Genomic DNA, 72089 nt, shown 5'->3' on the forward strand with positions numbered 1-72089 from the left:
AGCGGTGGTTGGACCTGAACTGCCACCTCCCTCCATCTCTGAGCGTACTGTCTGAAACCTTCATTCAACTTCTTCTCCATATTTTGCAAGGTAATTCTATCAGGAACCATTTCTGCCACATGATTGTACTACTTCATAAAAGCCTGTTTCAAATCCCTCCAAGAACTAATCCTAGCACAGCTCAATTGATTATACCATTTAGATGCTACCCCTGTGAGGCTATCCCAAAAGCAGTGTATCAAAAGTTAGTCATTATTGACATATCCAGTCATTCGCCTACAAAACATGGTGATGTGGGCTTCAGGGCAACTGGTCCCATTATATTTCTCGAACTTTGACATCTTGAACTTGTAAGGGAGTACGAAATCTGGAACCAAACTCAAATCCTTAGCATCAATCCTACCGTATCTCTCAGTGCTTTCCCTTGCCTTGAACTTCTCTTCAACCCACTTCCACCTTTCCTCAAATTGCTTTGGCAATTCTTCTTTCACTTTTTCCTTTTCAACCGCCTCATCGAAATCGGGGATAACAGAATTGACAGGATTATTCCCAGGGCTAGAGCTTGATCTGACTTGGTAATTCATTGACCTCGAAGCATCGTCCATCATCACCTTCCTCTTCGACATTAGCCATAGGGCTATTTCCTTTATCCTTTCCTTCAGTCAAAAGTCGCGTTAACTATGTCATCATGCTCCCTTGAGATTCCATCATTTTGTCCATCATACTCTGCTGGATCTTCTCGAGCTGCTCCTGCATTTGCTGCTGAAGTTGATCCTGCATTTTTTTTTGGAACTGTTCAAGCTTTTCTAATCTTTGATCCATACTTTTTTATTTCGCTCGTGTTCCGTAACAGTGTTGGGTTGGCTGGTTAGCTTCCAGGTTAACTGAGGAACTATTTTATTTAATTAGAACCCTTTAATAGTTTTTAATGCATATGGTGCGATGTATTAAAATGAATGCAAAAAGGCGTCAATTCTAATTTCACTTACTTTTAGAAAACTTTATTAGAAAATAAATCTCTTTACATAGAATGGGCTACAAATAAGGCTTTGCCCTAATACTCAAGACCTTAATCTTCTTAAGTAACGAGGCCAACTCTTGTCCCCGGTCTGACTCTAATTCATACTTCACGCTCAATGTGTCGGCCTGTACTGCAAAAGTTTGTAGGTGATCTGCTACCTCTCGAATCTGAACCACAGCTTCTCCCATAACATGATCCCTGTTTCTAACTTAATTTTGGAAATAATGAAGTTGTTCATTCTGACTACTCTTATTTTCCTCTAAATGTTCAATCTGAACCTCACAATTTCGCAATGCTGCTTCTAAACATTCTATTTTACTCTTCATCTCTTCAATCTTGCTTAGACTTGCCTTTAGCTCTACTACAGAATTTCGACTTCTATGTTGACGAAGAGACCCTTCCAACTCAGCCACTCTGTCTTTTAGTTCACCTTTTTCCTTTTGGCTCTCTGACAAGCTCTTTTCTAATACTTCATTTCGTGCTTGAACCTCTTAAAATTTTCTTTCCCACCAGTCTGACTTATTTTTTTCTTCCCGAATTTCTTCACTCTACTGCTCTGAAGTTTTTCCAAGCCCGACAGTTCTCATTGACATACGCAGCTTCTTGTAATCCGTCTTCAAGCTATCTAGTTCTTCTTCGACCTTATTCTTCCCCTTCCTTAGTTTATCAGCCTCGAGCTTCTAAACATCTACATCCAGTCTCAAATTCACCTTTTCTTCCTCCATTTGCTCTATTTTCTTATCTAATTTTACATTTCTTCTTTCAAAGTCCTACTTTATGATTTCCAGCTCAGAAGGGACAACACGAAAATGCTCCTCTATCGACTGAGTATTTCCCTGACTTGGCCTAGGGATGTTATCGTTGATCCTCTTAACCCACCATTACTCGGGAGTTATCATCGGACCCACAGCCAATCTCTTCATTCGGCGAGTATAACTCTATGCACTAACCATCTCACGAACTCTTTTTTTGTAACCATTGCCCCTATATGAGAATTCACACTCGGTCAGTCCTTGAGTTGCGGGTACAAACTGCCTTGACCTGTATTGCCTTAGCACTAGCAATAAGGCATAACCAACAGCTCCCCAAATTCCAAGCAAAGGAACCCAGTCAAAATCCCTACACCGATATAGGATCTCATCTAGAAGCAACCACAGAGCTCTCCATTCGATATCCTCCTCTTGCAAATTCTAAAAAAATGCCATCTTCTAATATATCATCTGTAACACCCCTTACTCGTATTCCGGCTCGGAACAGAGTATGAGGTATTACTAAGTTTTTTTTTTAAAATTTCGACAGCATTTCTGCTTAATTTTGCTTAAACCTCCTGCAAATTTAAAACACAACCCAATATATATATCAACCAAACTCATTTATAATAATACTAACAATTTAACTATTAATGAACACCACATTTAAAACGAGGCATAACATAAGTTTACATGATGATTCCATATTTCATAGGTCGTCTATACATGCCATAAAATTTCCGGAGCGATAGTAGCAAAATACCCCAAGTGTGAAGGATAGTGTGGATGATTGTCTGACTTCGTTCCAAATTTCCGAGTTGTTGAAAGTCACTATAATCAAGGGAAAAATAAAATCGAGTAAGCATATAGCTTAGTAAGTAAGCACATGATAAATAAGTAATTACTCATATAACTACACCAAAATATAAACTTATTCATGAATAACTTCATTGTTTAGGCAATTTCCAGCAAACTGTTTTTCTGCATCATAGTCGCTAATTTATTCTTCTCCAGAGCTACAGGGCTCCAAATTGAGTTCCGTAAATTTTACCTGAAACTAACCTCATATACCATTTCACCATAAAAATTTCAGAATTTTTGACCCAGCCAATTAGTACAGTTTATTCATTAAACCTTCCCCTGTTTCACTGCCCAATGGTTCTGACCCTTCCTCACTAAAATTCCCTTAACTCTCTGTAAAAAATTTGAAAAATGGTTTCACTTGTTTCTATTAAAAATAGACTCAATAAGGAATCCAGGGATATAAATTTCATGCCATAATTATTTTTGTACAATTTTTGGTAATTTTCCAAAGTTAGAACAGGGGATCTCGAAATCAATCCAGACCTGTTTCAGTAAAATTCAGATATCTCCAAAAATACAACTCTTTTGCTTATTCTATTTATTTCATATGAAAATAGACACATTCAGATTCAATTTCATATATTATTCAGCTTCCCATTCATTTTCCACCATTTATGGTGATTTTTCAAATTTACCCAACTGCTGTTGTTTCAACACGGTTTATAATTAAATCGTTCCTTTTTCATTTTTGATATTTTCTCCCATCTCATACATGGATCGATTTAGGCCTCCTTTGGATCCAAATTTTGCATCAGTTCAGTGCGTTTTCTATTGATTTCTGTGCAACTGCTGCTTTGAAGCTCTTTGGATGGCCAACTTTCAGTGCAGTGGAAGGGAGTTCATCGCACCACACCCCAAAATTTCCACTGCTCTATTTCTGGCCAATTGAAAATTCAAAACTCCAAACGCAGCTGTCATTCCTTTTTTACCCCTTTTCATTTATTAATAAATTGAATAAAGAAAAGTAAAAAAAAACTTTGATGGAAAAAATAGAAAACGTTGATGGCTAAAGGAAAAAACATTTTATTATAAATTTATATTTTAATATTTTATTAAATAAATTAATAAATTCACATATTTTAATAATTTTAAAAAAAGTAAAATAATTTAAAATTTTTTATTATATATCAATTCTAATATGATGTCCTTAATAGTCATTTTTTATTCTCACCTCACCGTTACAACTGCGTTTGAATCCAAACACATACTTCACCGCTATTTCTAATCTCACTGCTACAATACCCAATCTCACCGCTATAGTAACTAATCTCACTGCCACCGCTGTTTTTAACCTCACCGGAGCTAAACACACCGCCCATCCAAACTAAGCCTTAGTATCCAACTCAATATTTACCCCATAAAATTTTCCACCATATGGCAATATTCACCTTCCACACTTTTTCGTTGAACACTCGGAATGTTAACCGTTATTGGTGGATCTCGCACTTAGCACCACCACTGAATCGAGGAATCAGCACTTAGCAACCCCTCGGGGGAATCAGCACATAGCAACTCCCTTTTCATTTCAAAGATACGGTGGATATCGCACTTAGCACCACCAATGAACCGGGGAATCAGCACTTAGCAACCCCTTGGGGGAATCAGCACATAGCAACCCCTTTTCACATTTCACAGATATGGTGGATCACGCACATAGCACCACCAATGAATCGGGGAATCAGCACACAACAACCCCTTTATATACAACATACTTCGGCTTATTCCGAGTGTTCAACCCATAAACCATATATTGCAACCCTTTACCACATTTCCCGATTTAACAACATTTTTAGGATATGGCCAAACATTTATTTTAATTCCAAATAAATCTCAACATATATCAAATAATGTCAAAATAATACATTAAGTCACGTGTTTACTTACCTCGGTGCAAAATATCGTAATTTTGCACTTTACTCCACTATCTTTTCTTTTCCTCGTTTGATATACTCTTCACGTCTTTCTTGATCTATAATAGCAAATTTAACTCGTTTAAAGTCCACATTTATTAAAATAATCCACCACTCAACTTTTTGAAAAATTACAATTTTGCCCCCAAACTTTTGCATAATTACATTTTTGTCCCTAAGCTCGGAAATTAAACTTCATCACTTATTCTTAAGTTTTATAACATGCTGAACATTTTTCCCTTCTATGGCCACATCAAATTCCCACTCTAACACATACTTTTGAATATTAATTATTTTTACCGATTATGTCTATTTACCCGTTTTCGCTTAAAATTGCTTAGCAAAAGTTGTTTAACATAATCTCTAGCTTCATATTCCACCATAAAACAGCAAAATAAACACATTTCACCTATGGGTATTTTTCCAAATATGAACCCTAACACGAATTAATGGTAGAATAAGCTAAACCAAGTTACCGGGATTCCAAAAACGTAAAGAACATTAAAAACGGGGCTTGGAATCACTTACTATGGAGCTTGAAAGCTTAAAACCCTAAATATGGCTTCCCCCCTTGCTGATTTCGTTCACCATGAAGAAGATGAGCATATTTTGCCATCTTTTTCCCATTTAATTCTATTTAATAACCAAATGACTAAAATGCCCCCATTTAAAAAAAATCTATTTCACCCATTTCTTATGTCTATTTTTTTCCATCAACTAACTAATGGTCTAATTACCACATAAAGACCTCCAATTTAAAATTTCATAACAATTAGACGCCTCTAAGATGTAGAACTCAACTTTTGCACTATTTACAATTTAGTCATTTTGACTAAATTGAGTGCCCAAACGTCGAAATTTTCGAACGAAATTTTTACGAAAATTTTCCGTGAAATTGTAGACCATAAAAATATAATAATAACCATATTTTCTCTCGTCGGATTTGTGGTCCCGAAACCACTATTCCGACTAGGCCCAAAATCGGGCTGTTACAACTCTCCCGCCCTTAAGGATTTTCGTCCCCGAAAATCTTACCGGAAAAGAGATTTGGGTATTGTTTCCTCATAATTTCCTCCGGTTCCCACGTAGCTTCCTCCATCCCATGTTTTTGCCACAGTACTTTTACTAAGGATACACTTTTATTCCTTAACTGATTGACTTCCCGAGCCAAAATCTTTATTGGTTCTTCCTCATAAGTCATATCTGGTCTGACCTCAATCTCTGTAGGGGAAACTATATGTGAAGGATCCGAACGGATACGTCGCAACATCGACACATGAAACACATTATGTATCTTTTCCAACTCCGGTGGTAAAACTAACCGATATGCTACAGGGCCAACTCTCTCGGTAACTTCATATGGTCCAATAAATCGTGGACTTAGTTTGCCTTTATGACCAAATCTCAGAATCTTATTCCATGGAGACACCTTCAAGAACACCTTATCACCTACTTGAAACTCAATTTCTTTTCTCTTTAAATCCGCATACAACTTTTGCCGATCTGAGGCAGCCTTTAAGCAGTCACGGATTATTTTTACCTTTTCTTCAGTTTCTTTCACCAAGTCGACTCCATGAATCCGGTTCTCACCGAGCTCAGTCCAATATAAAGGAGTTCTACACTTACGCCCATATAATGCTTTATACGGTGCCATTCGTATACTTGACTGATAGCTATTGTTATAAGCAAATTCAACCAATGGTAGATATTTCTCCCAACTGCCTTTAAATTCTAAAATACAACACCGGAGCATGTCTTCAAGGACTTGAATCACCCTTTCTGATTGCCCGTCAGTTTGCGGATGAAACGCAGTACTGAAATTCAACTTCGTACCCAAAGCTTCCTGCAACTTTATCCAAAACCTCGAAGTAAATCTCGGATCTCTATCCGATATAATAGATTTAGGCACCCCATGTAATCTAACTATTTCAGCAACATATAATTCCGCCAACTTGTCAAGTGAGTAATCAATGCGTATCAGAATAAAATGAGCCGACTTTGTCAATCTATCAACAATTACCCAAATAGCATCTTTCTTCTTTGGAGTTAAAGGCAATCCTGTCACAAAATCCATCGTAATACTGTCCCACTTCCACTCTGGAATCGTTATCGGTTGAAGTAAACCCGATGGTACTTGATGCTCAGCCTTCACTTGTTGATAGATTAAACACTTTAATACAAATTCCGAGATATCCTTTTTCATGCCTGGCCACCAATACAACTTCTTCAAATCATTATACATTTTCACACTACCTGGATGAACTGACAAGTCACCACTATGTGCCTCACATAAAATGGTCTGAATTAACTCATCATTTCTTGGTACACATACTCTATCCCGGAACATCAGGCAATCATCTGAACCAATTTGAAAATCTGAGTCAACACCTGCTTCACACTGAGCTCTCTTGGCTTGCAATTTACTGTCATTCTTTTGAGATTCCCGAATTTGCTGAAGAAATAACGGTCTAGCTCTCAATTCAACCAACATTGAGCCATCATCAGATAAAGTTAACATCGTACCCATAGCTCTCAAAGCAAATAAAGATTTTCTGCTCAAGGCATCAGCAACCACATTAGCTTTCCCGGGGTGATAATCAATCACTAGCTCATAGTCTTTGATTAGCTCGAGCCATCTTCGTTGCCGCAAATTCAAGTCTTTTTGACTCATAAAATATTTCAAACTCTTATGATCAGTAAAGATTCGGCACTTTTCACCATACAAATAATGGCGCCAAATTTTAAAAGCAAAAACAATAGCAGCCAATTCTAAATCATGCGTCGGATAATTTTTCTCATGCGGTTTCAACTGTCTCGAAGCATAAGCTATTACTTTGCCCTATTGCATTAACACACACCCAAGACCATTCAACGATGCATCACTGTAAATTACAAACTACTTCCCGGACTCAGGTTGCACTAACACTGGCGCCTCAGTCAATAATGTCTTCAACTTCTCAAAACTTTGTTGACATTTATCGGTCCATTCAAACTTGACATTCTTCTGCAGTAACCTTGTCATAAGAGAAGCAATCATCGAAAATCCCTTGACAAACTGTCTATAATACCCAACTAAGCCTAGAAAGCTTCTAACCTCAGTCACATTCTTTGGTGGCTCCCAATCAACAATTGCTGAAATTTTGCTTGGATCAACCCGAATACCTTCACTTGAAACTATATGTCCCAAGAATCCAACTTCACAAAGCCAAAACTCACTTTTGCTAAATTTAGCATACAATTTCTTTTCTCTCAAAACCTGCAACACAGTTCTCAAATGTTCTGCATGCTCAGATTCATCTCGAGAATAGATTAAAATATCATCTATGAACACCACCGCGAACTTATCCAAGTACGGCCAGAAAATTCGGTTCATCAAGTCCATAAAAATAGTCGGAGCATTAGTCAACCCAAAAGGCATTACCAGAAATTCATAGTGTCCATACCTCGTTCTAAAGGCGGTTTTCAGCACATCAGACTCTTTAACTCTCAACTGATAGTAACCAGACCTCAAATCGATCTTAGAGAACACTGTTGCCCCTTTTAGTTGGTCAAACAAATCATCGATTCTTGGCAAAGGATACTTGTTCTTTATAGTCACCTTATTGAGCTGACGATAGTCAATACAAAGTCTCATAGAGCCATCCTTCTTTTTCACGAATAACACCGGAGCACCCCAAGGAGAAAAACTCGGTCTTACAAATCCTTTATCTGTCAACTTTTGTAACTGAGCTTTTAATTCTTTCAACTCAGTCGGAGCCATTCGATACGGTGCAATAGAAATCGGTGCAATACCAGGTAACAAATCAATAGAAAACTCAACTTCTCTAATCGGAGGTAACCCAGGCAACTCCTCTGGAAATACATCTGGAAATTCACGGGCTACCGGCACTGATTCAAGCTTTGACTCAGTCATATCCGTGTTCAGCACATAAGCAAGATAAACTTCACATCCCTTCCTCAAGTGCTTCTGAGCAGACATATGCGAAATCACCATAGGCAACTTATTCGGCTCCTCTGTTTCAACCTGAAGAATTTCACCATTTTCACACTTTAATTCAAGAATTTTCTGTCTACAATTCACCTTGGCATCATGCAGTATCAACCAATCCATCCCCAAAATAACATCAAACTCATCAAATGGAAACAACATCAAATTAGCCAGGAAACAGTGACCTTGAATCATCAGGGGACAATTCTTGCAAACCTTATCGACTAAGACATATTTGCCTAAAGGATTTGATACTTTAACTACAAATTCAGTGTTTTCAACAGGCAATTTCTTACTAGATACCAAATTCACGCATACATATGAATGAGTAGAGTCAGGGTCAATCAAAGCAATAACATCAATATCATGAAGAGAAAATGTACCAGTAATCACGTCGGGAGATGAGGCATCCTCTCGAGCGCGTATGGCATAAGTCCTGGCAGGTGCTCTAGTTTCTAATCCTCCAGCTGCATCTTTCATCACACTTTTACCACTGGCTTTGCTTCCCACATTTCTCGGTGGTCTCCCTCTACTAACAATATCACCCGATCCAGCTCTTGACAATTTTTTTTCCTCTATTCTCTCAGGGCAATCTCTTACATAATGCTCTTGGGAACCACACCTGAAACAAGCTCGCTTAAATCCCTAACACTCACCAGTATGTCGCCTGCCACACTGTTGACATTCAGGTTTGGTGTTTCCTACATTGCCAACACTTGCTACAGAGGTAGCTCGAGTTGTAGCTCCCGAATACGACCTCCCACGGTCTCTGCGTGCATACCCAACTGAACCAGTCGGTCGTGGATCCATCCTTTTAAACTTCTTCGGATGAGATTGAAATGTCCTGCCCATTGACCTCTTCCTTACATCTCGAGCTTCCATCTCTGCCCTTCTCTTTTCTCTACTTAGTTCTTCAGCTTTACAGGACCGATCAACTAACACCACAAATTCTTTTAACTCTAAAATTCCAACATGCAATCTGATGTCCTCATTTAGCCCCTCTTCAAATCTTTTACACATAATAGCCTCTGTAGGTACACATTCCTGGGCATATTTACTAAGCCGGACAAACTCCCATTCATATTCTGCTACTGACATTCGGCCCTGTTTCAATCTGAGAAACTCCTTACGCTTCTGATCAATAAACCGCTGGCTTACATATTTCTTTCTGAATTCTTCCTGAAAGAAGTCCCAAGTAACTCTTTCTTTTGGAATCACCGATATTAATGTTTTCCACCAACGGTATGCCGAATCTTTCAATAAAGACACAGCTCATTTCAAACATTCCTCAGAAGTACAAGATAATTCATCAAATACCCGAATAGTATTTTCAAGCCAAAACTCGGCTTTTTCCGGATCATCATCAACATTGGCCCTGAAATCTTCAGCCCCATGCTTTCGAATTCTGTCAACGGGTGGTTTACTTGATCTCACCAATTCAGCACTTCGTGGAGCTACGGGTACCGGTTGAGGAATAGGAGGGGGTGGAGGAGGAGGAACATTCGGATTTACACGGACATATTCTGTATACCAATCACTCATCATCCGAAGGAAGGCTTCCCGAGCCTCATCCTGTCCATGTGTCTCATGTCTACTCTCTTCATGCGCGGTCCCTAGTGTGGGAGCCGGCGCGTTACTTTCAACATCACCTGTCACACTTCGATCAGGATCCATTTACTTTATAAAACAAAATTTTAAATTGTCAGAAATCATCACACTATCACAATATATTTATGGCATGTATAGACTGACTTTCACACATATTTTATTGGCCCGAGAACCGACAAAACCGTAGCTCTGATACCACTAAAATGTAACACCCCTTACTCGCATTCCGACTCGGAAAAGAGTATGAGGTATTACTAAGTTTTTTTTTTAAAAAAATTTCGACAGCATTTCTGCTTAATTTTGCTTAAACCTCCTGCAAATTTAAAACACAATCCAATATATATATCAACCAAACTCATTTATAATAATACTAACAATTTAACTATTAATGAACACCACATTTAAAACGAGGCATAACATAAGTTTACATGATGATTCCATATTTCATAGCTCGTCTATACATGCCATAAAATTTCCGGAGCGATAGTAGCAAAATACCCCAAGTGTGAAGGATAGTGTGGATGATTGTCTGACTTCGTTCCAAATTTCCGAGTTGTTGGAAGTCACTATAATCAAGGGAAAAATAAAATCGAGTAAGCATATAGCTTAGTAAGTAAGCACATGATAAATAAGTAATTACTCACATAACTACACCAAAATATAAACTTATTCATGAATAACTTCATTGTTTAGGCAATTTCCAGCAAACTGTTTTTCTGCATCATAGTCGCTAATTTATTTTTATCCAGAGCTACAGGGCTCAAAATTGAGTTCCGTAAATTTTCCCTGAAACTAGACTCATATACCATTTCACCATAAAAATTTCAGAATTTTTGACCCAGCCAATTAGTACAGTTTATTCATTAAACCTTCCCCTATTTCACTGCCCAATGGTTCTGACCCTTCCTCACTAAAATTCCCTTAACTCTCTGTAAAAAATTTTAAAAATGGTTTCACTTGTTTCTATTAAAAATAGACTCAATAAGGAATCCAGGGATATAAATTTCATGCCATAATTATTTTTGTACAATTTTTGGTAATTTTACAAAGTTAGAACAGGGGATCTCGAAATCAATCCAGCCCTGTTTCAGTAAAATTCAGATATCTCCAAAAATAAAACTCTTTTGCTTATTCTATTTATTTCATATGAAAATAGACACATTCAGCTTCAATTTCATATATTATTCAGCTTCCCATTCATTTTCCACCATTTATGGTGATTTTTCAAATTTACCCAACTGCTGTTGTTCAACACGGTTTATAATTAAATCGTTCCTTTTTCATTTTTGATATTTTCTCCCATCTCATACATGGATCGATTTAGGCCTCCTTTGGATCCAAATTTTGCATCAGTTCAGTGCGTTTTCTATTGATTTCTGTGCAACTGCTGCTTTGAAGCTCTTTGGATGGCCAACTTTCAGTGCAGTGGAAGGGAGTTCATCGCACCACACCCCAAAATTTCCACTGCTCTATTTCTGGCCAATTGAAAATTCAAAACTCCAAACGCAGTTGTCATTCTTTTTTTACCCCTTTTCATTTATTAATAAATTGAATAAAGAAAAGTAAAAAAAAAAACTTTGATGGAAAAAATAGAAAACGTTGATGGCTAAAGGAAAAAACATTTTATTATAAATTTATATTTTAATATTTTATTAAATAAATTAATAAATTCACATATTTTAATAATTTTAAAAAAAGTAAAATAATTTAAAATTTTTTATTATATATCAATTCTAATATGATGTCCTTAATAGTCATTTTTTATTCTCACCTCACCGTTACAACTGCGTTTGAATCCAAACACATACTTCACCGCTATTTCTAATCTCACTGCTACAATACCCAATCTCACCGCTATAGTAACTAATCTCACTGCCACCGCTGTTTTTAACCTCACCGGAGCTAAACACACCGCCCATCCAAACTAAGCCTTAGTATCCAACTCAATATTTACCCCATAAAATTTTCCACCATATGGCAATATTCACCTTCCACACTTTTTCGTTGAACACTCGGAATGTTAACCGTTATTGGTGGATCTCGCACTTAGCACCACCACTGAATCGGGGAATCAGTACTTAGCAACCCCTCGGGGGAATCAGCACATAGCAACCCCCTTTTCATTTCAAAGATACGGTGGATATCGCACTTAGCACCACCAATGAACCGGGGAATCAGCACTTAGCAACCCCTCGGGGGAATCAGCACATAGCAACCCCCTTTCACATTTCAAAGATACGGTGGATATCGCACTTAGCACCACCAATGAACCGGGGAATCAGCACTTAGCAACCCCTCGGGGAATCAGCACATAGCAACCCCTTTTCACATTTCAAAGATATGGTGGATCACGCACATAGCACCACCAATGAATCGGGGAATCAGCACACAGCAACCCCTTTATATACAACATACTCCGGCTTATTCCGAGTGTTCAACCCATAAACCATAAATTGCAACCCTTTACCACATTTCCCGATTTAACAACATTTTAGGATATGGCCAAACATTTATTTTAATTCCAAATAAATCTCAACATATATCAAATAATGTCAAAATAATACATTAAGTCACGTGTTTACTTACCTCGGTGCAAAATATCGTAATTTTGCACTTTACTCCACTATCTTTTCTTTTCCTCGTTTGATATACTCTTCACGTCTTTCTTTATCTATAATAGCAAATTTAACTCGTTTAAAGTCCACATTTATTAAAATAATCCACCACTCAACTTTTTGAAAAATTACAATTTTGCCCCCAAACTTTTGCATAATTACATTTTTGTTCCCAAGCTCGGAAATTAAACTTCATCACTTATTCTTAAGTTTTATAACATGCTGAACATTTTTCCCTTCTATGGCCACATCAAATTCCCACTCTAACACATACTTTTGAATATTAATTATTTTTACCGATTATGTCTATTTACCCGTTTTCGCTTAAAATTGCTTAGCAAAAGTTGTTTAACATAATCTCTAGCTTCATATTCCACCATAAAACAGCAAAATAAACACATTTCACCTATGGGTATTTTTCCAAATATGAACCCTAACACGAATTAATGGTAGAATAAGCTAAACCAAGTTACCGGGATTCCAAAAACGTAAAGAACATTAAAAACGGGGCTTGGAATCACTTACTATGGAGCTTGAAAGCTTAAAAACCCTAAATATGGCTTCCCCCTTGCTGATTTCGTTCACCATGAAGAAGATGAGCATATTTTGCCATCTTTTTCCCATTTAATTCTATTTAATAACCAAATGACTAAAATGCCCCATTTAAAAAAAATCTATTTCACCCATTTCTTATGTCTATTTTTTTCCATCAACTAACTAATGGTCTAATTACCACATAAAGACCTCCAATTTAAAATTTCATAACAATTAGACGCCTCTAAGATGTAGAACTCAACTTTTGCACTATTTACAATTTAGTCATTTTGACTAAATTGAGTGCCCAAACGTCGAAATTTTCAAACGAAAATTTTACGAAAATTTTCCGTGAAATTGTAGACCATAAAAATATAATAATAACCATATTTTCCCTCGTCGGATTTGTGGTCCCGAAACCACTATTCCGACTAGGCCCAAAATCGGGCTGTTACATCATCCCTCCTTGGTGTAGCCACTATCTCCTTCAATGGTGAATAACTTTCAGAGAAGACCCAATATGAAACTTTATCAACCTTCCAAAAGTGACTGTGGAACCATGCAAGTAAGAGCTGCGCACATCCAATGAATCTACCCTCCCCCACTCTCCGGCATGCACTCAGTGACCTGAAGGTTTCTGCCAAAAGTGCTGGGACTGGTGTAACTCTCTTATCAAGTCGACCAAATAAGTCAGTGACCGCCTCGTCAACATGTCCCAAAGCCTTAGGGAACACAACCAAATCATATATACTTAAAGCAAATACATCTACCTTCTTCCTCGCATCTGGGTGCGCTAAAATGAGGTCCTTCAAATTTTTCCGAGGAATGCACTTGCTATCCCCCTTTTGCTTGATCCGAGTTGTAACCCACTGCTCACTCATCCCTGTTATATTCATCAACCTCTTCAAAAAAGTTGGTGCATTTACAGGTTTCGAGTAGACTTTGTCCACTAGAATCTTCGAACACTGAAGTAAAGCCATGTATTCTTCTATTGTAGGCACCAAATCAACATTCCCAAATGTGAAGCAACTGTAGGCCGGGTTCTAAAACTGGGCAAGAGCTCGAAACAGACGCTTGTCTATCTTCATATCAAGTAAATAAGGCAAATCCCCATAATTTAAATAGAATAACTGTCTAACCTCATTATTTCACTGATTCCAAATCTCCTTCGACTCCTGCAAGTTGTTCTGGGTTACGCTAACATGGGTGAAGTCCTATAATTCTGGTACGTATCCTTCGGCCAAACTATGACCTTTTTCGCGCTGTGTCATCTCAACCCAAGTTTGAACAGTCACCTTATCCTCCACTCTATCAAGAAACCCTTTTTCCATGATAAGCTTTCTATCTAGCAACTGAATACGAACCAACGCCTTTTTATAATGAAATGCCATGTAATTGTAATACCATGCAATCAGAGTAAAACACAAAAAGTCAGTATCAATTAAATACAATACAACCAAGAAATAGTAAAAACTCCTAATTAGGTATCTACTAAGGTTAGGAGTAATTTAACCTAGGGTGAGTTCCTAAGGTTCACTTTATGTGGTTTGGCTTCTAGAGCACAGGTACCTGAACCAGTAGATTCCTCGATCCTCACCCATTATAGGCTCATATGGACCAAGTTCGGTTCAGGGGAATACATTTCCCTATGACTATATGGAGATGTAGATCTCATGGAGGCATATGTACAGATGTATCCCGAAAGCGATCCACTATCCTATACGGAGGTGAAAATCTCACGAAGGACTAGCTTCTCACTCCCACTTAGAAGGGTAAGACTAAACAGTCTTTATGTAATATGATGTGAAGTTATAAAACTTAATTTACAATAATCATACCACAAATAAATGCAATGAGAGGATCGTAATTTTTTAAATCAAATTTTCAATTTTTGACAATAATATAGAAAACAATCAATTTTACAGCTTGACTCTCTAATAGGTCCCCAGCGGAGTTGCCAAGCTGTCGAAACTATTTTTTTGATAAAACAAAAAGTTTAGTTGCCGACTTTGAAAAATGAAAATTGGAGTCGTCACCGATCCTTTATTGAGGTGTGATCAGCTTACATTGAAAACGATTTTGGTCTGCGAAATTTGAAAAAACAGGTTCGGGAGTCGGTTACGCACGAGGAAGGGTTAGCACCCTCGTAATGCCCAAAATTGGTACCGAATTGATTGTTTAATGTCTTAGTGTCAAAAATTTAAAAAAATTTTAAAATGCGATTCTTGTATTTAAAAACTTGTTTAAATCAAATTACATGTTAAAACCCTCTCATTCAGAGAAAAGAAAATGTCACACCCAATGCGTTAGGGCATGATATTTCATATCCTCAAGAATGAGCTTGTCCAAAAAACTCAAGCGATAAAATTTAAAAGGATATTCAATTGTTTAAGTCAGACGAAGAAATCGAGACCCAATACGTTAGAGTACAATTTCTCAGAATCCCAAACATTGAATATTGCCTTTTTTAGGAAAATCTTCATCTCGAGAAAGCAATATGTCATACCCAATGCGCTAGGACATAACATGTTGAATTCCCAAAAATGATTTTTTGTTTATGTGTTTTAAAAAAAGAATATTCTTGATTATTTAGGTTCAACTAGGAAAATTGAAACTCAATACGTTAGGGCTCAATCCTCTCGAAGATCCTAAATATTGAATATTGCATTATATTAAAAGCCTTTGAACAAAAAACAAAAAAAAAAAAGGTTTTAATGCTTTGAAGAAACCAAATATATTTTCCTTAAAAACGTGATAGAATGTTAATATACAACATGAAACAAATACTTTAATATGAATTATATATGTATATGTATTTACAAAATAAATGTATATATATAAGTATGATATATATAAGTAAAATTTGAAAATATGTATATGCATATATTAAAATATGTATATATATGTATAATATGTATATAAAAAAATGAAATATATATAAAAAATATTTATAATAATTTAAAACAAATAAAAAAAAGAAGTGTACGCATATACGTATTATAAGAATGTATGCATGTATTTAGAACTATAAAATATGAAAATATATGCGCATGTGTATATGTATTATAAAATGTATATATACATTTTAAAATTATAAAACACAAAACAAACAAAAAAAAATGTATGTATATATAATGAAAATAACTTAATATAAACTATATAAATGAAAATAATTTTTTATAATATGTATATATATAAAAGAAAACTTACAGTTAATGATTATTATAATATGAAATCAATAATATTTATATAAAGTGAACATAATTTAATATAAATTATATATATACATATATAAAATAGTATTATATTATATTTTAAAATAAACTTGAAATAAATAACGTATAGAATAAAATATTGTATACAAAAAAAAAGGGTAAATATATATACAAATACTATAATAATAATACTAATACTACTAGTAATAACAACAGTAATAATAATTATTATAATAACAAACTAATATTAAACTTAATTAGTAAAACAAATACAAAGGATAAAGTTAAAATCAAAACAAAATTAAAAAAAAAAAACGAAAACAAATTAAAACAAAGGACAAATTTGCAAAATGCGCATAACATGAAGGGCCAAAAGGGAAATTAATCCCGCCCTTCCAAAACGCTGTACAGCATTGGATTAAAATAAAACAGATTTAATATGTCATGGAAAAATTTGAAAACAAAAAAACAATAGTTTTGAAATGATGGAAAACATGAAAGGATTAAAAACGTAAATAACCCAAGAATGCCTAAAACCCATAAAATCCCTACTCCATTTGTAACAACAGCAGCCGCATTCATCCTCTCCCCTGCTCTTCACGCCTAAATTCCCCCTTTCAATCTTCGATTCAGACGAAGTATAGTAAGGGCATCGACGGCGCGCCAGCACTGGTAAGAACCTCTTCTCTTCCTCTTTACTTTTGTTTTGCGCACCCAGAAAAACAAAAAACAAATAAATAACCAAGAAAGCGATAAAAAAAATGAAGAAAATCACCTTCAAAATCAAACTGCTATATTTTTATTCCCTTTTGTACTTCGGTTTACACTTGATTTCTTTTTCTCTTTTTTGTTTCAATCTGCCCTCCAAAAAAAAATCTTGAAAATGGATCCGTTTTTATATGCGATCCCCCCAGAAAAAAACAAACCATATTTTCCTATTATCCTATTGCCCTCCCTGCTGTTCGTGGCTTGTTGCAGGTACCACTAGCGAGAAGACATGCGCAGAGGCTACTGAACGTGGGCGGTTGCTGCGACGTGGGGCATACGGCGCCGGTTTGCTGCTAACCACTTAGGGTTTCTATGTTTGGCTAATTTGGGCTAGTGCTATTGGGCCGAATGGTATTGGGTCATTTGGATTTGGGTTATTTGTAAAAATGGACTGTTTAGGGCACGTTTGGTTTGCTGTATTGGATTAGAGGTGTATTGGATTAGAGGTGTAATGGAATAGAGGTGTAATAGCAAATCAACTGTTTGGTTGAATATAATGGAATATAGGCGTAATAGTAATCTTGTGTTTGGTTGAATGGAATAGAGGTGTAATAGCATAATGGAAAAAACTAAAATGACTAGAATACCCTTAGCATAAATTTATTTTGGTAAATGATTATTGTTATTGTTATTTAAATTTTAATAAGATTATTATTATCAATAATAAATAATTTAATCATATTTAAACATAATTATTATTAAATATATTTTAATTAAAATATATAATTTAATAAAATTCTTAATAATCAATATTTTATCTGAATTTACTAAAATAATAATATATGATACTATAAAATATATTTTAACATAATTATTATTAAATATAATTTAATAAAAATATATAATTTAATAAAATTCTTAATATTAAATATTCTTATATGAATTTTCTAAAATAATAATATATAATACTATAAAATATAATTTAACATAATTATTAAATATAATTTAATAAAATATATAATTTAATAAAATTCTTAATATTAAATATTCTTATATGAATTTAATAAAATCATAATATATAATACTATATAATATAATTTAAAATAATTATTATTAAATATAATTTAATAAAAATATATAATTTAATAAAATTCTTAATATTAAATATTCTTATATGAATTTAATAAAATCATAATATATAATACTATAAAATATAATTTAAAATAATTATTATTAAATATAATTTAATAAAATATATAATTTAATCTAAAGTTTGAATGTGTATTTACCTAGCAAAAATCAATGAACTCTCGTGTAACTATAACCTTAATAATATATGATGTATAATTAATATTTCGTGACTAATTAATAGCATAGAGATAAATATAGTAATGACGAATTTATAGTATACGATTAAAATGCTAATAATTTATAGTATACAATTAAAATATTATAAATAAAATAATAGTAAATAATATATAAGATAAATTAACATATAAATAATTCATATATTTAGAAGGAATAAAGATAAATTTAGTGTGATAAAATACAACATTACTTTGAAATCAAGGTTGCGAATTAGTTTTCGTGCAAGCTTTTCCAAATGCTATATTAATGATATTGAACAAGTAGTAATGTAAAGCTCTTTTCTTATATCCTTCAAATACTTCAACTGATTTCTCCATTTATCAGCAAAATAAAAGCCATCCTGAGCAGCAAAACAACTTCCAAATATAGCATTTGATCCAGTCATCCTCATAAACAAACAAGTCAACCCCTATTACAAGCCTCAGTTCCCAATAGGCAATAGGAGAAAAACAAGATTCCAGTGGCAACATAATTCCAAAATATATAAACATGCATTTAAAAACTTTTAGATCTAACATCAAATTTACTGGCAATGCTGCAACAAAGCGAAGTGCCATCCTCTTTATCGGTATGAACAGAGAAATAGGTGTCTGGGCATAGCCCCAACAATCTCAATGCTTCCTCTACAACTTCGTCTAGATTCTCGCAGTAAACGCCAACATGATCACCTGTTTCATATCTGAAAAGGAAGACAAGTATGAGCTGGTGAAGTTCTCTATTATGTAGCATCTAGTTTTAATATGAGGATAAGAGAGGAGAGGAGGTCATCATAATTGGAAAAAGAGAAAAAAAACTTAGCAATACAGAACAGAATATTTAGGAAAGTAGTAACTTACGATAGTCCAGTGCCAGTAATATCAAATTCAAGATGGATGCAAGAACGATCAGATGCAGGAGTATGAAGCTCCTTCCTCACAGCCACATTAGACCTTCAAGTTAGAAACAAAAAACCAAGTTAGATTTCATCAAAGAAGAATACTAAAAAAATGGCCACCAGGATATCTGAAAAAACTATTCCTGTATACCTGCATGGATGTTGAGCATCATAAACAGTGTGGCCATTTGCATTGTTCCAGTTCTTATCCTTGACAGGTGCATTTGCAGGATCATAAAATACAACACGGTATTCCAAAACAGCAGCAGTGTATGGGGTAGAAACAGTTGTTGCATCATCGTCATCACGCAGAAGCTGATCTAACTCGGGCCACACTGATTCACGTCTAGAAGAGCAACATGGTTCAATAAAGGGTAAATGTAAAAGAATGAAAAAGCTTTTTATTCGAACAGAGGTGATGTTCTTTTTACCAGGCAGTAAAGTCATCTTCAATGCATTGATCATCATCTCCAAGACCCACAGGAACTAGACGTTTTGCTCCTGCAAATATGGTAAGGCCAATTTTAGCACATAGGTTCCCATGCAGTGAAAATTTGATGACATTATGTATGACCCAACTCTAAAAGAATCTTCTACTACATGGCCCAAGAATTTTATCCATTTGTGTATATTTCTGTTTGAACATTTGAATACATAAATAGAAACATTTGGATACATGTCAAGACTCACTTCATCTCACTGAAATTAGAATACACATCTATTCAGAATTAGTGCAGTAAGTTGTAATAACATCCAATAAGTATAATGATAAGGGTTGATTGTATTGATACCAGTATGATAACAGTGGGAAACAATGATTCATTTCTGCTATGGGTTTATGATTCTATAGCATGTTTCTCAATTTCAAAAAGGATGCTGGTTGAAACAAAATAAGAAAAACAAGGCTCCACCATCATAGCAAAGACCAAGAAACTTTGAGATGTAATTTACATGGTAAGAAAGAACAGTAAGACAGATTGTAATTCTGTTAGTACAGCAGCAACGAGAACAATGGTTTGTTCCTGTTATGGACCTACAATTCTATATAATATATTTGTTGATTTGAAATAAGGATGCTAGTTGAACCGAAACAAGAAAAATGATTATTGTATCATTTATATAGATGTACCTCGAGGAAGGGACTGCTTCAACTTGTCAGCCTTCTCAGCATCCGACACGCAAAGTGTGTACAAGTACTTGGAGCAGCGGGCCTTGAACTTGACAAAATCTTTGCTCTTCTTGATCTTTACAGAGCATGCATCTTTCCTTCTGGCAGTCAGAAGGAAGTCCTTGATCTCATGAATCTGCTTAGGCTGTAAATCATAACCCAGAAAACATTCATTTAACCCAGGAAGTCAAATCATAGTTAAGGCATAAATCAATTATAGTACAGAGGCCGGTGAGAGCCAAAATCGCAAAATAAGGATCATAATAAGTAAATAAGCAACTCAATGAACAAGGAAAATACAGATTGAAACTAAAAGAATATACACATTCTTAACAAATGATATCATAATCAGATATTCTAGAATTAAAATGTTGTAACATGTAGTAAAAATATGTGCAATTCCTTCAAACATAAGCCAAATCCAAAAGAAAAGACATAACATTGCATTAGGACGACTATTCGCAAATAAGCAAATCAGCAACACAAAGAGCAAGTAAAAACACAAATTACAACTCAAGATCTGAGAACAGCGCACACACATTCTTAAACATATTCAGATGTTTTAGACTGAAAATATCATTAAATGATGCAGCAAAAACACGGGCAAAATTATCAACTTTTTCCCATCTTCAAACACAGTTAATTTCCCATTTCCAACTTGTAAGGTGCTCTCGTACTCTTCATTTTTCCAAAAATAACCGTATCAGAAACTTGTATTTCAAGCAATGTTCAACAGATTCTTGGGCATGGATATGACATTAATATATTCCAAAGATTCCCAAATACATAAAAGAACACACTTATGAAGCATACATACACATATCTTACAAAAACACCTGAGTCCAATTAACATTACCTCCAAATTTATGTAAAACTTAAATGAGAAAACTCGAACCCATATCCAACATTCATCAGCAGCAACATAACCGACAAAACAAAAATAATTATTTATAGAGCTACTATCCAATGAGCTAAAACAGACAAACAGAGGTATATTTTAACAATGAAAATAATCGATTGCCTTAAACACCATATAGTGTTCCAATCAATCAAATTACAGCAGGCATTAAAACCTTTCCCTTTCGTTAATTCACAACTATTAGCTTCATTAATCAAATCCTATGTACAGTTGATCGATTGAAAGTGTAACATTTCAAAGACGAAATTTAAACACAAAACTGGTTAACATTTAAATTACATGTAAATATAACCTAAAAAACCAAAAAATTAATCATATTTTCAGATTTCAGGCCGAAATGGAATGAAATGAAAGGCAAATCCATTTTTTCCCCAAAAAAACAAAAATAAAGAAACAATATTTCAAGAAAAGATCATTAAATTCATGGTATATATAAAGAAATTTAATTGAAATCAAAGGAATAGAAGAAGGGAAAAGCGTACTTAGGAACCATTGCTGCTACTCTCTGTTACTCTGTTACCTCATACGATTCGTAATTGAAGGCCTTGTTGAAGGTTGTTAGGGTTTGTTAAAGGGTTGGTCAGGATAGAAACATGAAAAGGAGGGAGAAGGTTGGAAGGAAAATGGGAAGAAAAATGAAAAAAAGAAGAAGATGCTGCAACGGGTTGGAGGGTAAAAGAGGACCGATTAGGTAATCCTTTCTTTTGGAAGGGATTACAAATCGGCGCTGGATAAGGAAAAATGGGGAATCGGTGCGCTGCGTAATAGGCCCGTATTAGGGCAATACAATCAACCAAACAGGGTAATTAGTGGGGCCACAGATTAGGGGTGTATTGGCTAATCCAATACACCCAACCAAACATGCTCTTATTGTATTTATTATTTTTTGAGGTTTATTTATTTGGGTCCGGGCTAAAATGGCCTATTACAACATCAACATTTACTTAGTTTTTTTTTCGAAGTGCGTGAAAAGTCTTTATGTGAGAACTTTTGTAAGGTCAAGCCCTTATTTGATAAATTTTAAAGGTTAAGCTCTTATGCCCTAATTTGAAGATTTACCCTTTTAAAATTTATGTCAAAGTCCAAACACTATTATTTTTTTTAAATTGTTGATGTGATATTTTCAAATAAAAGATGATATCTATTTGGTAGTGATGTAACTACGAAATTGTCATGATGAACCTGTATTTCAAAAAATAATTGTAATTGTGTTAATAGTTAGACCTGAATTTAAAAAGCAAAACTAAATTTTAAAATTATAAAAAAGATAGGGACTTATGATAAAATTTAGCCATTTATAAATTCTAAAGATCGTTCGTTGTTATCCATTTCCACTCCTCCCATATTCCAATCCCGGTCCATGCTAATGTATTGATTTTGTTCGTTCTCAGTGGGCTTTTCAATTACTTCGGCCTGCCTACGAAACAAAGCATTCACCCTAATTAAACAAGTAAATCAAAATCAGGGAAAAACTGTAATAATTAACTAATTGGTACCAAAAAAAAATCGCATCCTAAGTCCGAGTTAACAAACTCTTAACCTAGAAGCACTAGATGACTACAAAATTTACGTCTTGAGTAGGGATAGCAACGGGTAGGACGGGTCGGAATTTTGCCCCCGAACTTCTACGCAAATCTTGATAAATTTGTTTCCAGTTGATTCTCACTCTTAAAAAGAAAAAATTCATCCAGAGCCTAAAATTTAATGGGAGATTTATTCCTACCCTATCCGAATTTTATTTTATTATTTTATTTTTATTTTGAAGTAAATAAGATGATTTTTTAAGTTTAATACTTTAAACTTAATGTATATTTATGTAATTTATTTATTAAAAGCAGAATTTTAATATATATTAGTGGCATTTTTGTAAATATCTCGGGACGAGTGAATTTACCTCAAATTCAATCCTGACCTGACTATTTTTTTAAAATTCAACTGACTCATCCCAAACTTGATTTGTAACACCCCTAACCCGAATCCGTCGCGGGAACAGGGATACGAAGTATTATCGGAGTTTACAAATTAATTATCAAACATTTCATTTCATCTAACATTCATATTAGAAACAAATCAAAACCATACATATTGTCCTTTAAACGAACCCTCGAGGCTTAAATTTACGCATTAGAAACAAATAGGGACTAACTCAAAAACTCAAAAAAAAATTTGAAAATATTTAAAATTTTTAACACTGCAAGGGTAACACAACTGTATGGCTAGGTTGTGTGTCTCCACGGTTTGGGGACACGCTTGTGTCTCAGGCCGTGTGGGCATTCGAAATAGGGACACACGACCGTGTTTCAGCCTGTGTGAGTATACTAACTTGGGTCACACGCCTGTGTGCTAGACTGTATAAGCATTCTGTTTTGTGCAAATTTAAGATAAGGGAACATACGGCCGTGTCACCTAGCCGTGTGTCACACGGTTGAGACACACTCCCGTGTCTCTACCCGTGTGGATGAAAATAGGTGATTTTACAAGCCATATTTCTCACCCAATTCTATGTCAATTTACAATCAACATTACACATATTAACAAGCCATAATTAAACATCCAAAATAAGCCAAAATAAGTGGCTAAACTTAACAAATTACATATAGACCATCATTAAATAAAATACCTATGCATGCCATTATAACCAAAATCAAAACATTCGAAAGTACCGATAGAACCGATGGATAGTGTGATACAACTCCGACAAGCTTCCAACCCAATCCAGAGTCCGATAATCTGAGAAGTAAAGGAAAACAAATACATAAGCAATGAATGCTCAATAGGCTTGTATAAACTTTAATCATAACATTTCTTTTCAAATATGAAATTTATACATATCAAGAATAATCCAATATTGATTCCACAATACTCATGAAGTTATATTTAACAACTCACTAAGCGAATAAATCTACAGTATCACTTATACATATAATTCCTAGCATAGTAGGATTTTAAACAACTTTAACTCTTCCAAAATTTCTTTATTCTCATCCGCGTTTCTTTACTTTTCACACTCATTCCATATGCATAACACACCAGTTATAAGCATATCATTCAACCATAGCTACAAGCTAGTACATTTAAACATAGACCTCTTTCGAGTTAATTGCATGATAACTCATTTCATAAAAAAATTGCATAACTTAAACCTTACCACTCTTTCATGAGCACAGGTATATTTTCATTTGAGCACTTACCATTTCAATGCATCTTGTAATTAAATATATTACCATTCAACCAAAAATTTGGCACTTGCCTAAGCGTCAACCAACAACACTTGTTGGCTTACTTGAACATATTTAATATAATTTCAACATCAATAACCTTCTTATCTTAACATGTCACACTTGAATTTATTACTCGTATTAACTTACATTATTTTCATGTATCAACATATCAATATATTGATATATATATACATTTCATGATACATATCATCTTTTACTGTTTCTTCATTTACATATATCATCCAAGACAACTCTCGATAACTTACCATTCGGAGAATGACTTATGGATATGAGTACATTATTTTTAAAAGCCCGAAGGTTGAGCAGAAGCTCATGAGAGCTAAACGGAAACGTATAAGGGTTGAATGGAAACTCATATGAGTTAACAGAAGCTCGTGAGAGCTAAACGGAAACCTATAAGGGTTGAACGGAAACTCATATGAGTTAACAGAAGCTCGTGAGAGCTAAACGAAAAGTAAACACGAAAGTTCGCAACAAATGTTGAACCTCGGTTTACTTGGGTACATTTGCTGTCAATTCATCCATTGCATATACTGTCAATTCATCCTTTTCCATAGAACAATTGTACTCAATCCCGCGTTCCCCTAATTTTGAGCATTCAATTCAATTTCATAATTTAACAATAATTTTATTTTCAACAATAGATATGAATAAATACATAATACCATTCATCATTTTAATAAATAAACATGAAAGTTTAACCATACGAACTTACCTGAATTGAATTGTAATAATTGCAGGAGTTCAGGGGGTATTCCGCTATTTTTCCTTTTTCACGAGTATCTACAGAATATTGATTTTGTCCTATTGATTTCAATCTTTAACTTGATTTTCTCTCTCCTCCAACTTCTATTTTCTTGAATCCAAGATGATTTTCTTGTTCTCCATAGTCTCCTTATCACTTTTTTTTCTTGGTAATTATGAAAATTTCTTGAAATTCTTGGTGAAAATGGTGGATTTTTTGTGAAAGGATCAAATTGTAAAGAAAAAAATTTATTTCTTTCTTTTCTCTTTTCACGTTGGTAGCATGGAAAGATGAAGAGAATTTTTCATCTTTCTTTCCTTAGATACTAAATAAAATAATAATAAAATATATTTAAAAATCAAATCAAAATATTAATAAACTAATATTTATTTATTTAATTAATCTAAAATATCACCAACATCATCATTACTCTTCAAAATTATCTTCCTTGCTAAATGACAATTTTGCCCCTCGTGATTCTTCAAAATTCCTCCATTGACTCAACACTTATTTTGGTAAAATTTGATTTAACCCCTCACACTTTTTTCACTTATTTAATTTGGTCCTAATTCATCCATTTTCCTTAGTTTCTAGATCATTCTACCCTTAAAATATTTGTACTATTGGTCCTTCAAATTTTTTTATATTTACACTTTAACCCCTCAAATTTTGAGTATTTACTCTTGGGCCACAAAGAATTTCTCATTTTTGCGATTTAGTCATTTCTTGAATTAATATATCATAATATACTTCCCAATGTTGACATAACTCAATTTTTTTTTCATTTTATTTCATTATTTTACAATATCGAGGATAATATCTTACTTTCTTACTGTAGTAATTTTTCGAAATATCACATGATTTTTCAAGAAAAAATCCAATCTTAACAGATGGGGAGCGGGTCAAAACCGTTCATATTCAATTTTTCTTGCCATCCCTAGTTGGGATTTAAAAACCCAATTTTTTTAAAAATGATTTCAACCCTAACAAATTAGATCGGATCAAATAAAAACTTTTCGTATTCAAGTTTTGTTGTCATCCCTAATCGTGATTTAAAAATAACATATCTGTAATATGTAAGTTGACAATGATTTAGATATGTAAATCAATGAATGATTTAGATATGTAAATCAATGAAGAGAGATAATGAAAAAGATAGTGAGGTGTTATTTGTCCTTAATTATGTAAGTAAAAAGAAAAAAGAAAAAAGCGGGAGATTTATTAAAATGGAACTGAAAAAGTGGATGAGCAATTTAGAAGTATAGTTGGGTGGGTTCATAAATCGTACTAAAATAATAAAATATTGTTAATGAATGAGGAAGTTGAATACTAATTATTCATAGGCTGCTGTGCTGACTGCTGAGCCTAAGACAATTTAATTCTCCGATTTATTCCACAAAACCGGAGACTACACTATTTTATTACATCTAATTTACCTAAACCCTACCCCCCAATTTTTTATATAAAATAATTAACTTTACGTACAGAGTCGATTTTGATTTCTTTAAAATAATTGAAATGAAGGAGCTTTATGTGATAAAATAGAATTTTCAAAAGAATAGGGATTATGTTAGTATTTAGAGGTAACAACATCAGCGTTAAATAATAATAATAATGAGCTCAATTCAATGAATTCTTTCAGATTGCAGTTTTGAGAGAGGAAAGCATGTGAAAGTGGGGGAACCTTTTTTTCTGGGCAACTGAGCTACGCTAATTTCCAAGCGAAGTGGAAACAAAATTATTTAACCCCAGATAACCTAAAAGACCGTTACGTGAAGCATCTATTTGTGTTGTTTTAGGCACATGACACGACTTGTTTTAATTTATTTCATAAAATATTATTATTCCTAATCTACTCTATGAGGAGAATGAACCCAACCCCGTCTCTTGCCTCTTCTTTTTTTAATTTATACCCATTAGTTATTTTAACCATTTTAATAAAGACAGTGGTTAGAATTTGTTACGATGGTTCAAAATTCTATTAATCAATCAATGAATTACTAATTACTTTCAACTAAAATTAAGACTTCTTTTTTTTGATTCATTTACAACATGATGGTAGTTGGTGATGGTAGGATGGCCGGCAATGTTATGCTAAAAGGTGGACTCATGGTCATGGCTCGTCGTCACGATCATTGGATTCTCTCTTCTTAAAGAGGATTCAAATATTGATAATGTCAACATTGAAATCTCAATGTTATAAATAGACAAAAAAAAATTAATTATAAAGGGGTCTTTAACTTTAACCAAAAATAAAAAAAGTCACATCAACCGTTAATAGATTAACGAAATTTTTAATGTCAGTGATCAATTCGAACAATTATCTTAATTAGAATGGCTAAATTAACAACAAAAAATTAAAGTGACCAAAATAAGAATGATGCTATTTTAAGATGACCTACAGTGTAGTTCATTTTATTTTACATTGTAATAACCAAGTTAAATAGAATCTTTATTTAGATAATAGGTTGCTCTTTAAAATTGTTTTTGCTTTTGAATCCAAACATAACATCGCATTTTAATTACTAGTTTGGTGGGAAATAAATAATTAAAACTACACATATAAATCGACTTGAATTGGGGATTTGAGAAATTCATCAGTTGAGATGAAAGGCGAATGTAGACGTTAAAAGGCATGTGCATGTTGGTTTGTGAAGTAAAATTTTGCTGCAATTTCAGAACCCATATTGATTTTGAAGGCAATGATGATTAGTCATGTGCTTGTTATAAGAAGACAACGTGGCTATCTGATTTGATAATTGCGAGACTTTGACTGTTGTTGGGGATGGATGACTCTTGCTCATCTTGGCATCCAAGTGAGGAATTACTTCTTTAAAATAATTATTTTATTGAGACGATGTTCTCTAATTGCTTTACGAACGGCAGGAAATCTTCATTTTGAAGCAAAAATATATACTAAACACAAAAGCATTTTAACATGAACAAGACCTTACCTAGTGTTCACTTGATAGAAGAAAACAAAAAGGAAACCTTCCATATCATCCAACCTTATTAGGAAAATGTTCAAGTCATACTTTAGACAAAAGAAATTGATTATGCAAAGTTTTGAAGAATGAAACTGTATAAGATATCAGGGAAAATTCCGGAAATAGAAATAGAAAACAGCAAAGTTTGAAGGCCAAATGTGCTACATATAAATAAATGTATGTGTATATAAAAAAAGTAATGTACATGTGGGATGGGCACAGCATTTTGCTGTCTTCAAAGTTAAAAAGTGGTCCAACTACAAAACCCCATGGAGGAATCAGAAGCCCTATCTCTCCATGATTGATTCAGCATTCCCTAAATCCATTTAGCCCCAATCCACAATTTTTTAGTTTAAAATACAACACCGCTATGCCTTTTCTGAGCATATGGGAGGCATTTCACAGAATAAATAACAAACTAATAAATAAATAGAGACACATTTTCCCCTGACAGCTTTGAATATTCCTCTTAGCTATCCCACTGGGGTACTCTTTATCTTTGAAATTTCATACTAATTTTATTTGTCCAAGTAAACTTCATTTTCATCTCAATTATATCTGCTCTATTTACCAAGTGGGTTTTTTTGTTAATTCAACCCTTACTCCATTGTATGTATGATGTATCCAAGATAGAGACTTTTATGTATTGGAAGGGTTTTTTTTGTTAATTCAATTGGTACTTACTCGATTAAAAAACTGGAGTAACATAAGTTATAAACTTTTTCCGGTTCAAAGATGTGATCATATGAGCAACTTACTGCAGTACTGTAATAAAGGATGCAGATACTGCCAGCATTCCTTTAGGTCGTAGCAGTGATATGTAGATGAAGGGCAAAAATCCATGGATTAGCTTTTGATGACAAAGTGGTCTGGCTTTCTTAACCACTGACCCTATGGAATTTATTAGCTTATAAGAAGCAATAGGGGAATGTGAAATATAGTTTAAACAAATTCGAAAACTTGGGAATGCATATAGAAGAGGAGGGTCGGTGAACGAACATGGGGCTTTTGAGTTTTTCAAATTGGAAACTGTGCTGTTTTGCCTATTTTACTATTTCTAATCACTTTTACTGGGATTTTCTCTCTTCTTTTTTTACTATTGCAGTTAGTGGTCTGAGATTGTAATTATGAAAAGCTAAAGCTTAAATAAAGAGTTTCTGCAGATCTGAAATGCATGTGGGTTACATGAAAAAAGAAGGTTAGATAAAAGGTAAAATATAAAGGTTGAGCATGCTTTGTTTCAGTTCTTTTATACATAATAATTAGTATCAGATTCCGATCAAAGACAAGACACATGAAAGAGATATTAGCTCCATTATATAATGGATAGTACCTATGTACATGTGTACATACATATGGCTTGGAGTTTAGAGGTAAGTACAAAGAGGAATAGGCTCCTCTCACATGGAGCAAAGCAACCCAGAAAAAGGGCTTTTGCAATTTCATTACTTAGTGTAGAGACAAGTCACATGGTGGTAAGGCTTCAGCTTGACCCTCTTGTAAGTTTTGGAAACCCCACATTATCTTCATAATTTAGGTCCACATGCCAGTTTGCGCCATACCACAAAAAATGTGCCTTCACAAAAGTGAGTCTGTTTAGGCAAGAAAGAAACACCGGAGGTTACGAGTCAAGAATGTAATTTTCCCTATTATAGTCACAAACAGTACACTTACGTTGATATAGCAAGAAAGTTGGTAGTGGCCAAGGTGACTCCTACTACATAGGATCCTCAAAATTGGAAAGCTTAACATTTCGAGCTCTCCTCCATTGAGATTATTTGTCAATACCAAGACGAGATGCACAAAAATCATTGACCCATAAATTAGCAGCACAAGCAAGGGAAAGTGTAAAGCTTAAGTCATTCGTTTCAGCTATCGGTCCCTCCTTGTTGAAGTAATTGTTTACCGTTACCACCAATATATTGTTTATTCATACCAACTTGTAAAACCCAGTATTAATTAATTAATGAAACTCATTTACCTAAATATGCATCAATCTAGATGGATCAGCTATCCTATTCCACTCACCAAACCGAAATTTTATATATATATTGTCTATGACCCAATATAATTCTAACTAAGTTCGAAATCGAGTAAGATCGAATCTTTAAATGGGACAATGTTCTCTCATCAATATAATATTTTTTCCATCTAAACCCGAAACTTTACTCATTACCGCTCTGAGTTAATCACTTTGTACTAACAACCCTTCAAAATAAATACAAATAATTGAACTTTTAACTGAATACTTATTTTTCCATTACTCACAGGCTGCACCTGGACTTTACTATATGCGTATTTATAAGCTCTTTTGTCTGCATTGGTAAACCCATTCTTTTTCTTGGACTGATACTGCTTCCATCTCAAATGTGTATACATACGTATATCTATATAACACCAAGTGTTGGTGCTCGTGATGTACGTTAATAGCTTCTTTCCCTTATCCATCTCTCCATTTGGACGGCTTTTAATTGATTCATATGCAGTCCAACTGCCCTACCTGATCATTACAATATTAATGAAGCATGCGATTATTATTAATTTAATACCAAATTAAAGAACAAGCTTAAGACGGCAAGTAAATTTTTTTTACATTTTCCATACTAAATATATAGTATAATTTTACTTATGTATACATTTTTTTTGCTTTTAAAAGTAACAATTAAAGCAATTACTAAGGTGAGCCTTGGTATAGTACTTGCAGAAAGTACAACACAACTCTGTTAACTATAAAGAAATGCAATGTAAAACAAACTGCCATTCTATTTATCATGCCAGTTCTAATCACACAAATTTCCTCTTCTTAATCACACAAATTTCCTCTTCTTCTTCTTCTTCTTTTTAAAAAAAAATATTATTTACTTTATATTTTAATATTTACTTCAATTTTTTTTTCTAGTTGAAGATAAAGTTCAATATTTATGATTGCAATAAAACCAGCTGCTGTCATTCCAATGCCAAATATAAATTATAATTTAAATGAATATTTAAAAAAGTATTTTCTTTAAAATATTGTCCATAGTTGAAAAGTTTTTTCTAACTTTATAAACATAAATGCTCATAATATATTTATTAATTCAATTACGAAATAATTCATTAATAAAACTACATAAAAACTTTATTTAGTAAATACTTTGACAAAAAAGAGAGAGTAAATTTATATCTATAAAAATATCAATATATATTATTATCAATTAAGTTATGCCAAATGTTTGATGATATAATCAAGTGATTCTCAGGTAGAGAGATGTTGAAATGAAAGTGATTTACATATATGGTATGGAGAATCATTAGGATGGTGGTATGAGAAATTTGAGTTTTTAATAAAGTGTAGATTCTATATCCTCCATTTCTAGCTCAATGTTGGGATAAGATATTTAGAGAGGGAGGTTGAATGAGAATGAGCCTCCATTGAACTCTTTATTTCATGTGCAATGATAGAGTGATTCATGTTAGTTGAGAATATTATTGAAATTAATTCAAGCGAATAAGATGAAGTGTTAGATTAGGTCGAGATGAAGGTGATGATAAAAACTCTTTTTCATATATCTCTTGAAATTGATGCGAGTCATGTAGTGTTTAGACAATAGCAAGAGTTAAACTTTCTCATATTTTTTCCGCTTTTAAATAATATTTTTTTACTTAATTTTAGCTTTATTTATCTCAAATTAAATTTGTAATCCACAAAATGGGTTTATCATATGTATACATTACTAAATTAATATCTCAAGTCAATGGGAATAACTTAATTAAAATTTTAAAATTATAAAAATAAAGATATTTTGGCACAGTGCCATAATAAATTGAAGTATAATATAAAACGCGTAACATTAAGCAAAGGGGAAAGCGTAGTCGAGGTTGAAAGGCACGAAAATTAGGAGAACGGAGGGATGACACGCCAGGGCAAAGCATTGCCTCCCGATGCTTACCTCACTTCATAATTTCCAAACCCGCCCAATAGCCTTCCCAAAATTTAAATGAAAATCGAAATATATAATTGGCCCGGTTCTTTTTACGCCAATATATCAAAACAATTCGACCTTTTCCCGCAACTCAAGTCTCTCGAACCCCTAAAATACTTGATAAAAAAAATAATGTACTAACTTGGCATTGTATCAAAAGGTAAGGGCAAGGGCAAGTAACGTCCGTATTCACTTTGCCCCCACACCCACACTGCTCTTTTCCTTAACTTCGACCACCCTTTTAAAGACCAGAAAAGCGGGAGATGCGATAGAGGCTGCTGTCTCAAACCCTCTCTCGCCTACAGACAAGGGGAGAAAGAAACAGGCAATCAATCATGCTGAGATATTCGACGATGAAAGTCTAAACAGAAGATTAACTTGTAAGAAAGAAGAGGATTATCGAGTTAAATACTAGGGTGAATAGTTTTTTTTTCTTAAAAAGAAAAAGAAAGGAAAGATGATGACGGGTGTAGTGCCAGAGCAGAATCTTGAGAAGCAAATAGGGAAACAAATGGGATGCATGGCTGGTTTCCTTCAGATCTTTGATCGTCACCAGCTTCTTTCTGGCAAACGCCTTTACTCCCCTAAGCGCCTCCCTCCCGTGGAAACGCCGGTTGGTTTTTATTTTCTGATCTCCATCTTCTTTTTTTTTACGTTGGTTCGTATTGTTTTATCGACTTTTTTCTAAACTTGTTTCAGGCGAGTGAAAAGAAAACGGAGCAAGTGAAGACCGTTGAGACACCAGCAATATCGAGAGAATTAGGGAAGCAGCCACAAGGTCGAGCAGCAGCGTCACCGGACCGTTCGAAGCAATCTCCAGTTACATCGGAGCTCCGATCTCCGGCATCGGAACTTTTCACGCCTACTGGTAATCAGAGCAAGTCACCTCTCCCCCTTCCCGTTTTTGAGTACAAAGAAGGTAGCGCGAGGTCGCCATGGAAATTCTCCAAGGAAGCTCCGAGGCTCTCTCTGGATAGCAGAGCCGTCGTTGACGCCAAAGGAAGCCTTAAGCCCCGAGAGATCCGTACGAATGCCTCCATATTATCTGCGAACCAATGCGAAGATGAGGTGGATGATAGCGATAAACAACGGCGGTCACCAAGCGTAATTGCAAGGCTCATGGGACTGGAACCGATACCGGATTCGAATCCCGAACCGAACGGAAAAGCTCAGCTCCGAAGATCCGCGTCGGAAGCTAGAGGTCGAGATCTGTTTCAGTATCGTTTCATTGACGGAGTTAATTTCCACTTAAAACAAAGCCAACAACCAAATTTCCAAAACGGAGGAGTTTCAAGCAATGTCGTAAGGGAAAATGGAGCCAAACAAGATCGTGTAATTATCAACAGGCCAGACGGCCTAAGAAATGCGAGAGCTGAACTGGTAAAAGCTCCAATTCGAGGTTTGGACCAAAGGAAATGCTTCTACGACTCAGCTGATTTCTTCCCCGAGAGAAAACAGGCCGTTAAAGTCTACGGGGAGATTGAGAAACGTCTTAAGCTCAGAGGAATAGACGAGCCATCGAAAGATCTTGAGACACTCAAACAAATCCTTGAAGCTTTGCAACTCAAAGGCCTTTTACACAGTAAGAAATCTCCAAACCAAACGAATAATAGAAACTTGGTTTATCAACATGAACAATCTCCAATCGTCGTAATCAAACCGGGAAGATCACCGGCTTCCACGGCCAGAAGGATTGCCAAAGATTCGCCTCCTTCAAATTATCGATCAAGACCTGGACCTCGCCGGAACTTGAATATTGACTCACCGCCGACTATGAGCCCGAGACGTGATCGGCCGGAGATTGAACGGAATGTTCGGAGCCAAAGCAGAGGTAAGGGTTCGATTTCTCCGGGTAGGAATGAGTGTGGCGTTAGGAGTCCCAACAGAAGGCCACTGAATGTTGAAATTCATAGGAGAGGGAATGGAAATGGAAATGTAGAGCAGAAAAGAGTCTCTCCGGTTCTGTCGCCCCGGCTTAATGTGAGAAGAACCGGATTTGAACAGACTACGAATAGATTACCCAGAAATAGGAAACCAACGGCTGAGATTTATGATAAAGAAGAGAAGGTATTTATTCCAGCGGAGGATCAAACATCTTCTGTTTCAGAGAGTAGCATTAGCACTTCTTCTCAAACTGATACGGAGGTAAAAAATCAGGCAATAACTAAATTACATTGATTATTTAGTTTTGCTTGACGATCCTATTTCATTTAAACCAGTAATTTATTGTTATAGCATGTTGAGTGTTACAGAGGTCGAAGGTGGAGGACTACAAGGATGGGGGGACCCTTTTGGAAAGATGTGATAAGTTGCTTCACAGCATTGCAGAGATGACGGCTGCTACGACCGAGTTGCAGCCGAGCCCGGTCTCTGTACTTGATTCCTCGTTCTACAAAGAGGAATCGTCTCCGTCCCCTGTTATGAAACGGAGCATAGATTTCAAAGGTACGAGAAAAAGAAAAAACTACTGCTAGTTTTTTTTTTTAATATTTTTGGGCACACATACTAAATCTTTTATGAGAAAGGAAAGAAGTCTACTAACTGATTGTGATTCGCTAGATTTTGCATTTGACTATGGTGACGTATGGACTGCTGTAGTTTAGCTCTAGGCCTGACTTTTCTGATTAGTCAAACAGAGTCTCCTTAATAGCCTGAAGCTTTTCTTATTGTCGTATCCTTAAGGCCTTTTTATTTGTTTAATTAATTCATGATTAGTCAAACCGTTCTCTCTTCCGGCTGATTAACCGGCGGAAAAGGGAATCTAAATGGGTTTGGCGGTAAATTCACGTGGGATTCTTCAGTTTGATAGTGATCGAGGGAAAAGGGCATGGGTTAAAGGACGTGGCCAACATTGTAGGTCACACTCAAAAACAGTAAAATGAAGAACTGCAGCTATATAATAAGAAAAAGTGACTGAAAACTTCTTCCGTTTTCTGCAAAACAAAATTTACCTGATGTGAGAAAAAGTTTAAAATCCCCGTACATTTTTTCCTCTAAGCCAAAGAGAAAAGAATAATCTATGCTGAACATTGGCTGACAGATGGCCGTTGGAGGCCGTAAGATTTTAGAGCATCCCATGCTGCCTTTGGTAATTGTAGGAAAATGGTCCCACTTCTCTGTTAAATTGTTAAACTATGTGCATATGGGAAATAGAGTGAAAGCGACGATGAATTTAGTCTTTTTCATTTTTTGTATTGGATGTATTATCTTCTGTCAGTATGTTTTAAGCCATTGTTACTGTCATATTCCGTACTGATGTTGACTTTGTTTCTCCATCAATCGAGAACTAAAAAAACCCCCATAACGATTTTTGGGATTGCGCTAATTTTCGATCAACCTGAACTGAGATTTTAACATTTTTGTTTGAAATTATCAGATCAACTTGTTGAATCAGAAGATGAAATGTGGAGTCCTGCAATGCCATCCGTTGAATCAAAGTCTGATGATTGTGATTTTATCTACATTTCCGATGTCCTCAGAGCAGCCAATTACATGCATGATGAATCTGATGTCTTTTTGTTGCTTGAGAAGCAACAGTATGTGAAGGGCAAAGACACCTCTAAAGTGTCTAGGCTCCAAAGGAAGCTGATATTTGACACCATCAACGAAATTCTGAACCGAAAGAAGCAATTACCGCCATGGAAGGTTGTGACTGGGGAGACATCATTGCAACAAATTTGGTCCGAATTCCAAAAGATTCGGGAAAGGGACTCCTCGGATGACATCTTTGAGGACATTTGTGGTGTCTTAAGAAAGGACCTTGCTGGGGATGCCATTAACGGTTGGGATGGTTGCCCCATTCAGATGTCGGAAGCGATCCTGGACATCGAACGCCTAATATTTAGAGACCTAATCAGTGAAACTATCCGAGATCTCGCTGCATTGGCTGAAAAAAGTAATAACATCCCAGCACCTCGTAGGAAGTTGGTGTTCTGATTGCGACTTGATGAAAAAGAGAGTGCCCTTTATATTATTCTTCCCGCACTTACTTTTAGATCCCTGCTCTTTTCCTTTTCTTTTCTTTTTTTCATTCTAATTATATTTATATTGACCCCCCTTTTTCCTTCTAATCTTTCATTTTACCTGAAGTCCAGGCATAGCTAATGATCGCTTTTGCAAGCTGTAAAAAAAGGGTGGGTTAATATTCGTGTCCACGATGGAAAAAGTTGTTGTCAATGTCAAGCACTAGTGAGCTATCAAAAGCGTTGTTACGTTGCCTATTTTAACATAATCATAGAGATGTGACAGTGATTACAAAAAAGGGTCATTGTTTTTAGAATTTAAGCAAAGTTTAGAAACATGGCGGATAATTATACTACTTGCGTTAAATGAGTGCATTTACAAAATTGTTACAATTTCTCACCAATACTGTTCATGCATGTGAACTGGACGTATATATATCACGGGCAAAGCGATGGCCGCTGGGAATGAGAATCCATGACTTGTACCAGAATTGCTTTTGTAATTTGTAGCGACTTTTTTTTATTTAGTTCTCAGACAATTCTAACAATTCTTTTTAGTCAAACAAGTTATTCTATAAACATAGAATTTTGTTACAACACAAAATATGCGATAGCTTGATATCACTGTTTGCACTATAAAATACAAAAGGTCACTAGAAATAATGATTTCAAAGCTTAGAGAGTTCTTCTGAAAATGGGCCTCTTATGATAGGAGGGAGCTTTGGTGTTGCCCTAATGGAATGATACCTTAAGGTGACTGCGGAGGACAAGTGCTTCATTAGGATCTAATGGGGTGATTTGATGGTAGTGTGTTGGGAAAAAATTGGGACAAAGAAGCAAAGTAAAACACTTTAAAGGCAAATTCGGTGTAACAGTCTTAAAGATGCGAGCTTTTGAGGCAAGTTTGGTGAAACATGTTTGAAGAAGTGAAATAAAACATTTTAATTGGGCAAGATGAAATATGGCGCCTTGGAGACGAGTCCGAAAGAACAATGTCGAGCATTGCAATATGATATCCTTAATATGGTGCGTTGGAGTAGATGAGATATACACATAATAATATCTTCTCTTAAAAGGGTACGCATGAATAAATGAAATCAATATATAATGAAGGGTTCACTTGCTAATTGATAAAAGGATATATTTATTACTTAAAATTATTAAATAAAATATATTGATTCACAACTTCAAATCAAATTTTATTTATGGGGTTAGTATTTGATACACAAGTTAAAAAAAATTATATTTATTTTTTTTAATATTTTACTATACTCTTATAAAACAATTATCAACTTTCTAACATTACTACTTAAAATTAATAATATTTTTTAAATATTTGATACACGTTCTTGATACTACTTTTTTTCACTGTGTTATGGGTTGAGAGATCTTTTACGATGGTGTCAGTCTGGGTTTAAGCAATACCATGGGCTCTCTCTCTTAGCTTATAAAATTGCCAGTACAGTAGGTATCCTTGGGTTTGAATTCGATGAAGAAGCTTTGGAAAAAAAATTGCTTCACTTTTTCGTATCTTATGCTTAGATATCTGATTCTCTGCAGTTCACTTAAACTAATCCTTATATATATATGTGATAGCTTAGCATCTTTAAAATTGAGAAAACTGATAAAATTACATATTTGTAATGCGTTGAAAAGGGTTCAAGTGACTCGTGTATTTTGACTTACATTAACGAAATAGTGGTTTCATTTTATTTGAGAGTTTCAACAGAAACGCAGGGGGGCCTGTCTCTCTCAATGAAAGACTGGAGGTTTACGTTACCATTCGAGGGCCATTGCCTATAACTCTTTTTCCTTAATGGGGACTACAGCCAACTGTAAAAATAATAATAATTAAAAGAAAGAAGAACATGGAGTAAAATTTTATATTCTGTGGTGTCGGAGAGACTTGATGTTAAGGTTACTATTTGAGGGACATCATCACCCTACTTCTTTGTCTCTTTTTCTTACAAATGGGACTACAGCCAGCCAACTGTTAAAAAAAAAACAGAACACAATATACCAACTTTCTTATACTCTCTGTCCCCCTTTCATTAACTCTATCAAAGAAATTGACTGTGCGATCCAAGAGGAAGATGAAGATTATTGTACAAACAAGTTAAGTTTCAATGGCCTTTTTTCCCAAGTACGGCAATTATAGCAGGCGTGCTGTCAATGGCTCACACGCATCATTAAATCACCATGGTTACAGTCACACGTTTTTAGGTGTTAAAATTTATAGCTGTGTATGTTCTTTGGGGGTATGCTGAATAATGTCCAAGCACCTGTTACCAGAACCAGCTGTCTCATTATTTCTGTCTTGAAGACGAAAACGAAATGAATGTGATGGCAGAGCCCGTCATTTAGATCATTTATCATTTTTCCCTCGTTTTCTTTATTTGACGCTGTTTTGTTGGGCAATGCTGGTTGCGATAAGGAAAGAGTTATAGTTTCCCTGTTTAGGTGGTGGGTCATCTTTTTCTATTGTAGGCCTTGTGGCCCATTTTTTCACATGGTTGACCATCTTATCACTGGGCCAAGCTATCTCCCCCGCAACTTTCGCAACTGTCCATGTGTATTGGGCAACGCTATCCTCAATAATACTGCGTGGGGTCAAGGTTGGTTGATCTCGGTGGGCAGGAGGAGCGTACTTAGCTATATCATAGAAATAGGCAAAGAAACATCATCATCTATCATTGGCAAAATAGATTGGGGGCATACAAAATGAGATAAAGCACTTGTTGAAACCATTAGTCCCCCAATATCAAATGCGTTGAGCTTCAACAATTATATTTTAGCCTATACCTTAAACAGAACTTCCTAGATATTTGGAGTTCCTAAACTTAACGTAGAACTTAAATTAAAATATTAGGCTTCGTTACTATTATGTTACAAATTTAAAGAGGGACGAATGACACAAGACTCCCAACCTTAGTCTATGGTATTATCATTTCTTTATTTATGAAAGGGATTTTAAGAGAGTCGAAATTTGGAACTCTGTTGAACTTATACTCCTTTGAATCTCAAGAAATGGTTGAGCTTGAAATATTTGAGACAAGCTCGAGTGACCAAACAGCACCATGCATGTGGCTAAAATTGAGCCAAAAGCAGCTTAACTCATGTCAAAAGCAAACAAATAATAAACTTCACAGCTAGAATAGGATACAATATATAGGGAAACCAAGGTTAAAAACGATCCAACAAACAAAGATCCCAAAGCTCCTAGAGAGTTACAACATATATACTGAGTTGCAGAGCAGATATGACATATTAAATGAACCCTACAATAAAACACAACAGATTAAAAGTACTCAAAAGTCAAATAATCTAAGTTAAACTCAAACATTCTAATCCTTGGTGGTTTTGTTGATAAGGGACTTGTGAATGTGAGGGATGACACCACCTCCAGCAATAGTACCCTTGATAAGAGTGTCAAGCTCTTCATCACCCCTAATAGCAAGCTGCAGATGTCTCGGGGTGATTCTCTTCACTTTCAGATCCTTGCTTGCATTCCCAGCCAATTCAAGAACCTCTGCAGTTAGGTACTCAAGGATGGAGGCCAAGTAAACAGCAGCTGTGGCACCAACTCTCCCATTTGCGGAAGTCCTAGTCTTTAGGTGACGGTGGATTCGGCCCACTGGGAACTAACATCAAAAGGAAAAATGAAGCGCTTGACAGCTAAATACAGCAACCGAGTAATATATTTCGTTTTACATGGTCTCAACACTCCAGGGAAACATCAAAGACTACGATTATATAAATCGAACTTAATAACTAAGTAAACAACTATAGGTTTACATGCCCCATGTTCAAGATAAAAATCATTGAAGATCCATATCACCAAAAAAAAAATGAAATCATCATTGTTTTTTTTAGCATCCAAAAACACCCACAACAGAAAGGGATGTCCTAACAAGAATCTCCAATTACGTACAAAATCAAGTGTCAAAAAGCACCAAGGAAAAAGGTCGTTGTACCGTGGAAGAACTCCAGAAAAAAAAAAAAAAACACCCCGACAACTTTGGTAACAAATTTGACCTTTAACGACCATATTAAAGAAACACCGTGTTTTGGCATCCAAAAGATAAACAGCTTGCGAATGTCTTAATCTTCAACGGCAAGTACTTTAGATTTTTTAAGCATGTGTTTACTATCTAAACGTGAAGAAACTATTTCATATTAGACTCGGGAAAAAAATCAAAGATCTAAGATTTTTCCTCAAGAAGAAACTAAGGATCCAAACAAACCGGCAAAGAGAAAAAACAAAAACTATTTACAACAATCTCCTAGAATTAAATATTTTCTGTGTTTTACTTGTAGGAGAAACACCTCAGATTTAGTCCTTTTTCTAGGGTTTTTTTTACATAAATCATGGACCAAGACACCCACAGACACTAAGCATGTATAATTAAAAATACAAAGAAAGGAATAGTATTTCGGCGTAAAACCAACTGGTTGTAACATGAGAAATACCTGAATTCCGGCACGAGATGAACGAGAAACCGGGCGCTTCTTGTCCTTATCTTTGTCCTTGTCCTTGTTAGCGGCGGTTGTTTTTGCCGCCAAAAGCCCCTTTCCACCTTTTCCTGCCATCTCCGTTCACCTTATAAACAAAAACAAACAAACATCCACACTTATTTTTAAATTAATACAAAGAAAAACAAAAGAAACTAATAAACATTAGTAAAACTTCATATTGCTAAACGCTTATCAGATCTAGTCAAATAAATTATCCAGGTCAATAAATTTAAATTTTAAAAAAAAAAGGTGGGGGGGAAGTGATAGGAAGAAAAAGAGAGTGACCTGAGAAGGATGTGAAGCCGGAAAGCGAGGAAACAGTAGAAATAAGGAAATGATAGATGATACAGAGAATGAGTTACGGACTAAAGGGAAGTGTTAAACTGCGGGCGCAAGCATTTATTTATGCAGTCATTTTAAATGCCGGAAAAGTAAGTGGCGCTTAATTTTAGGTGGGAAATTTCTTCAATTTCGTCATTTCAAAATTTTTCGCCTTACATTACCGAGCTACCCTTCCTTTTTCCCCAAAATTCCATTCCACCCTAGCACTTTGACCAACCATGTGCCTCTAAATTACAGCAGCTGCAGACAACATTTTTTTTCTGAGCGAAATTTCACGTTGCATCCGCGATCAACGTTATCCACACTTGGTTGTAAGATTTTTTTTTCTTTTATTTAAAACAATTTATTTTACATAAAAATAATTTTTTAATGATTTTTTTAATAATATAAAAACTATTATACTGAATTTTCAATTTGAAAATGACCTAGAGATAAAAATACCTACCTTTTTCTTTATCTGTTTCAAGAAATTCTAAAAACTTTTTTAGGAGGGAGTTGTTCCTTTTTTGCAAAGATCAACTTAATTAAAAAGTCTTTACTGAAAATGTATTTTAATATCCACGGACTTTCTTAAGACAACATGTGATGAATCCGTATGATTAGAGCATAATCCAAAGTACTCGAAACACTTTCATGTATAGTCTTGACAATCTCCAAACTATTTGTTTAGATTATCAACTTATCATAATTTTTTTTCCTTTTAAATAAAATTCGTCTCACAGTATATCACCAACGAGAACATTTTGTTTTATTTTTGAAGTTTTAGAATCAGGAGTGAATAGTGGAGTGTATATCTATACCAGACATGGGTATGTTGAGTAATTTTCAGGGGTTATTCATTTATGTCTTTCTATTTGGTTGTATATATTGTTGTGATGAGGAGTTTTATACAATTGCAGGGTGATGAAGATCCCCAATCAATGAGGTTCCAAAAGTTGAAGCAAAGACTTGAAAGCATTCAGAGATGGATGGTACAACACGAGGCATGCCCGTGTACGTTTAATCAACAACCTCCAGTCCAGAGAAATCAAGCTAGCCAGCCCCCACCACTCCACCCTTTGCCAACTGATTATACATTGCGCCCGAAATGGTTGACCCGTTAGAAACCCTTGCACTTGCTTTGCTTGCACCACTCATCTTTTAATTTAAATCAACACAAACACTTCAACTATTGATCTTCCAATGAGAGCTATGAATCAACCACCAAATTTCAAAATGAGATGGACGCCGCCATAGGAGATAACCCATCATACTCACAATATGTATTGATATAAGTCGAAACACTGAAATTTTAATTCAAATATAATTTACATTATTTAATACCATTTAAACCGAAATGATATGAATTACCATAATTTTGATGGTGATTTTTTTTACACTTGTAACTCCACACCAACCAATGGAGAAACCATTTTACATAATTCATTGTCATTTATAATTTTCTTTTTCTCCTTTTTTTTTGGCTTTTCTATATATATTTTTTATTTTTATTGAAATAATATTAATTTTTGTAACGTGTGACAACCATGACATGTCACGTGAGGAAAATAATCTAAAAAATGGTAATCATTATTCATGTAATGACCCAAAAATTTACGGACATTGAAAAAGTATAATATTGGGCCTCCGTCTTAGTAAATTGAGTTCGAAAATAATTATTAGAAATAATTATGAGTTTAGTTTAGTGCTTAATTAGGTATTAATTATGTGAATTTAGTCTAATTAAGAGTAATTAGTAAAAAGGATTAAATTACAATAAAAGTAAAAGTTTAATTATAGATTAAAATAAAATAAATTGATTATATAGACAATTATGCCAATTGCCAAATTTGAGGCCGCATAAGCATAAAAGTACGGTTATTAAATTATTAAATATATTATTAAATTAAGACAAACTATGGTTATGAATATGACATGTGTGGTAAAAGATATTTATATTAATTATTATATATTATATTATTATAACAAAAAGTAAAAGAAAACAAATGAAATAAAAGAATAGAAAAAGAGAAGAAGAACAGAAAAGAAACAGAGAAAGAGACGAAAACAGGGGAAGAAAAAGGGAAAGAAAAGAAAGGGGGAAAGTTGAGATTTTGAAGCTTGAAGTTTAATAGGTAAGCTAAATCAAGTCATTTTCTCATAAATTTGATGTTTTTGGAATACTAGACTGAAATACTCTTGGATTTAAGTTAAAAATTTGAAAGATAATAGATTTTTGAGTAGGGTTTATGTTGAATAAATGATGGAATTGAGGGTTTATTTGATAGAATTTCTAGTTAGAATTGATAAAAGGGGGTTAAATTGTAAAGTAAGCTATAAATTTTGAATTTTAGGGATTAAATTGAAATAAATTCGAAATTATGAAAATATGATAAAAATTAGATAGTTAAATGTGAGTTTGGTAGGAAATTAAGTAGTAAAAATGTATGGATTGAGAAAGAAAAATATATAGGTTAGTTAGGATTAAATTAGAATTAAAGTAAAAGTTAGATAAAAATTTCAGCAATTAAATTGTTTTGTGCTAATGATTGTGAAATTATTTTAATTGTTCGTAGCTAATATCGAGCCTGAAGCATCGGCCCAAAAAAGAAAAGAAAAGATCGTCGAGAATTAAATCCGAAGAGAATTCCGGTTTGTATTACTATAATTCAAATCTATTTATTATTAATTGTTATATTTTAATTAAAATGCATGGTAAGTAAAATTAGGTAAGCAATTGAAATGATAATAGTGATTTGAATTGAATCAAATTGAATTGAATGATGGAAGTATGTGAGTATTTGAAATGTATATTGATTAAAAAGTAATTAGTGGTTTGAATTTGATTGGAAAATGAATTTAATATATGAATTAACAAAGTGAATTAATTTATGAATATGTGTGAAAATGTGAATTGTGTATTGATTGAAAAGTGGTTTGAATTGAATTGAAATATGATTTTATGTGATTATTTGAAATATGTACTGGTATTAAATTGTTAATTGATTAGAAAGTGGAAAAGTGATCTTGAATTGGAAAATAAAATGAATTGAGAATTTGAATACCCTATTAACTAGTCGGGCTAAGTCGGATATAGTTGGCATGTCATAGGATTTGGAAGAGTACGGGATTTATCGGCTTTGCCGATCAGGCACTTTATGTGTCATATCTCAAGCACTTTATGTGTCTTATCAGACACCTCGTGTGTCGTTTCAGGCACTATTGTGTCGTATACTGATCAGGTACTATGTACCATTTTAGGCACAATGTGCCGTACTGGTGTGTTTGGGTTGGAATCCGTGTATCCGTCATAGTCTGGATTTGTTAATAGGGTGAATAATTGAAATGAGAAAATCAAATGAATTTAATCGATTGTGGTATTGAATATAAGAAAATTTAAAATTGCGGATTGAAATTGGTATTGAAAATGAAAGGCATGAATTTAATGTTTATGTAGTGATTGAAATTGCTACATGTGATATGTGATTGAGATTGAAGAATAAATAAAACTTGTATTGTTATTGTCAAATAATGAAAGTTTATGAATTAATTGATATTTAACAAATCGGATAGTTATATGCTCGGTAATTATAATTCTTTATTGCTATTACAATTTGAATTATGGTAATACCACTGAGTATAAAATACTCAGCGTACGGTTGTTTTCGTGTGCAAGTTGAAAAAAGGGTCAGAGTCTCGATCCAGCATCCAGGTCAATCCCGACTCCTGCATAGAGATTCGGTGATGTTTTCTTCCTTAAATGAAAGTGGCATGTACATAAGAATGATAATGGTTATTTTGGTATGTTATATAATTTTGTTGTAAAGAAAGGTATTTGATGTTTTGATGATTATATTAGTAAACTGGTAGAAGTTATTTATAACATTGGTATTGAGTTGAAATGGCTTGATTAGTTTTATGAATTAATTAGAAATGATAATAGGATTTTCATTAATTAAGTTGTTATGTCAAGTATAATTTAAGTATATAAATGTATTGGTTGAATTACTGGGATTGGTTTGGTTGCGATTTGAAATTTGCAGGGGGTTTTATGTAAAAATAAGCAGAAATGCTACTGAAATTTATAAAAAAGAAGAAGAAGAAGAATGAAGTCAATTAGTAAAATTTATATGAATTATGATTTATTTTAATATGTTGGTTATTTATTTAAGAATTATTTGTAAATTGTTTGATATGTCCGGTAACACCTCGTAACCCTGTCCCGGCGACGGTTTGAGGTTAAGGGGTGTTACAATTCAATTCTTACATCTCTTACTATTGGTGGAGTGACCACAAATTTTGGTATATGGGGAAATCATTATTGTTGAGCCTAACACCTATATTGCATTTGCGGGTAAAGAATAATTGAGCAAACATTAAATAGAATGATATCGAAAGGTTCACATGTGGCTGCATATTTATTCCACAAAAGTTTAATCGATTCAATTGTATCGCATAATCTTTTAAAAAGTGTTTTGAGTGAGATAGTCCAGTTTCTCAATTTTTGTCTTTTGATTCAAAATTCAGTCAAGTAAAGTGTTAGTAAAATTATTTTGTTTGTAGTGAAAAAGGTAGTTAATCATATAAGAGAAGAAGAAGAGACTGTAAAAAAGAAAGTCTGTAGTCGTTTGGTCCAAGGAATAGCATCTGTAGTCGTTTTAACAGTAACGACAAATAAATTTCACAACATATATGTGAAGAGGCTTCAAAACAAATCAAAAGGAAGCATCTATTCAAGCAAGTCAATCTAAATTGATCAAATTAAGAACAAATTTGCAGACTCAAACCCCAGAATATAAAATATAAACAAGTTCCATCAAAAACAAATTTATTTCAATAAAAATAAAATACAACGAAAACAAACATGAAAACTAAAACCTATTGTTCCATCCTTCACAAGAGACAGTCACAAGTAAAAACATAAAATAGGTCCAGATTATCTTCACAAGTCATAACCCACATAAGCAAAGATTCAAAGCAGATAAACTCTCAGATACCAATGGCTCCATTTCAGTCGTCTGCTCACCAAACACCTTAGCGATCTTCTCAGCAGGGACCGAAGGCAAATAGGAGGCAACCTTGTACCCTTTCTCTGCACTGCTAACAACTGTCTCGTTATACTTGTCGCTGCAATAAGCAGCTGTTGGGACAACGACCGAGGCAACTTGAGGGAAGAGAGGGAGCTTGTTGAGTTTACGCCAAGCTAAAACCACACATTGTTCGGCTTTGGGTTCATACTTTGCATAAAGTTGTTTCGCTGTGGGTTCATACTTGGTGTACACTAATTTTGCTAATCCTGAGGCGGTGTTTAACACTCCAGCACGGTGGACTTCAGAAGCCACGCCACGAGCAACCTCAGAGCCTTTTGGGCTGCCGAGATGGCTTCGGTTGAGACCAGTTTGATGACTGGTGGAACTCTACGACCAAGCCTGGTCAATAATTCATCCACCTGCAAACGACTACATACTTTTTTTTTACAGTCTCTTCTTCTTCTTCTCTATTATTAAGTGTGTGTTTTTTTTTCAAATTTTGTTTAAATTTGGAGGGTTTTCACTATAGACATAAATTAACTTGTCACATCAGTGATCTTATTATTAAGACACTAACGGAAACTATTAATCAGTGACTGTTTTATCACTTTTTTTATAAGATTAGTGACTATTTTATTATTTTTTAAAAGTTGAGTTATTGAAATAAAATAACCGTGACTGTTTTGTTAGCTATTTTAAAATTAAGTGACTGTCAATGTAATTTATACTTATTTTTATTCTAGAGCATATAAAAGATTTTACTTGGGTTTCGTTTTTCTTGAAAACATCAACATTTTACATTTCTTGCTAGTATTGAGCTTAAGCTCCAGTCTGGAATTAAGCCTCCAGTGAGGTGAAATACATTTTCAACCTACTGAACAATGCTTTCCAAACAGCCTTGCGTTTACTAACATTTCAATTGCAATTTTTTTTTTAGCTTAAAAAAGCCAATGTACTGAGATGCAGTTGCATCCAAAGGAGGCTTAAGGCAAAAACTCCAGTTATAAGGAGCCGAATTTTTTTGCACCATTTGCATCAAGAGAATGAAAGTTGAAGAAAATTAAACTTCTGTTTAGAGGTGTTAATGGAGGGATCCGGTCCACCGATTTGGTTAGTTCAACTCGCGTTTGGTTTTATATTCTTTTTAACCTCGACTCAACTCAAGTGGACCGGTTTTATTGTTTATAAATAATATTTTATAATTAAATTTAAATTTTAAAAATCATTACTTTGAAATGATAAAATGAGGTTTTTGGGTAGATTTTGATGGACGGAGCTCAAAATTAAGATTTTTTTAAAATAAAGTTTTAATCTTATAAACACTTAATTATATTGAACAGCTTGAGATTTCTCAAGATTTGGGATGAGATCACCCCTTTGCAGTAGGATTCTAGGGACTAGGATGATGGATCTTATGTTTGGTTAGCATTGGGTTGTGGATGACCTGTTTTTTTTTTCTTGGAGTCGCCGGTATTCAGGCTGCGTTAGGGATTGCTTCTTGAGTCCCAAAAGTACTTTTGGACTGCAGAATGTAATTGGGATGTAAGTGTTTTTAGAGCCAAACCGAAAAGCTAGAGAAAAATGCAGTTTTGGGGTTTGGGATGTGAAAGATTCCATTTAACCCTTATTACTTTCATCATTCAAGTAAAGCTGTTGAGTTTATATACAACATTCATTTCTTTCTGCTGTTTCACCAAGAAATTGTTAAGCAAATTGATAAAATAAGAAAAAGGTCATTGATTGGGTTTAAAGAAAAGGATAAGCCTAGGTGAGATTAAAAATGGGTCAAAACTGATATTGTTTTTATGAATTATACTCTTGGCCTGGTAATTTTATTTTAATTATTGTTTTAATATTTTATCTTTATGATAAATTATATATCCAAACTATTAGAACTCAATGCGTGACAAAAAAAATGTCATGAAAAATATTACTTTCCATTATCATGTCTAATATGGAGATTTTCACTTTTAATCATAATTTTTAACAACATTACCAAACATCTTAAAATAACAAAATTACAATTTTTTCACACACTTTTTAAAACCACTTTTTCATTACACAAATTTTCAAAAACACTTCTATACTATAAGAGTAATGTAAAACTATTGGAACCCACCCACATTGTTTGAAAAGTCAAAAAGGGTGGGTACCGAAAGTAGAAAGTAAGATTGGTTGGCAAGTTGGGTTAAAAGTTGGCATGGGATAATTGCAATTTTGGTCCCTAATTGTATAGGGACATTGCAAGTTGATCCTTAAACCTCAACTATAAATAGGCCTAACCATTTCTTACTTTCTTCATCCCATAATTGCCATTCTCTACTTAAGGCATTATTCTCTCTCTCTATTTGTAAATTTCACTTGTAATTTTTGGAGTGAAATATATTTGGTAGTGCCCGAGGACGTAGGCAAAATTTGCTGAACCTCGTTAAAATTCTGGTGTTCTTTATTATTTGTTTTGCATATTTTGTGAATGTGATTGTAGTGATTTATTGTGCTATTAAATTACGATAGAGGGATATTCTGGCTAGGAAAGACTTGGTATTTAAGTGATCTTCGTGATCTACCTCTCTTTCCTGGGAATTGAACTTAGTGTGATTTTTCAGTACAATAATTTTACTCTTTCACACGCTTCCGCGCAACAATTGGTACCAGAGCCAAGTTCGTACTTGGGGAATACGACCGTTTACGATACTATTCACGTATACGGCACTATTCACGTATACGGTACTATTCACGTATACGACACTATTTACGTATACGGTACTGTTCACGTATACAGTAGTTGGGATTGAAGAGAAAAATGGCAGCAGCATCATCATCAGCAAGAACTACTGTGACAAATGCAAAATTTGAAGTAGAGAAATTTGACGGTACCAATAATTTTGGTATGTGGCAATGTGAGATCCTGGATGTCTTAGCTAGATATAGCCCTTGAAGAAAAACCTGACAAGATGGATGACAAGGAGTGGGCCAAGATCAATAGACAAGCGTGTGGTACAATCCGCCTATGTTTGGCCAAAGAGCAGAAGTACTCTGTCATGAGGGAGACATCAGCGAAGAAGTTATGGGATACACTGGAAGAAAAGTTTCTAACGAAAAGTCTTAAAAATAGGCTTTATATGAAAAAGAAACTTTATCGATTCACGTATGCACCCGGTATGTCGATGAATGACCATGTGAACTCATTCAATAAAATTTTAGCAGACTTGCTAAATTTGGATGAGAAATTTGAAGATGAAGACAAGGCATTATTGTTGTTGAATTCCCTTCCTGATGAATATGATCATCTTACCACCACATTGCTTCATGGGAAGGACACGATCACATTTGATGCAGTCTGTAGTGCGTTGTATAGATTTGAGACTCGAAAGAAAGATAAAAGAGATCACAGAGATACAACCGCAGAAGTCTTAACAGTAAGAGGTCGTTCACACAGCAGCAAATCTGGTAGAAGGGAAAAGTCCAAAGGGAGACCCGCCAAAGATGAATGTGCCTTTTGCCGTAAAAAAGGGCATTGGAAAAAGAATTGTCCTAAGCTACAAAAGGGCAAGGCTATTTCTAATGCATGTGTAGCGGAGCATGATGAGGAGTCAGACTTTAGCTTGGTTGGCATGGCAATGGCATGTCAAACGGATGAGTGGATTTTGGATTCAGGATGTACTTACCATATGTGTCCTAATAAGGACTGGTTTTATAGTCTTAAAGAGCTAGAAGGTGGAATTGTTCTTATGGGCAATGATAGTGCTTGTAAGACAATGGGAGTGGGTACAGTCCAATTGAAGAATCACGACGGCTCAATCCAAGTCTTGACAGATGTTCGCTACGTACCTAGCCTGAAGAAAAATCACATCTCATTAGGTGACCTAGAATCTAAAGGGCTCACAATCACTTTGAGAGATGGATTACTAAAAGTAGTAGATGGGCAACTGACGGTGATGAAAGGCACAAGAAGAAATAACTTGTATTTTTTAAATGGAAGTACAGTTATTGGATCAACATCAACAGTTTCTACAAAAGATGTAGATTCAAAGGCTACCAGATTATGGCATATGCGATTGGGACATGCTGGTGAAAAAAACTTTGCAGACATTGGTGAAGCAAGGCTTATTGAAAGGTGCAAATTCTTGCAAAATGGAATTCTGTGAACATTGTGTTCTGGGAAAGCAGAATAGGGTAAAATTTGGTCCAGCAATTCACAATACGAAAGGAATTCTGGACTACGTTTACAGTGATGCGTGGGGACCTACCAAAGTAGCTTATTTGGGAGGTATGCACTATTTTGTTACTTTTGTTGATGATTATTCAAGAAAAGTATGGGTGTATCTAATGAAAAGAAAAAGTGAAGTTTTGGATGCATTTCTGAAATGGAAGAAGATGGTGGAGACTCAGACTGGTCGAAAGGTCAAACGACTTCGATCAGATAATGATACTGAGTACAAAAACGATCCATTTCTACAAGTATGCCAAGATGAGGGCATTGTGCGACACTTCACTATTCGGGATACACCATAGCAAAATGGGGTGGCAGAACGAATGAATCGAACTATACTGAAGAAAGTTCGATGTATGTTGTCCAATGCTGGATTGGGCAAAGAATTTTGGTCTGAGGCAGTTACATATGCGTGCCATCTAATTAACCGTTTGCCATCAGCTGCAATAAATGGAAAAACTCCTATGGAGATGTGGACTGGTAAATCTGCTACTGATTATGATTCTTTGCATGTATTTGGTTCCACTGCATATTATCATGTAAAAGAATCTAAGTTAGACCCAAGAGCAAAGAAAGCATTATTCTTGGGTATAACTGATGGAGTAAAAGGATATCGTCTCTGGTGTCCTGATACAAGGAAGATTGTTTTCAGTAGAGATGTGACTTTTGATGAATCAACCATGTTGAAGTACAAGGATTCACAAAAGGATGACAAAACCAGTAGTACTTTGCAGCAGGTGGAGCTTGAAAAGGTTAACGATGATCCAGCTAATATTGAAGGGACAAATGATGAAGAGGTTCCTACCCAAGAACCTCTACAGCAACAAGATTCAATTGCATATAGAAGGCCAAGAAGAGAGATTCGTAAGCCTGCTCGCTTTGATGATATAGTGGCCTATGCACTTCCAATTACAGATGATGATGTTCCTTCTACTTACACAGAAGTAATAAGTAACCCTGATGGTGTAAAGTGGAAGCAAGCAATGAATGAAGAAATGCAGTCTCTTCATAAAAATAAGACCTGGGAGTTGGTGACACTACCCAAGGGAAAGAAGGCAATTGGATGCAAATGGGTATATGCAAAGAAGGAAGGATTTCCTGATAAAAATGAAATTCGATACAAGGCTAGATTAGTAGCAAAGGGTTACGCTCAGAAAGAAGAAATAGACTACAATGAAGTGTTTTCTCCAGTTGTGAAGCATTCGTCTATTCGGATTTTGCTCGCCTTGGTTGCGCAATATGATCTTGAACTAGTTCAGCTTGATGTGAAGACCGCGTTTTTACACGGTGATTTGGAAGAGAAAATCTATATGACTCAGCCAGATGGATTCAAGGTTGCTGGAAAAGAAAATTGGGTTTGCAAACTGACAAAGTCGCTTTATGTATTGAAGCAATCTCCGAGGCAGTGGTACAAGCGATTTGATCAGTTCATGAAAGGGCAAAGGTACACAAGAAGTAAATTTGATCATTGCGTGTATTTTCAGAAGCTACAAGAAGGAACTTTCATATACTTGCTCTTATATGTTGATGATATGCTAATAGCATCTAAGAGCAAAGTTGAGATTGAAAGATTGAAGACTCAACTCAATCTCGAGTTTGAGATAAAAGATCTAGGAGAAGCTAAAAAGATTCTCGGCATGGAAATATGGAGAGATAGAGCTCATGATAGAGTTAGCTTGTCTCAGAAGCAGTATTTGAAAAAGGTACTACAGCAGTTTGGCATGAACGAGCAGACAAAACCTGTAAGTACCCCGTTGGCTTCTCATTTCAAGCTTTCTGCACAACTATCTCCTTCGACGAATACGGAACGAGAATACATGTTGCAAGTTCCGTATTCTAATGTAGTGGGTAGCTTGATGTATGCAATGGTGTGTAGAAGACCCGACATTTCACAGGCAGTTAGTATAGTGAGCAGGTATATGCATAATCCTGGAAAAGGACATTGGCAAGCTGTGAAATGGATTCTACGGTATATTCAGAAGACCGTGGATGTTGGATTACTGTTCAAGCAGGATAATACACTTGGTAAAGGTGTTATTGGGTACGTTGATTCTGACTATGTCGGTGATTTGGACAAGCGAAGATCAACCACCGGTTATGTGTTTACACTTGCTGGAGGACCAATAAGTTGGAAGTCTACACTACAGTCTACAGTTGCATTGTCAACCACAGAAGCCGAGTACATGGCTGTAATAGAGGCTGTAAAGGAGGCTATTTGGTTACAAGGTATGGCTAAAACCTTGGGGTTAGTTCAGGAGCATATTAACGTGTATTGTGATAGTCAAAGTGCTATTCATTTAGCAAAGAATCAAGTCTATCATGCACGTACAAAACATATCGACGTACGATTCCATTTTGTGCGGGAAATTATTGAAGAGGGGAAAATTTGTCTTCAGAATATCAAGACTGCAGATAATCCCGCAGATATGATGACCAAGGTGGTAACAGCAACCAAGTTCGAACATTGTTTGAACTTGATTAATATCCTGCAAGTTTAACAGTTGAAGAAGGCACTATCAAGTATTGTTGTCAAAGGCAGAAAGAATTGTGTGAAGATAAGATTATCCTAATCAAATCTTCAAGGTGGAGATTATTGGAACCCACCCACATTGTTTGAAAAGTCAAAAAGGGTGGGTACCGAAAGTAGAAAGTAAGATTGGTTGGCAAGTTGGGTTAAAAGTTGGCATGGGATAATTGCAATTTTGGTCCCTAATTGTATAGGGACATTGCAAGTTGATCCTTAAACCTCAACTATAAATAGGCCTAACCATTTCTTACTTTCTTCATCCCATAATTGCCATTCTCTACTTAAGGCATTATTCTCTCTCTCTATTTGTAAATTTCACTTGTAATTTTTGGAGTGAAATATATTTGGTAGTGCCCGAGGACGTAGGCAAAATTTGCTGAACCTCGTTAAAATTCTGGTGTTCTTTATTATTTGTTTTGCATATTTTGTGAATGTGATTGTAGTGATTTATTGTGCTATTAAATTACGATAGAGGGATATTCTGGCTAGGAAAGACTTGGTATTTAAGTGATCTTCGTGATCTACCTCTCTTTCCTGGGAATTGAACTTAGTGTGATTTTTTAGTACAATAATTTTACTCTTTCACACGCTTCCGCGCAACAAAAACTAACCTTCAATAATACTATGATTCCGATATGTTGCCAATCAAATGCTGTGCTTACTAGCATTTTTTATTTATGACCCATAAAGAAGAAAATGAAAGTTACTTGGGTGTGAAAATTAAGCCACGAGTTGTAGATCCTTTGGGTATGTTCCACAATATTGTCGTGTTTATTCCGTGTATCCTTTGTAGTTTTTTATTGTTTATTCAAAGCATTTGTGTAATAAAAAGTAAATAAAGAATGAATCGTAAACAAAATCTGTAATAATTAATGGTAAGTAAATCTCTAAGATTATGTATTATGTAATAATACTTTTTAAAATTCATTTATAAAATTGCGCTTATAAAATTTTAATATATTAAAAATATTTTATATTAAATATTTAATTAGAATTAGAATTCATGTGAGTACTTACTAAATTTTGAAGAAGCTTAACATGTTTTTAACATATAGTGTGGAGATAATGCTTGGGAGGCAAATGTTTCGTTTAAACTAGACGGATCACATTTCATTATCAACAAGGTGTTTTGAATTGTGAATTGTGAAGACAAATAATGAATTTTGAGTGTCATGTATATAGATAAAGAATTGATTGAAATAGAAAAATGGTGTTATAGGTGCATTGATGACTTGAAGTCAAGTGAAAATGTTCAGGGTAAATGTAGATAATTGTTATTTAGTGAACTTAGTGACTAAATAGGCATTCTTTACTCGGGTTATTAGTTTAACTTCGGTAAGAAGTTTTACAAAATAGTTATACAAGTATTTTATTATTATTAAACAACAATTTAGGCTTAGAAGTCATGCTAATGAAACACTCAAACATTAGCTTCTGCTAATGCATTGACAATGCCTAAATATACTTAACGAAATAAATGGAATATTAAGTGTAATTGCTTACATAACAAATCAACAAAAAACCATATGGTTCCCTCAATAGATTCAAATCAACATTGAACACGATATAAGATCGAAGCCTACACCCATCGTGCTTACAATTAGTGTGCTGAAAGTGCTTGTCTTGTTTCATGGAATTTTGAACCAAGAAAGAAGACCTAAAGCTGGAGAAAAAAAAAACCTCCATGAAAGGATGATAAAGAGGAAAAAAAACACCTAAAACTAGATAATAAAAAACAAGCAAAGAAATCAAATGTCAAACAATGAACAAGCAAAAAAATTCTCTTTCATAATGCGAAAGGGATGGAAAAGAAACGTTTTATTTGTGTTAGAGAAAACTCTGAAAATAAGTTAGAGTGTATGCTATATTAATATTCAATTCAAACATGAATATATGGAACTCAGGTGGACCCTAAACTGACCACTTGTTATGCTGCACTAGATTCTATTTTGAATTAACCATTTTGTGTAGTTTTTTTTATTTCAATTTAATTTCAACTCTTACATTTTTTTCTATTTAAAGTGACACCGGCGAATTTTATGTGATGGTTTGATGGTCAATAGCGTTCATTACCCTAGGTGTGGTCTGAATTTGAGTCGCGCTGGTCGTGTTAGTTGTTCGGGCTCTACCCTGTAATTATAATTCACCTTAAAAAAATTCACTAATTTGCCAAACTACTTTTATTTTTACTATATATAAAGCTAAGTATAACCGATTAAAATTTTTAAAATAATGTGTGTTTTTGTGATATTTTGTGTGTGTTTTATATTGACAAACTCACAATTGTTGAAAAATTTCAAATTGACTATGAAAAAAAAAACAAAAAACAAAAATCATACTACTTTTCATCATCCGATGGAATCTAGACAAGCTTAAAACTCTATATTTATAATTAAGTTCAACATAGCAATACAGTGAAAAGGTGGATCCAATCAATGATAAATGAAGCAAAAAAAAAAAGGTTGGAATTTTGGAAACCAAAATTTTTTGTTTGTAAAAGAAAATAAAAGACTCGGAAGATGGAAAAGGTGGTGGGCTAACTTAGAGCTTCAGCTTCCCAGATCTGTCTGGACCGCTTGAAGCTAAGGTGAAAAAACCTACGAGATGTACATTTGTTAACCCACCAATAGAACCAAGCCAAGTAAACTTTTGACCTTCTATCCTTCTTAACCACAACATACCCTCACCATAATTTCAATTCTGCACTTGTGACTTCCTTTCCACTTTCTTCATTTTTTGTAGATGCAGCAGAAATCTCTTGGCACGCACCTTCACCATTCTATCTGCATTTGAACAGTAGTATCTTTGCTAACAATGGATATTTCTCACTGGGTCTTTGTTGTTTCGGTTCTTCTCCTCTTTTTGGCATCTGGGTCTTTCTCAATCGACAGTTTTCACCAACCGTAAGTTTTCTTTTATTTGGTTATGTTTAAAATTTTATGTTTTCTTGTTGAATCACTTTTTTGCTATTGGAGTAGTTATCAGTTGATTAAGATGTGATGGAGTTACCTTTTTGCATGTTTCTAAGATCTCGGCGGGACAAATTGGTTTATTGGTGGTTACCGCCCCCACTTTTCTTTAACAAAAAAATTGAAGTTTTAACTTTCTTTTTCTTGGATGCGTTCCTGATTTGGTTTAGGAAGCTTAACATGAACTCTGAATGATTGTACTATTTTAATATCTATGTGTAATATAAGTAGAATAATGTTATGAGAGGCACTTTGAAACTTGATGGCGTTAGCCCTTTTTGGCAATTGAAGTTAAACGGAAAAAAGAAATCTTCTTAAAAAAAGTCACAGCCTGATTCAAATCTAATATACAATTTCTTAGTTAGGATAGATCATGGTGGTCGTTTTTTGATTCGAACTAATGGTAATTAGCTTGCTCTCTAGAAGAGGTTTCATAGTTCCTCAGTTGTCGTAGATCACTCCTTTCTGGTGCGTTCTGTCTTATAATTAGTGTTGACTTTATCTTCATCTCACTTGGTTTGAAGTTAGCACGTTATGTTGAGTCTTGGTTTATGCGAAGACCACCCAAACTTTTTTTAATGTTTCTCTGCTATATACTTCAAGCATAAGGTTTATATATAAAGGCACAGTTTATTTTTGAGAGCAAAGCAAGTTTTATAGATTGTACGGTCTGTGCCATCATACATGTGCACCAAAAGAAGCAAAGGTACAGGACGAGGATCCATATAACCATGCTTGGGTTGCATCATATCTAGATTATATGCGTTGTTGCTTTAAAACTGGGGAGTGTTTGTAAGCCGTTCTGCTTTTATGCTGATGCTAATAAATGCCCTTTTTTCCTTTAAAATTTCTCGTGCACTTGCAGGAAAGATTTTAAGCTTATGATGCAGAATAATAGCATTAAGAAATGTGCTTTCCATAGGGAAATTCTTTTTTTATTTATTTTATTTTTTATTTTTTATGTATGAAGTACATGTAAATGCTGTTTAAGCGTGACATTCAAATTTTCCCTTGAAATCTGATTCTAATTTAGCACTAGCTTTGATAGTTGTGCCTGCTTTTGCAATAACTTCACATAATCTCAATAGGTTATAATGATCTTCGGTTTAATCTGATGCTGATCTCGTTTCCTTTTTTTCTTCACTTAAATTTATGCATATAGATTTCCTATCGTGGAGCCTGATCCTGGTCATACAAAGCTTCGCCTTTCAAGGGAAGGCTTGGAAGCCATCAGCAGAATAAATACCCCAATTGCAGCTGTTGCTGTAAGTTTAGATACCCTTCCCAGGCATGTAGTATACATTTGCAGTTTATTGGTTTTATTCTAGTGACCTGACTCTAGATATCTGTTAGACTCAAAATATGAATTACTAAAGCAAACTGCTCTAATTGGGTCCCCCCTCTCCCCCCTCTTTCCCAACCCAGGAAAGTAAGAAAATATTTTGCCCATGTTATAGAAAATATTAGCATTAGTGTGAGGAAATTCATCCCAAGTATGACTGTTGGCATTTCTATGGGAGGTGCATTTGTAAAATTGATGCATTGAATCATCAGTACTTATAGCACAGTGTAAATGTTTGTTGCATATAAGATGCAAATCATCCAGTATTTACTGACTTCTTCAATGATATCTAACTCGTTATTCCGGGTGAATTTCTGGTTGACATTATTGGTTTATTCCTATAACAAAACGTATCAAATTTGATACTGCACCTAATTTATTTTTACTCAAATCTTATATCCAGGTCATAGGTCCCTACCGCTCCGGCAAATCTTTTCTGCTGAATCAACTTCTATCACTGTCTTGTTATGAAGGTGCATTCCTTACTGCTTTATGCTCCTTTGTTGTTTGCAGACATTGTTGTCACTTCAATATTTTTGAAAATTTAAATGGGATCAATTTGACGACTTCTTGTTTACACTCTTTCCTATTTATCCCTCAGGATTTGGCGTTGGGCACATGCGTGACACAAAAACAAAGGGTAAGACAGCAACAATATTACAGTTATGCACACCTGTTAAATAGGATGTTTACACTTTGTTTCTACCAGGAATTTGGGTTTGGGGAACACCGCTAGAATTGAATATTGATGGAGTAAGAACTTCTGTCTTTTACCTTGATACTGAGGGTTTTGAAAGTGTCGGGAAGTCAAACGTATATGACGATAGGTAATTCCAGCACATGTACTTCAACTTGCTTTATATGGTATATTTTTAGTTATATTGCTTTTTCTGATGTCTGTTCATGCAGGATTTTTGCTTTGGCTACTGTTATGAGCTCTGTACTGATTTATAACCTGCCTGAGACGGTTAGTTAATTCTTCCCTCTATATATATTTAGAACTTTTCCTTGTTTTTAGATGATCTTATTTGAAACATTGACATATTTGGAAGCTGAAACGGCTAGTGTTTTAGATCATATGGTTCAAGCTAAAATTTGGAAAGCTAAGTGCATTCTTGGGATATAAGATTACAATTTACTGCTTTGACAAAAAACTTAGAGTAAAAGTTTGCTTAACTTTAGTGACTATATATGAAGGTTGGTTTTTCTAGATATGAAATAAATACTATGTAGGTATGCGATCTCTGGTTAAGATACCTTACAATTGATTACTAAAACAAAGCATAAAAAAAGATCTTTTTGGGCTTTGATAAATTGAAAAGCGGTATCTGTATTAAATTTTCTTTAAATAGAAAAAACATCTTCCAATATGAGAAGATGTTGATAGTTGCCTGTCTCCTCTTGGCTAAAAATAAAGTGCTATCCTGGTGTTTTATATGGGTTTCTCTTATTATACATTTATAAAAGCAATGTTGTCAATTTTAGCATTTAAGCTATTCATTTAGCATCACAGTCTATGCTTCAGATTGTGGACATGTGACTAAAAGTCTTGAAGTCCAGAATTACCAGCTGCCTTTGATGGGTTGATTTTTTGTCGATAAACATGTCTGTTCTGTTCTTTCATTAGGTCCGGGAAGCTGACATATCAAGGCTTTCATTTGCTGTTGAGCTTGCTGAAGAATTTTATGGAAGGTTTGCCCTTCTTCCATAAACTGAATAGAAAGCATTATCAACTTACTACATACAATGAGGAAAATTGGTGCTATTTTGCATTTTAGTGCTTGTTAATTTGACACTAACTTATCTTGTGGTTTTTGACAAACAATTCATGGAACACAGAGTGAAGGTAAATTTTGACCCCCTAAAATGCTTGCCTTATTTATGTTTGTGCAAATGAAGCTGTTTTGCTGTGGTGATTCTAGAGTAACTAAATTTCTCGTAGGGGCAAGATGTTGCTTTTGAACCTGCAAAACTTTTGTGGCTTATCCAGCGAGATTTTCTGGGTAAGTTGATAATTGCCTTCTGGGTAGCTTCAATACCACTGCCTTTATCATTATAATTGCAACAGGGTTATCCCTTTTAAGTTTACATTCGTAGATTTTATCTGTTTGGATATATGTCTGGTTAAAATTTTCTTTGGATTCATTCACTATACTCCAAGCTTCATTTAAAATGCTGTGGTAGATTTGTGAGACATTCCTTTCCAAATGCCATTCGGCAGTTGTGTCTTTTCACTGCCATTTTTCTGGGTTTTTATGCAGAAGGGAAAACAGTGAAAGAAATGGTGGATGAGGCACTTAGACATGTCCCTAACACTGGTGGTTAGTTTACTGGAGCATCCTTAGTTGTTAGATAGATGTTTATTTATATTAATTTTGCTTCAATTTTGGGATGGTCTTATGATGGTCTGTCTTTTGTGTCTTCAGGAGACAAAAATATTGATCAGGTATTCCTTTCATGACCTACTTGTAGGTTATCACTAATCTAATTTCACTCTTGATCAGAATTTCACAGTTTTTGGAACTTTGTCAGGTTAATCAGATCCGGGACTCCTTAGCTGTAATGGGGGATAATAGCACAGCATTTAGCCTACCCCAGGTATGAGTTTCAATTTTTTTTAACTTGTATATTACCTTAGCTCTTTACCCTTTCTCTCCATTCCGATGCTATTGTCCTTCTGATCAGAAACATAAATGGATGCTTGATGTGTATAGGACTTATGATGTCGTATGTCTACATAAGACTTTTTTCAATTCATGGCTACATTCAATATTCATATTTGGTTTTACATGGTGGTGGAGAAGGCAAGGACATATATTTGTTCATGCTTTCACTGAGATTTTGGATGATGGAATGTGTGTATATTTCCCAAATATGTTGATTTGCTGCAGATCTCTTGTTGACAACTAATTAAAGTTATTGCTAAAATCTAAACCTTGACTACCTAATTAACTAACATTTGAACTTACAGCCTCATCTCATGCGAACAAAGCTTTGTGACCTGAAGGATGATGACCTTGATCCCATGTATGTTAAGAAAAGAGAGCAATTGAAAGAGCTTGTAGCTAGTATTATTCGCCCCAAGATTGTGCAGGGCAAATCTTTAAATGGAAAAGAGTTTGTTTCATTCCTGGAGAAGGTTAGTCTGTGTTCCTATTCTCAGACTTGTTCTTCAATAAGTTACAGTTCATGGATTGTGAGAATTCTTAAATTAGTCATTGTTAGGGATGGGATTGATTGATGTCTATAAACGCCTTTTGTTTTCATATTATAGATACTTGAAGCTTTGAATAAAGGGGAGATCCCATCAACAGGCTCTCTTGTAGAGGTTTTCAATAAAGGTATTGTAGAGCGATGTTTGAAGCTGTACAACAGAAGGATGGGAAAATTACGTTTACCTATGCCAGAGCAGTCCTTACAAGATGCCCATGACAGGTCTCGAGAGGAAGCAATGAAGGCTTTTGATGAACTACATTTTGGTCGTCGCCATGCAAAGAGCTCTTTCGAGCAACTGGATGAAGACATCAAGGAGGTATTGACTGGCACTTTAGAGGGCATTACCTTTTCTTTTTTGTTTTTCTCATCAATGATGATTTATCAATTCATACATTCAGATTTTCATTCCTGAGTCATTCAAATTCTTGGTTCTTTCTATAAACGTATCAAATTCTAATTTAGTGGTTGTAAAAGGAGATTTTGTAAGTTGCTAGATGGTAGATAAGTTGGAAACTTAAATAGACAACCATAACTTTAGTAGATACACATTTTTCAGATTTCAGCTATTTGATCCTTTGCTATTGTAAACTAGCTGAAAATTTATATGAAGGCATTGTTTTCGGGTAAACTATGTATAATGCTAGGCATGTTCCTGGGTTTTAAAAGTGATAAATCCTACTCTTTTAAATATTTTTGTATGTAATCTGATCTAGTAGACTACTAGCTTTTGTAGTTCTCGTGTCCTTGATGTGGAAAATTTTGTCCAGGTAAATAAAAATATCATTATGGCGAATGAATATCACTCTGCAAGGCTCTGTGAGGCGCTGTATACCCAATGTGAAGACAACATGGACCAGCTTCAAGTCCTCAGACTTCCTTCTATGGCAAAATTTAATGCAGGTTTCCTGCAATGCAACCGAAGCTTTGAGCAGGAGTGCATTGGGCCTTCAAGAGCTAATTATGAGCAACGGATGGTGAAGGTAATCTGGAATCTTTGCAGTTCCCTATTCAGCTTCTTTTTTCTTACAAAAAGTTCTTTTTTCCCTTCTGTTGCAATATTTAGAGGGAATGGTGGGAGTTCCATTCAATTTTATTGATAGAGTGTGTTAGAGAACATTTCGAAATGGAATCTGAGTCGGTTTAATGCTTGAATAGATGAAGTTTTGTTCTTTCTCCCTGTTGAACAAGTACTTCCAGCCTTTGAAGGTGGACATGAAACTAAAATAATTTCAACTACATTGAACACCATGATTTTGAAGGAATTGTGGATGAGAAGGGGGCTGGATCATTTTTTAACTTGCCTATTAAATAGAATATACATATTTCTAGTGCTTTCTAATTGAAACTGCAACAATTTTTATTGTCATGTCTTTGCTAAATAATATGTTTTTGAATGTATGATACATTTTGCAGATGATGGGTAAGTCGCGTTCTCTGTTTATCAAGGAATACAATCAACGACTCTTCAATTGGTTGGTGACCTTCTCCCTCATCATGGTGATGGTTGGCCGGTTTATCATAAAGTTCATATTGATTGAAATGGCAGCATGGGTACTATTTATCTTCTTAGAGACATATACGAGGATGTTCTGGTCATCGGAGTCTCTTTACTACAACCCTGTGTGGCATTTTATTGTATCCACTTGGGAAACTATTGTCTACAATCCCATCCTTGATTTGGACAGGTAATTTAACACTTTCAGTTGCATTTCTAAACAAACTTGCTTTGTCATTGTTACTACTCGGCCACGTACTCTTAGCAGAAGCGTGTCAAAATGACCATTTTTCTTTCTCTACCATTCCAAAGTTGCAAATATAGTTAGTATCTGCAACCTGTTTACCTTCTGCGTTCATTTGTTTTTGTAGATGGGCCATTCCCATTGGTTGTACAGTAGCTCTTTGGATGCTTTATTGGCGGTGTTATGGCAGACGGAAACACAAGTCGCGATGGCTTTTACCTATGTATAATAGTCATAAAAGTGGCTCGAATAGACCAAGATCAGATTAATGGAGAAGCGAATGTACCATTTGTATGCTTTTGATCGAATCATCTCAACTTGGGCGAGCTTTTCCATATTTTTTGACTTACGAAAGCTCCCCTTTAACCATAGATTGTCAAAGACTGGGAAAGAGCCAGAAGAAAAAGCATTAGGCAGCTACACTTGCAACATCTTTTACTGTACCATTTTAGAGAAACTGTTTGTATTAATATATAATCAGTTGATATGTTTGAAATGCCTATTATTTAATAGCTTCAGCTTTCCTCATCTTGTTTGCCTGTAAAGCATCAACATCATTTAAATGCCCATGGATCTGAAGGTGAACATAAAAAGGTGGAAAATGGAAGCGTTAAAAAACCTGACTGTTATACAATGAAGCCTGAACCCACTTAATGAAGCGTGTCTAAGGAGAAAAGACAATGGGAATGTTACAAATGCTGCAAATTGAATGAATCTCGATTCTATTAAAATCCGTTTCTTTCGGAATGGGGGTGAAATAGTTGGATTCTAAATTTCATGTGAATTAATACATCTGAAGTTGCCTTTGCGTATACGACTCCTTCCCCTTATTCCCATGCCTTCTTAACGGCGTTAAGTGGTTTATTTAGGAGAGAAACAACTTTCTTGCTTTGGGAAATGGAAAGCGACGGTTTTCATTTTTATCATTTTGCGTAACTGGCATGTGAAAACTGCCTCTTCATTACTTCCATTTGTTCTGACTCACCACCAACTCCAAGTACATTATGCATATATATACACACTCTTTTGTTTTGGTAAACTACTCTGCCACTGCCAGTGATTGAACATCATGGGCTCTGTTGTGGAGAAATCTGCTTTGATAATCTGTGGCGACTACATGGAAGATTTCGAAGTGATGGTGCCTTTCCAAGTGCTGCAAGCCTTTGGGGTTCGAGTTGATTGCGTCTCTCCCACCAAATTACCTGGTCAAAAATGCTTCACTGCCATCCATGTGTCCTTGGGATTTGAGGTGAAATGCTTTGCTATTTCATCATACATGTATGGTTAGTTCACAGTTCACACCAGGGTCCAGAAACAAAGGTAAGCTGTTTTTGTTTCCAGGGCATTGAATATGAGAGTTTAATTTTAAACCTTTCTTTTTCCAGCATTACTCAGAACTGCCAGGCCATTCATTTACACTGAATTCGAACTTCAATGAAGTGGAGGTCGGATGCTATGATGCCCTGGTTATTCCTGGCGGCCGGTTCACGGAGCTCTTCAGCGTCGACGACAGGGTCTTGAGCATTGTTAAAGCGTTTGCTGACGCAGGAAAGCCTATTGTCACCACTTGCCATAGCCAACTCATTTTGGCTGCGGCAGGGCTTTTGAAAGGCAAGAAATGCACTGCCTTTGCAAGCATGAAACCAGTGATTGAGCTGGCGGGTGGTATTTGGTGGGAGCAACCTGGAATCACATCACCTTTTGACATTACTGCTTGTCTCAAAGATGGAAACATCTTGAGTTCCATAGGATGGCCAGCGCATGCTGAAATTCTCAAAACTTTGTTTGAATCCATGGGAGCCCGAATTCATACAACCAAGGCTAACTCAGTGCTTTTCCTTTGTGGGGTAAGAAAAATAAGCTCTTCACTAGGAAGATAGTTACACGAATAAAACTGATCATAAATCTGTTGTGTTTTCCAAGGACTATGTAGAAGATTATGAATTCAATGTCCCATTCCGTGCGCTCCAAGCAGTAGGGTGCAAGGTCGATGCAGTTACCCCAAGCAAGAAAAAGGGCGAAACCTGTGTCACTGCCATCCACGATGATGAAGGAGCCCAAGCCTTCAGCGAGAAACGTGGCCATAACTTGGTTATTACAGCCAATTGGAGTGATGTAAGTGTTTATGATTACGATTGCCTTGTTGTGCCGGGTGGGAGGTCCCCAGAGTTGCTGGTAATGAACGACAAAGCAGTCACTCTAGTGAAGGAATTCGCTGAGAAAAACAGGGTCATTGCTGGTGTTGGGCAAGGGCAATGGCTCCTTGCTGCTGCTGGTGTTCTAAAGGTAATCTCTAACTATCGCTATTTGATTATACAACGGTTGTTGAAACCAAAGGAAGCTATGGGTTTTAAAACATTAATGACTTAATCTGATTCAGGGGAAGAGATGTGCATGCGGGGATGGAATGAAGGTAATGGTGAAGATTGGTGGAGGGGAATTGGAAGAGTCTAAAGGGTGTGTCTCTGATGGAAAGCTGGTGACTGCTGTTGGATGGCCTGCCCTTCCTTCTTTCATATCTCATTTATCCAAACTTCTTGGTTTATCTTTGAGCTTTGAGTGAGGCCAAGTTTGGGTCTTTTGCCTGAAAGAACAATGTTTGAACTATATGCATGAAAGTCCTTTATGTGAGTTCAGCGAATAAAGTTGGATTTTGATCACCCTTGTAACTGGTTTTGCTATATTATAATAAGAGCACCTTTAAGGTTAATTAGAGTCCTCCCCACGCTATGCTTCAAATTCTTAATTAAACAGTACAACTTTTCTTTTTTATACTTTTAAATTTACCAAACTACCCCCACCTGCAAATTCTGCAACTATAATTCATTTGAATTATTATGCTAAAACCTTATCACTTATGAATTAATCGAGTCATGATATTAAAATCCCATTACAAAAAATAAAATCCTCATAACTTGCATAAAACTAATTATTAACATTATGGGTGAAAGGAAGGGGCAAACTTAAATTTTTATCAAATTCCCCTTAAATTTATAAGATTTTATTCGATGCAAGTTCTTCTCTTCAGAATGATAATAAATTCTTTCAAAATTGACAAACACCTCATTTAAAATAAATTTGAATTAGTATGATTAATTATGTAATATATGTTATTAATCAAAACACAAAACAAATATGATATTAACAAACAAATTAGTTGAAAAATGAATTCATATACTACCCCACTAATCTCCTTGTGGAGAGTTTGGGTCATGAATAGGGGCGGTCCATAATGGAGGCCAACGGGGCCTTGCTCTACCCCAAAAAATTTGAAAACTTTCATTGAAATTATTTTCAAAATTTTAGTTAAGGTCTTCTAATTTTTTTCTTGAAATTCTCATTAAATATAAAAAAATTAATTAGACCCCTAATTTTTTTAAAAAAATTCATAAAACTCTTAAAACTTTTGAAAATTTTAGTTAGGCTATTAAAACTTAGTCGCAAGATCTACCTCTAATCTTAAATGTTCTAAAGTGCGTGAGGTCTGGTAGCAAGCAGGACTCCACATTTCACACTACTCTTGCTACAAATTCGCTTTGTATCTGTTGAGCTTGCAAGATGTTGTAACAAGGGGGAAGGCCATTTTCATGTTACGGAGCATTTGGCTCCACAGAAACTTGTTTTGCTAGCAACATAAGGGTGTATCAACATCTCCTGTAACACCCCTTACCCGTATCCAACGCCGGAACAGGGTACAAGGCGTTATCGGACTTAAAATTTCTTGAACATATAAAACTGGGTCATAAAATTTTGTCAACATGTATCATACTATAATTGGACATCCGAATACCCAATTTTACATACACATTCCCATACACATCGTCATTCATGAAATCATTTGTAAACCACCTCCACAACATTCAATTATGCAATTACCACATACATGAATAACCACATCAATATTGGTCATCTCCAAATAGCCTTAATCAAAAAAAATATTTATTAAATAAGGGCCAACATTTTAGGCCATAAGAAATATGACATATATGACAAAACTACCAAGCCTACTATACATGCCAAGTGTTCCAATTGATAGTGTGTGCCAATCTCCAACGTCCACCGATCCCCGAGCTAACTTGGCCATACTATAAGGCAAAGGAAAAGAGAGGGGAAGTAAGCATAAATGCTTAGTAAGTTCATATTAAAATAATAAGAAATTAATAAACTTGTGTGGACAAATCCTCGCAATAATTTCTTAAGATGATATTAATGTTCATATTAATCTGTCTACTTGAGTCACTGTCATTAAATTATTTATTTCTCGAGCTACAGAGCTCCAAATGAAGAACCGTTAATTTTCCCTGAAACTAGACTCACATAATTTCTTACTATAGAAATTTCAGAATTTTTGGTCTAGCCAATTAATACAGTTTATTCATTAAAAATTCCCCTATTTCACTGCTCGACAACTCTGACCCCTCTTCACTAAAAATTAATTATCTTTTTTCACAGAACTCAAATGATGTCCCCGTTTGTTTCTCTTGAAAATAGACTCATTTATAAATTTAATCATGTGAATTACAAACCATAATTATTTTTTTACAATTTTTAGTAATTTTCCAAATTCGGAACAGAGGATTTCAAATTCATTCTGTCCCTGTCTCACTAGAATTTAAATATTTCAAAATATATAACTCTTTTGCTTACTATGTTTCCTTCATATGAAAATAGACTCATTCAGCTTTAATTTCATATATCATACAGCTTCTAATTCAATTCCCATCATTTTTGGTGATTTTTTAAACTCACACAATTGTTTCTGTCCTAAACTGTTTTGTTGTTAAATTTACTCATTCTTAATTTCAATGCTTCATTTCATCGTGCCAAAGGGTTGATTAAAGATCGAACACGTTGTTCATAACATATATTTTCACTTAATAAGTTTCCCGATAAACACTTTGAAATAATCTCAATTACACGGTGGATCAGCACACAGCACCACCCTTATATAGTACTCGGTGTAATCAGCACATAGCAACCACCTTTATACTCAATGGTACGGATTGAATTCAGCGCATAGCAATCATTTATATAACCATTGGTATCCGGTGAAATCAGCACATAGCAATCACCTTTATTTTCATAAATATCCGGTGGAATCAACACATAGTATACACTTATATTTCCAATGATATCCGATCCATTCCAAAGGTTCAACCACAACTTCTCATTTTTTTTAAACATTTTTCCAACTCTTCTATATTCAACTGTAATTCATAATTCACCTCAAGTAATTATTCCATATTCAATCATATCTCATAAAAATGTTAAAACGTAAGCAAAAACAAGAAATTAATCACATACAAACTTACTCGTTTGCATCCTTATCAATAATGCATCATAATCTGAGCACATTATTTATGAGTCTCATACACATACCTGTGCCTAGTCATAATACTCACATATCCTACTCTTACTTATCTTGAGCATACTCCTTGAATTTCCCGTTGAACTACTTGTAATATTAGGGATGTTCAGGATATCTCGTACACCTAGTAGGACGCTAATGCCATATCCTAGATATAGTCTTACATGGGATCACATATCGGTGCCGATGCCATATCCCAGACATGGTCTTACACTGGCACTCATCTCAAGCCGATGCCATGTCCCAAACATGGTCTCACACTGACTCTCCTCTGCCCGTGCCGATGCCATGTCCCAGACATGGTCTTACACTAGCACTCCTCGGTCTGTGCCGATGCCATGTCCCAGACATGGTCTTACACTGGCACACTCACTGCCATGGTCCAACCATGGTCTTTTTCGTCAATTCATCACGAGTTGTAGTACAAATGTACTTGACCCTGTCTTTCTCACGATTGATCCTTTAATCTAATCTCGTACTTGCATAAAGTCATGATTAGATAACAAATATATATAAAATAATACATCATCTTAATTCAAATTTAATAATCAATCACTTAGACTAACCATATGAACTTACCTCAACGCGAATCGATCATTTTGATTGATATTTTCCCGTACTTGGTCCAAATCTCGATTTCTTTGATCTAAAATGTCACATTTCACTTAATTATCACTCACATTACTCATTTTAATACAAAAATTATACTACGACATATTTACAATTTTGCCCCTAAACTTTCTCATAATTACAATTTTACCCCTAGGCTCGTAATATGATTTTTATTCAATTTCCATAACATTCAAGGTCAGCCGAACCTTTTTCTCTTCTAAAACAACCTCAAATTCTTATTATTTCACACTTTTAGGAGCATTTACAACTTTTACTAATTAACCCGTTTTAACAATTTTCAACGAAAATCACTTAGCAAAAATCATTCTCCTAACCTCGTGCACCCTTATTCTACCATTAAACATCAAATGCACAAATATCTAGCATGGGTCAATTTTTAAACTTCATTTTTCATGCAAATAAAAGGTAAAAATGGAAATGTTAAGCTTCTAGGATCTCAAAAATACGAAGACCATTAAAAATGGGGCTCAAATGCACTTACAATTGAACTTTGAAAAAGCTTGAAACCCTAACCATGCTTTTTGAAAACTTCGGCAGCATGGAGAAGAGAATGAGCAGATTTTTGGGTTTCAATTTTGTCTTTTATGCCTTAAAACACCCAAATGACAGAAATGCCCTTCTTGCTAAACCTTCAATTTTTACCCTTCCATGACTAGTTTTGTCCATAACAAAATATGATGGTCTATTTTTCATTTAAAGACCTCTAATTTAAACCCCATTTAAAACAAGTACTTATGTTCTAGAACTCATATTTTGCAATTAATACAATTTAATCCCAATAATAAAATTGGGCACTTTATCGATAAAAAAATTACTTAACGAAATTTGCACACCATCACCAAAACATATCATAGACTCTAAAACAATCATAAATTAAATATTTTTACTTCGGGTTTGTGGTCTTGAAACCACTGTTCCGACTAGGCCCTATTGGGCTGTTACATCTCCTATTGTTTTATTTGATGATTTGTTTTTTGCGGAATTGGAATGACCTACGGGGTTCTTTGATCAAGTTCAATCAAGGTTAGGTGCTAGTTTCACGAGCCACAAATTAAAGTCTGTGACGTATGCTCAAATAGTATCCCATGGAGATCAACTGATTAAATGGGGCTCATTTGGCCCTACTTGAACTGGCTCGACTCGTGGAATATATGGAGAAGTCCATCTATTTGAAGCCTTGGTGGCCTAGTGAAACACTCTAGTAAAACTAAAGTTCCACAGCCAATTGAAGGAATCTATACCAACTTGACTATGAGGAGATAGTGTCACATCAATGGAAAGAAGTTTCTCATACGAGTATCTATGTCTACAACTCTGTAACATCCCTAAAATTTTTTGAGTTCGAAACAATGACAAATAAATGATAAACTAGTTAGAACTTGAGAAAGCCAGAAAATGAGAATTATCAGTGCTATGATACATTAAAGACAAGTATTGAAGGCCATAGGAAAAATATGCATAATAAATCTAGGGTATTGACTAAATTGTAAGAGAGTGAAAAGTATTGGGGCTAAAGTGAGAAAATTTAAAGTTAAAATGATAAAATGGAATTGAACGAAAAAGGAAGAGCAACTAAAGGAGGAAATTTACCAAAACAAGAGATGAATCATCCATGGAATTGTAGAAAAGTAAAGGGGTAAAAATGGTAAGTATTGGAAAAGATAATTATGGAGACTTAATGATTAAGGATTAAAATTGGTGGCAGAACATGATTGAAGGGTCAAAGTGTAAATAATTAATTTAAAAGATATTTTGATTAGATTTTTATATAGAAAAGTCTAAAGAAATTGAGAGAAATAAATGGAAAAGGGCTATAAATCAACCATCACCCCATAGGTTCTCACATTACCCTCCATGGCTATTAACTTAATTTGTTTTTCTTTCAATTTAGTTCTTTTTACCATTTCTTAACCAATTGGGCTCCAACATTCAAAATTTTTCCATAAGTAGTAAATGAAATTAATAGAAAAGAGTGGTAGCTATATCAATTTCATAAGATAAGCATCCGTGGTTGTCTTAGAGGAGAGAAAAAATAAGGGATTGTAAAGAACACAAGCAATTGAGGTAAGTACTTTAATATTTCTATTTTATTTAATTTAAACCAAGTATAGAGTATACTAAGTTGATCCAATTAATTGTGCATATGCAAATAATATGTATGAATTTAAATAAGTACAATGAAGTAGTAGGAAAATGATAAAATTGCAAATGTACAAAAGCTTATGTGTGATAAATAGTATTGTGTTAGAAAGTTTAAAATGAGATGTTGAATGTTAGTGAATTAGTTACAAAATGATTTTATAGTGAATATTAGATGATGAATTCTCATGATGCTAAGGATTAAATTGTAAAAGTTATGAAATTTATAATTGAAATAAGAAAAGTTATTTTAAAGCTATATGTTGATGATAAGTGAGATCTAAGGATTAAATTGGATGATAATTAAAAGTATAATGGTTATGTGCGACTAAATGAAAGTTAATGCAAACAATCTTGAAAAGGTAAATATTAGCACCAAATAGTTTTGGATAGCAGCAGTGGTTTCATTTTGAAAATTCACCAAAAATTTTAGAGTTCGAATTAGAGGTTAAATCAAATATGGAATTAAATAATATTGAGTCTAGTTTCACATAGAAGAAGCAATATATGCAACAAAATTATATATTGTGAGATATAATAATTTATGTGACACAAGGTCAGAATGATTTCGAGTTTCTCTATTCTAATTTTGAAAAATTATTATAAATTGTACAAAAATATTTAGGAAATGAAATTTATATGGATAAAAGCTTGATGAGTCTATTTTCAAGGGAAATAAACTGTATCAATTGGCTTAAATAAAAATTCTGAAAATTTTATGGTAGAAACTTCATCTAGTCTAGTTTCAAGAACAAAAAGCGGGACTTAATTTTGAATCCTGTAGGTTGAGATATAAATATTTTAGTGACTTCCAGTCAATGGAAAATTTTCATAAAAGTGTATGTGAGATCAGAAAAACCTTAATTAATATCACACCTAGGCATGGTATGTTAAGAGTCAAAGATTTATATAAATATATAAATAAACATTAAGGGTGTGGATTAGAGTGGAGGAGGAGGAAAATATTCGGAGAAATATAATACTAAGAAATTGTTACAAAGGATGGTTTTATTAATCTATAAAGAAAGTGCAAATGTTTTATTGAAACACTAAGTGACTGATGTAAAATGAATTAAGGAGACCCTAATTGACAAATTGATTGTTAAATATTACTAATAATAATGATAGGTAAAGAAGATAAACTAATTTAAAGCAAGTCCTCTAAAGGACTTCATTGTAAAATGTTGATAATTGTGTTAATTTATCAAATTTGGAATTACTGGCATGATCATAAGGTTCAATTACAGAATATTATATGTTTAAGAATAAGTGGTTGGGTAATGATTTTTTATATTAAATTTAGTATGTTTTAAGATTGAAAAGAAAAAGGGTAAAATATGAAGGATTAAAGTGGTAAATTAACCTAGGCTGAAAATGAAACACAGAATGTCAATTTGGTGTCGATACCAAGCCAAAAGTATCAACACATAGGGTATTTATTTTAAAATTTTCAATTTCGAAACTCAAAACGATATCGATACATTATAGGGTATCAATACCTAAGCTATAGTATTGATAGCTTTGTGGTGATATTGATACTTGGGTCTTGTTTGGTGTAAAATGTTATTCTGAAACAAATTTTTACAGGAAAATTCCACCTGGTGTAGTCCGATATTGTTGTATTATGGAGATAACACA

The 72089-nt window shown here is 34.6% G+C and overlaps 5 protein-coding genes, 2 long non-coding RNA genes and 1 pseudogene across 11 annotated transcripts; 4 read left to right on the top strand and 4 right to left on the bottom strand.

Annotated features, from left to right (window-relative positions):
* Positions 1-16825: 16825 nt before the first annotated feature.
* Positions 16826-17791, top strand: LOC121223761 (uncharacterized). Its single transcript, XR_005921107.1, has 2 exons — positions 16826-17176; positions 17483-17791. It is a non-coding gene; the product is annotated as an uncharacterized lncRNA (long non-coding RNA).
* A 2556-nt stretch (positions 17792-20347) lies between these two features.
* On the bottom strand, positions 20348-30894 carry LOC107923339 (60S ribosomal protein L38). The gene is made up of 2 exons (XM_016853544.2): positions 30784-30894; positions 20348-20767 (listed from the first exon to the last, which is right to left on the bottom strand). Exons 1-2 carry the CDS (start codon positions 30892-30894, stop codon positions 20570-20572), a joined length of 309 nt encoding a protein of 102 aa, XP_016709033.1. The 3' UTR covers positions 20348-20569.
* A 1630-nt stretch (positions 30895-32524) lies between these two features.
* LOC107924198 (protein LONGIFOLIA 2) lies at positions 32525-36679 on the top strand. Its single transcript, XM_016854531.2, has 4 exons — positions 32525-33090; positions 33177-34622; positions 34730-34922; positions 35854-36679. Exons 1-4 carry the CDS (start codon positions 32935-32937, stop codon positions 36411-36413), a joined length of 2355 nt encoding a protein of 784 aa, XP_016710020.2. The 5' UTR covers positions 32525-32934; the 3' UTR covers positions 36414-36679.
* Positions 36680-39573: 2894 nt separating this feature from the next.
* On the bottom strand, positions 39574-41598 carry LOC107924808 (histone H2A variant 1). Its single transcript, XM_016855408.2, has 3 exons — positions 41240-41598; positions 40910-41039; positions 39574-40080 (listed from the first exon to the last, which is right to left on the bottom strand). Exons 2-3 carry the CDS (start codon positions 41027-41029, stop codon positions 39784-39786), a joined length of 417 nt encoding a protein of 138 aa, XP_016710897.1. The 5' UTR covers positions 41030-41039; positions 41240-41598; the 3' UTR covers positions 39574-39783.
* Positions 41599-45980: 4382 nt separating this feature from the next.
* Positions 45981-55823, bottom strand: LOC107923341 (REF/SRPP-like protein At3g05500; annotated as a pseudogene).
* LOC107924118 (guanylate-binding protein 5) lies at positions 55459-62839 on the top strand. 4 transcript variants are annotated; one of them, XR_005921108.1, is made up of 18 exons: positions 55459-55948; positions 57177-57279; positions 57760-57829; positions 57958-57996; positions 58066-58183; positions 58266-58323; positions 58984-59048; positions 59196-59202; positions 59299-59359; positions 59618-59677; positions 59783-59802; positions 59889-59954; positions 60328-60495; positions 60631-60888; positions 61340-61552; positions 61986-62044; positions 62143-62257; positions 62439-62558. XR_005921108.1 is itself a non-coding variant. In XM_016854414.2 (18 exons), exons 2-18 carry the CDS (start codon positions 55860-55862, stop codon positions 62578-62580), a joined length of 1809 nt encoding a protein of 602 aa, XP_016709903.1. In that variant the 5' UTR covers positions 55467-55686; positions 55788-55859; the 3' UTR covers positions 62581-62839. The 4 variants fall into 4 exon arrangements, 3 of the variants coding, with proteins under 3 accessions (XP_016709903.1, XP_016709904.1, XP_016709905.1); XM_016854414.2 differs by having other exon boundaries at positions 55467-55686; positions 55788-55948; positions 61986-62257; positions 62439-62839; XM_016854416.2 differs by having other exon boundaries at positions 55469-55632; positions 55788-55948; positions 61986-62257; positions 62439-62839.
* A 541-nt stretch (positions 62840-63380) lies between these two features.
* Positions 63381-65021, top strand: LOC107924119 (DJ-1 protein homolog E-like). Of its 2 annotated transcripts, none has more exons than NM_001327236.1 (4): positions 63381-63560; positions 63697-64158; positions 64235-64597; positions 64692-64874. In NM_001327236.1, the coding sequence occupies exons 1-4, from the start codon at positions 63381-63383 to the stop codon at positions 64872-64874; spliced, it is 1188 nt and encodes a 395-aa protein (NP_001314165.1). The 2 variants fall into 2 exon arrangements, with proteins under 2 accessions (NP_001314165.1, XP_040959806.1); XM_041103872.1 differs by having other exon boundaries at positions 63441-63631; positions 64692-65021.
* A 2500-nt stretch (positions 65022-67521) lies between these two features.
* LOC107923745 (uncharacterized) lies at positions 67522-68868 on the bottom strand. The gene is made up of 2 exons (XR_001691613.2): positions 68794-68868; positions 67522-68325 (listed from the first exon to the last, which is right to left on the bottom strand). It is a non-coding gene; the product is annotated as an uncharacterized lncRNA (long non-coding RNA).
* Between the last annotated feature and the right edge of the window lie 3221 nt (positions 68869-72089).

Source organism: Gossypium hirsutum, chromosome D11 (assembly GCF_007990345.1).
Source record: "Gossypium hirsutum isolate 1008001.06 chromosome D11, Gossypium_hirsutum_v2.1, whole genome shotgun sequence".
NCBI classification, from domain to species: Eukaryota; Viridiplantae; Streptophyta; class Magnoliopsida; order Malvales; family Malvaceae; genus Gossypium; species Gossypium hirsutum.

Bases quoted from the DNA above. Each gene is read 5' to 3' on its own strand.
- LOC107923339 (XM_016853544.2), bottom strand. From the start codon at position 30,894: ATGTATACACATTTGAGATGGAAGCAGTATCAGTCCAAGAAAAAGAAT. The intron at 20,768-30,783 runs GTGAGTAATGGA...TATGATTTACAG, and splicing joins GTAAAGTCCAGGTGCAGCCT to CCTAAGCAGATTCATGAGAT.
- LOC107924198 (XM_016854531.2), top strand. From the start codon at position 32,935: ATGATGACGGGTGTAGTGCCAGAGCAGAATCTTGAGAAGCAAATAGGG. The intron at 33,091-33,176 runs GTTGGTTTTTAT...AACTTGTTTCAG, and splicing joins TCCCTCCCGTGGAAACGCCG to GCGAGTGAAAAGAAAACGGA. The intron at 34,623-34,729 runs GTAAAAAATCAG...TGAGTGTTACAG, and splicing joins CTTCTCAAACTGATACGGAG to AGGTCGAAGGTGGAGGACTA.
- LOC107924808 (XM_016855408.2), bottom strand. From the start codon at position 41,029: ATGGCAGGAAAAGGTGGAAAGGGGCTTTTGGCGGCAAAAACAACCGCC. The intron at 40,081-40,909 runs GTATTTCTCATG...TTTTGATGTTAG, and splicing joins CATCTCGTGCCGGAATTCAG to TTCCCAGTGGGCCGAATCCA.
- LOC107924118 (XM_016854414.2), top strand. From the start codon at position 55,860: ATGGATATTTCTCACTGGGTCTTTGTTGTTTCGGTTCTTCTCCTCTTT. The intron at 58,324-58,983 runs GTTAGTTAATTC...TTCTTTCATTAG, and splicing joins TTTATAACCTGCCTGAGACG to GTCCGGGAAGCTGACATATC. The intron at 60,889-61,339 runs GTATTGACTGGC...AATTTTGTCCAG, and splicing joins TGGATGAAGACATCAAGGAG to GTAAATAAAAATATCATTAT.
- LOC107924119 (NM_001327236.1), top strand. From the start codon at position 63,381: ATGGGCTCTGTTGTGGAGAAATCTGCTTTGATAATCTGTGGCGACTAC. The intron at 64,159-64,234 runs GTAAGAAAAATA...GTGTTTTCCAAG, and splicing joins CAGTGCTTTTCCTTTGTGGG to GACTATGTAGAAGATTATGA. The intron at 64,598-64,691 runs GTAATCTCTAAC...AATCTGATTCAG, and splicing joins CTGCTGCTGGTGTTCTAAAG to GGGAAGAGATGTGCATGCGG.